The 72,089-nt window shown below is 32.0% G+C and overlaps 4 protein-coding genes across 6 annotated transcripts; 1 reads left to right on the plus strand and 3 right to left on the minus strand.

The window, feature by feature from the left end:
* Positions 1–11,354: 11,354 nt before the first annotated feature.
* On the plus strand, positions 11,355–16,881 carry LOC126675292 (ADP-ribosylation factor GTPase-activating protein AGD12-like). Its single transcript, XM_050369906.2, has 9 exons — positions 11,355–11,467; positions 11,900–11,974; positions 13,205–13,286; positions 13,620–13,695; positions 14,789–14,952; positions 15,152–15,287; positions 15,584–15,703; positions 16,145–16,240; positions 16,463–16,881. Exons 2-9 carry the CDS (start codon positions 11,938–11,940, stop codon positions 16,742–16,744), a joined length of 993 nt encoding a protein of 330 aa, XP_050225863.1. The 5' UTR covers positions 11,355–11,467; positions 11,900–11,937; the 3' UTR covers positions 16,745–16,881.
* An 18,618-nt stretch (positions 16,882–35,499) lies between these two features.
* On the minus strand, positions 35,500–36,449 carry LOC126671477 (uncharacterized). The gene has a single exon (XM_050365244.2). The coding sequence runs from the start codon at positions 36,126–36,128 to the stop codon at positions 35,655–35,657; it is 474 nt and encodes a 157-aa protein (XP_050221201.1). The 5' UTR covers positions 36,129–36,449; the 3' UTR covers positions 35,500–35,654.
* A 4,985-nt stretch (positions 36,450–41,434) lies between these two features.
* LOC126675204 (terpene synthase 10-like) lies at positions 41,435–47,573 on the minus strand. The gene is made up of 7 exons (XM_050369810.2): positions 47,364–47,573; positions 46,766–47,024; positions 45,907–46,282; positions 45,593–45,811; positions 45,004–45,142; positions 42,094–42,342; positions 41,435–41,870 (listed from the first exon to the last, which is right to left on the minus strand). Exons 1-7 carry the CDS (start codon positions 47,556–47,558, stop codon positions 41,571–41,573), a joined length of 1,737 nt encoding a protein of 578 aa, XP_050225767.1. The 5' UTR covers positions 47,559–47,573; the 3' UTR covers positions 41,435–41,570.
* A 3,425-nt stretch (positions 47,574–50,998) lies between these two features.
* On the minus strand, positions 50,999–56,335 carry LOC126675205 (terpene synthase 10-like). Of its 3 annotated transcripts, none has more exons than XM_050369812.2 (6): positions 56,105–56,335; positions 55,360–55,714; positions 54,620–54,838; positions 53,657–53,795; positions 51,552–51,800; positions 51,216–51,351 (listed from the first exon to the last, which is right to left on the minus strand). In XM_050369812.2, the coding sequence occupies exons 1-5, from the start codon at positions 56,310–56,312 to the stop codon at positions 51,600–51,602; spliced, it is 1,122 nt and encodes a 373-aa protein (XP_050225769.1). In that variant the 5' UTR covers positions 56,313–56,335; the 3' UTR covers positions 51,216–51,351; positions 51,552–51,599. The 3 variants fall into 3 exon arrangements, with proteins under 3 accessions (XP_050225768.1, XP_050225769.1, XP_050225771.1); XM_050369814.1 differs by lacking the exon at positions 51,216–51,351 and adding an exon at positions 51,950–52,034 and having other exon boundaries at positions 51,630–51,800; XM_050369811.1 differs by lacking the exon at positions 51,552–51,800 and having other exon boundaries at positions 50,999–51,351.
* Positions 56,336–72,089: the final 15,754 nt, after the last annotated feature.

Consider the following 72,089-nt stretch of genomic DNA (forward strand, 5'->3'; position numbering starts at 1 on the left):
ACGAAAATTAGCACATTTATTAGAACCATATATTGATTTCAATTATATAGTAAAGTATTACTCAGACATTTAATATTTCTAGCTATTATACTTTTTGAAAAAATAATGTAATCACCTATGTCGTATAGTAAAATAACATATGTATAGAATATGTTGAATAGTTTTTTTGCTCTGTCATATGACTATAAAAATTATCTATTTGAAAATAAAAGTGAAAAAAAATAATTCGGTCGGTTCGATCTAAAAATTTGCAAACCGAATTAACCGATCAATCGAATTGATATAAGTAAAAAACTCCCGAGTTCGCCTCTTCGTGATATCCTACATAGAAAATAGAAAAGTTGAGGCTGTGGAAGCCTGAAAGCCACTCCGATGATTAAGTAGTAAGAGTCTTTTGGTAGTTAATGAATTTGGTAAGTATTTATGGTTAGAAAAGCGATTACCTTTTCAAGCACTAGTAAAGTGGTATTTATAGGTCATCTGAGTGGAGAAATTTTTAGGTAGACTCAGTCCACCACGTCATCCGTGGACTAAGCCTATCACATTATGACACATCATTAAAATAATGGTACTATCGTAATTTACTATTCAAAAATGTAAATAAGTAATAAACAAAATTACGATAGTGCCATTATTTTAATGACGTGTCATAATATAATAGGTTAGTCCACGGATGACGTGATAGACTGAGTCTACCTAAGAATCTCTCCATCTGAGTGTTAGTTATAGCTTCCCAGATCGTGGTTATGTCTCACGATCTTCTACTCGTATATAGCCACGTTTTCCGATATTCACACGTAGTGGGTTCACATTGCCTATTTCATGTATCCTTGGCAATGTTACTCAACGGAGCTCGTATGAAGTTGATTGAGAGATCTCATCTTTGAAACGAGGTGAGATCTCCTTTGGATGAAGTAATTATATTGGCGAGCTATGGTAAGCTTGAAGGGCAGTTATTAGCTCGCCTGAGGTTCATATATTACAAGTCACTATTAAATTTCCCCCCATGGTTTGCCAAGTCAAAGACTTTAAGCGGCTTTTTTGTTGTTTCAAGTTTCAAAATTTATATTATGTTTGAATTTCAAACTTTGATGACGGTTATCTGAATATAAAAAGTCGTGTCTCTTCGTTTTTTGATATTAATGTCTTGTTGAGGAAGTCAAGACACGCTGCCAAGCATTAATCTGTTCTGATTATTGGTCCATTTATAAAGAGGGTAAGTGGATTTTTTGGCCAAATGACCAAATAAGGCCAAATCTTTGAAGAAAATTTCACAAAAGTTCAAACTTTTTAATTGTAACCAATTTGTCTTGAAACGCATGATTGACACATAAGCAAAATTGTGTAGTTGGACATAATTGAAACGAAATCATTCTTTGGACAAATTGGATAAAATTGAAAGGTTTGTAATTTTGTGAAACTTTCATGCAAGGTTTGACCCTTTTTAATCATTTACCCTTTTATATTTCCTTTTTTCACACTTGAATTCTTATCTTTGCTTAGACATTCTTTGATTTGCTGTCTTTTTTGAACTTGTTTATTTTCTCTAGGTTCCAGCTCCTGTTTTCATCTTGTCTTAATAAACCTCCAAATGTTTTTCAAAAACTAGTAAGTTTTCTATTCTCATTTCTGTTTTCTTTTCTGTTATTCTGTATATTTTTCTTCTTTCTACAAATTATGTCGTCTTCTTCTCTTACATCCTCTTCCGAGGGTTTGAAAGATAAGTCAGCTTCGTAAGTACCTACTAATGTTATAGATCTAGACTCCAATATAGAGGAGTTAGAAATATAGTAATTGAGGATAGCCAATAGGGGTCCTCTAGTCAATTAGTGACACAAGTGAGGCGATCTGATGGTGGTTTGGCTCCTGCTTATAATACTGAAGATAGGAATGCTGATAGCAACGATGGGGAAGAGGAAAAAAAGAGAGGAGAAGTTTTGAAGAAGAAGTGTTTGTCGTGAAGAAAAAAAAGTCTCTCAAATTTTTAGTTCGCCCTTCTAAAAAGAAACCTCACATTCCTTTAACTGAGTACCCTTGTGTTTGAGGCGGTAGCACCTTAAAATGGATTAGAGATAAGTACGAATTATGCTTCAGTAACATAGAGACTTCCTACTCAAGGATGTGCTATGGATAAGGAACTAGCCAGCACTGAGTAAGTTATCTTCCTTTAGTATTTGGAGGCAGGACTTTGGTTGCCTTTTGGCAAATTCACCTAATTCGTTTTTGAGAAATTAGAGATACCTTTGGCTCAACGTCATCCCAATGGTCATAAGCATCTGACCGGCTTTTTATCTGTATGATGAAGTTTACAAGGGAGGTGAATTACTTCATGATCTGATATGTCTACACCATGAAAAAGAAGTCTGGTGATGAATTTTGCTACCTCTGACCTCGTCGAACCCTTTCTAAGAGACTTCTGAATTCTTTAAAGAAGTGAACGGACGAAGTCATCATTTCCAAGTACGAGGGCGAATAGGGTACGGTGCCTAACAAGTAGGTGGTAAAGGAGAAGAAACTTGATGCCGTAGTATTGGGGTCAGAAGATAAAGAGGCTGTCGAACACTTCCATACTTTCTCCCCTTTAAACGAAAAGAACATGATATCTCGGTACTTCTAGGGGGATGATCAACTTGAGGCCAAAAAGGGGGCGAAGTCTAAGAAAGGGGGGAAGACGAAGACTGGCCTTCTGACCCCACTACCTTTTCATTAAGTGACATCACTTCTGCTGACCCTTATGGTACCTTGTTTGTGCCATGAAGTTCATTATTTTTGCCTTGTTGTGATATATTATTCATTTATTTATTTTTGTATCTAACCCTTTCCTTGCTCTTTTGTAGTGGTTAATTTCAATGAAATCGTCCGTAAGAAGAGAGGAACGGGCAAGAGAAAAGTAAGAGAGGGAGAATGCTAAGAGTACTTCTTCCCCGGAGAAGAACGCATCCGGCGATCCCCCAGCTCCTCCTCCTCGTGTGCATCTGAAAGGCATTAAATTTACAGAGCCTCTGGCGAATGCTTCCCACGTTCCTCCCCCTCCTCTTTTTTATTCTGGGAAGAGGAAGGATAAAATGTCCCCTGCTGTTGAGAAGGAGAAAAGGAAGGAAGATAATATCCTTCCTTTACTGGCTCCATTTGACGTCGGTTAGAAAAGGGTGAGCTTTTCCTCGACTGATGTGGGAAGGACTGCTTATGAGGGCCCTTCCTTGAAGAAGGCAAAGAAAGATGTGTAGGTTCTCATGGTGGACCTGTTGATCGAGAAGTATGGTGCTAGTGCCAACACCCGCCACCCTTCTGTGGCACTCGATATCGTCTGAGGGTCTGCTTTACCTGTAGATATCGATCATTTTAGCAAGAAAAAGGACCGAGATCTTGCTGATGACGTTTAGGTCTCTCTTTTTAGGGTAAGTATCTACTTTAACACCTACTTTATTATTCAGCTTTGCCTCCCTTAGTTATTATAATTTGTCTCTGTTTTCTTTGAAAGGATCTCCTGAATTTTTGCTAGTATCGCCAAAACCATATGGCTATGGAGGTCTCCCACAATAAACTCAAGGTGAAACACCACTCATGTGATGCCAAATACGAGGTCTTGTATTCCAATATGCGGAGGGTTACCAAAGAGAGGACGGGCTTGGCATCTTCTATCAATGGGCTAAAGCAGGAGATGGATTTCCTTAAAAAAACACCAATCTTGTTGTGGAGGTCATTAATAGAAGTGGTCATTTGAAACTCTGAAGAAGGATTTTGATGTTGCAATATCCTCTTTTAATGAGAAGACGATCGCCCTTCAAGATCAGTTATCTATGCAATTGTCTAGGCTTTTCCGGGAGAAGGAGAGGCGCAAATGGAACAAGGACCACTTATATGAAAAGTTCAGTGATTTTATCGAGCAAATAACTGATGAATACTTGAAATGCCACTCTGGATCTGATTCTGAATTGTTGACCAAGTTCCCTGATGGGAAAAATACTGAGAGCGAGCCTGACGAGCCTGAAGTAAAGATCTCTATTATGAAGTTGAAGATGGTGAAGCCTGCTTCAGCTAGTACTTTATGGTGCTACCTCAAGCACAAGTGAAGTGGTATTTATAGGCCCTCTGAGTGTTAGTTATAGCTTCCTAGACCGTGGTTATGTCTCACGATCTTCAGTTCGTGTATGGCCACGTTTTCCGATATTCACGCGTAGTGGGGATGACTGTTCACATCGCTTATTTCATGTATCCTTGGCAATGTTACTCAAAGGAGACCTCGTATGAAGTTGATTGGGAGATCTCAACTTTGAGGTTGACGAGCTATGGTAAGCTTGAAGGACGTTTATAAGCTTGTATATATGGGTTCAGATATTATGAGGTCGGTATCAATGTTTAAAAGTAAACTAAATGAATAAAAAATTCTAGTTGAAACCAGACCGACTGGATAAAAAGGGAAAATCAATTGTCGGTTTATTCGGTTTATCCCAATTAACCGAACTGATAATTGAAAACCAACATTTTTTTAAATCAAAATCGAACTGATCGAACATAAACTTATAACCAAACCAAACCGACTAAAAAATCACCAGTTTGGTCGGTTAACTTGGCCAATCGGTATCTTTACTCACCCTTACCGACAATCATAAATTAATGGATAATAATATTATTTACTTTTAATTTTCCCAATTGGTATAATAAAAATATATTGTAAACTTTCCATCATAAAAAAAGGCTTAATTACTTAAAAATCACCCATGTTGTGACTTTTTTGTGGTTATACCCTAACTTAGTAAAAAATTCAGTTGTACCCTCTTTTGGGTTTTTATATTTCACCTATACTCTAAACAAGGGTACAATTGACTATTAAATTAATTCGAGGAAACATCAAAAACAACTAAATAAAAGAGTTATGTTATATTTTTTTCTATTTAAGAAATACAAATAACCCCTTCATCTTTAAAAATGTTCATACAAGTCTTAAATTAAAATTAATTTAATTGAAAATTTAATTTTTTCTAATTATTTTTTTAAATAAAATTAATTAAAAACCGAATTATGGACCCGCGGCTCACCAGAGAAGGAGGCGATGCTCCTTCTCCGATAAGAAGGAGCGAGATCACACACTGACCCATTAAAATTACGGACCCACCAATTTACGAATCCACAGCGGTCACCGGAGAAGGGGCAGCACCTCTTCCTCAGTTTTGAGAAGGAGTCCAAGGAGCGAGTAGCTCCTTCTCAGCTTCTCCGGTGACCACTGTGGATTCGTAAATTGGTGGGTCTGTAATTTTAATGGGTCAGTGTGTGATCGTATTGAATTCTTTTATTTTATAAAATTATTGATAATTAAAATAAATTAAAGAAAAAAACTATTAATATTTGTTGAATTTTTTAAGGAAGAAGATATTTTGTACAATTAATAATAATACTGTCTAATTAGAATATAGGTTAAAATGAAGGATTAATTTCAATTTTTTTTTTAAATGAAAAGAGGTCAATTTAATATTTTGGGGTAGAGTTGAAATACAAAAAACCAAACAAAGGTACAACCGAATTGTTTCCTAAGTTAGGGTATACATGTAAAATTTTTAATGTGGGTGATTTTTAAATAATTAAGTTTGAAAAGAACTATACATATAGAATTTGTCAAGATAGACAACTTCATTTAAATCATTTATATAGACTAGTTTTGCATTACGTGCTATGCACGTGGCTCGTAACGTAACTTGTCAATGAACATATTAGTAAATTTTTTATAGTTATATCAATTTTTTATTTATAATTAATATTAAATTAGTTAATAATTTTTATAAAAAAAATATAATATATTCAGTTATTAATTCTTTTTTCATACTGAATTTATTCTTCTTTTGGTTTATAATAACCATAATTAACTTAATTTTATTAATAATATCTTTAAAAATAATAAGACTTGAATAATATTATATTAACCAAATATAGTATTTTAATTTTGTAGTTCAATTAAACTAAAAGATAAGTATTCTCTACTAATTTGGAGACAATTTAGTTATTTTTTACATACAAAAAACTAAATTGGAGATAATTTAGCTACCTATTCTAATTAGGACTTTAATTACAATAGTGATTAATTAAATAACTAATTAGTTAATGACCATAAAACCTTTATTTAGTAGTAAACTGTAAAGGATTATTCAGTAAATTTGCATGTCTCTCCCATCCGTGCTTTTATATATAGTATAGATTAGTTAGAAATATTCAAATGAATTTATTTAATGAAATATTATATCTATAATAATTTTAAATAAAAAATAAAAACTCAAATATTATTGAATGGGCCTGGCTTAGTAGCCATTAAAGTTTGACCGGCTATTAAGTTATTTCCTGAATAAAAAGAGAAATCTTGTCTTCTAGTAGCCGGTCACAAATAAAAAGGATAGACAATAAAAATACTATTTTATAAAAGACTTAATTACTTAAAAAACCTCCACTTTGTAATATTTTTTCGTTTATACCATAACCTAGGAAAAAGTTCATTTATACCCTTTTTTTTATTTTTCGTTTTCAACTCTACCCTAAAGCACTAAATTGAACTATTTTTATTTAAAAAAAAGCTTAAAATAATCCTTCATTTTTTAATTTATTCGTATTTTTTCAAATAGAAAAAGATAATATAACCCTTCTATTTAATTATTTTTAATATTTTCATCCTTTAATTAATTATTTTGTCAAAAAATAAATTTTTTGGGTACAATTGAAAATGAAAAATCAAAAAAAGGGTACAAATGAACTTTTTCCTAAGTCAGGGTATAAATGAAAAAATGTTTCAAGGTGGGGTTTTTTAAATAATTAGACCTTTACAAAAATACTCATAAGTCCCAAATATTATACTTATACGAAAAACACAAAAAAAATTACATTTTATTTTACCAATCAGACAATGACACATCAGCACGCGTTAGAAACGTACGAGAAACACGTCAGAATGCTACAAGCGCGCGTCAGTCCTTATCAATGTGCGCGTCAGGTGCGTCAGTTCTGGATCAGCAAGCATCAATGAGTCAGCGCGTCTGCAAATCAACGTCAATGCCTCGAATGTGTTAAAGATACATCTCAAAACATATATAATTTATGATACATCTTAAAAATATATATCAATACAACTTAGATACATTTTTTTTCAAATATATCATTTTATGTGTATCTTAATGTCTTTATAGCATATTTCAAATCAAAGAATATAATTTGAATGTATAAAATATGTACCTATGTTTAACGCATTGAACAATATATATTATCTATTGTATTTAAAATGTATCTATAACGTATATTAAATTTATATATCTATGTCGCAACTTTAAAAATTGTCACGACCTAAATTATTGAGCCGCGACCGGCGCTAGGGAACGGGAGTGGTAGCTCCGGAACCCGTAACAAGCCTAAAACCATTATAAATTTTTCGCGATTAAAACATATTATTATATGTAATGCATTATCAAAAATCTTCTTTAAATAATATAATTCAAATATCAAAATATCGCCTTCCTTTCCTGAAAACGTTCGCAGCACAATTCTTAGAAACCAGGGTCTTACCGAGCGATATCTCATATCCAGCACCGCCCTGTTTCTAATCATAATCATAACCAATTCCTCTCAAGGCAATTGGTACAAAATTCAAACGGATAAAACGTCATCTTTATAAACAACTTATCTATAAAATTATATCAGAGTTTACTTTTCAAATACCGTTTGAAATTAAATCATAAATCTTATACTGACACCTACTGACTACTGCAGCTCTATAAAAACTCGCACTTTGTGTAAGCCAAAAGGTTGCCGACACAAAGGAGATGGTCTGTCTGATCCGACTCCGGTCACCTGAAAGGAAACACTGTGAGGGGGTCAGTATTTTGGAAAATACTGAGTGAGCTTGCAAGTAACTAACAGTATTAATATAAAAATATAACATCGCATCTTAAGAAAACAATAATATAAAACATATAAACATGTATTTGATCCTGTACGAAACTAATATCCTAGCATGCGACACATCTCTCGAATAATCATATATCATTCAACCCAATCGTAAATATCAATTGCGAGTCCAACTCGCTGGTGGCCCAGCCACTAGATACGGGGACTTCCAGGCTACACCGTAGCCGAGTTCACTCTCGTATCGAAATCATATACCCAATCGTAAAATTCATATTCATCAACAGCTCCCAGCTGTGTCAAGTCATTTCTCAATGCAAACATACTAGACTGACTCGATACTGGTGATCACACAGCCTATTGACACCCAATAGGTAGCTAGTTTCTTCGGATCGCATATTAGTTCTCGTATATACATTTGATAGAAACATATAATATTTAATCAAATCATCTAACATGCGATGCGTAAAAACAGTATACATATCAATATGAAATGACTTTATATATATAATACACGAAAGTAAAGTGCAACTCACAGTGACCGCTATCCAAAACTGCACTATTATAATCCCGCAAGCGTAAGTTCCATGCGTTGTCCAATCACATATCCACTCCCGCTAACTGGCTTGATAGCTTGTCGGTACGTCAGTTACTTAATCGAGTTACCTATACGTTTAATTCATAAACGTTGATTTAATATCAAAACCCTAAGTTATAAACTTAGGTTAACATAATCGTATTTCAAATACGATTCTTAACTTTCATAATCTTTTAATCACACTTCTCTTTTAAACGTCCTAGTTTACGTTTTGATATTCAATCGAATCACGATTGATTACACGACTTGAAATTGTTTGAAATCGAGTTTCTGCGTCGCGTCAGGGCCCAGAAAGCCCAAATCAGGATTCCTCACTCGGCGAAGGACTGCACGTTCGTGCAGCAGTGTACTGCACGTTCGTGCAGAGTACGCTGCACGTTCGTGTGCTCCACGTTCGTGGAGTGTACTACACGAACGTGTGCTACACGTTCGTGCAGTCTGCTACACGAACGTGTACTGCACGTTCGTGTAGTATGCTACACGAACGTGTACTGCACGTTCGTGCAGCAAACGGCTGCCGATGTGCAGCCCCGGGGTTCATTCCCCGGGCCAATTCCGACGTGCTTAAACATCCAAAGTCGATTCTAGCACGATTTCCATTAATAACCATCTCAATTATCATCAAAAACGCTAGTAGAAACGCGATTACGATTCGTTTAATTCGTTAAAACGAAATAACCCTTATTTATCAATTCTCATAATAAAAACGTCAAGCTTACCTTGATTTGAAGCTTAGCGATGATAGAGAATCGAATTCTGAACGAATCGATATAAAGAACTCGCGATTTGGACGAGAAACGGCGAAACGGCGACGGATCGTAATCGATCGTCGAAAGCTTCTGTAACTTTCTCGCTTCCTCTGATCATCACTTCCTTTCCTTACTCTTAAGGAAAGTTATCATATATATCTTGGCTAATTGTCCATTTTGATCCTTCATTTTTTTAACTTAAACCATTTCTCTTTTAAACTTTCTAATTTAACCAAACGGTTAAATTATCCTTTTAACTCGAGTCGATACGTATTATTTATATTCATATAAATAATATTAACTCAATATTATTATTTTCCGTCAAAATCTTTTAATTACTATTCTCGAGACTTAATTGGCTAATTTACACTTTAGCCCTTAAACTTCTCAAAAGTGACAATTTAGCCCAAAACGCATCCGCGTCCAAATTTTAAAAGGTCTCCGATTGACCCGAAACTTTTACCTCATATACTATAAAATATTTCGCGGGCTTTGGCGAAATAATATCCCTTCGGGTCGTATATGGTTAAATTACCATTTTAGTCCCTGTACTTTATTTTGCGACTTTCTTAACATTTTTCTTTTCTAATTCCAATTCCAACTTTAGAATTGAAATATAATATTAAATTCCTCGCAATAATCTTTTTCAAAACCGTCCTGCTAAAGTTTTATACTTATCTTAATTTCTCGGAAATCCTTCCGATATCGCTACTCCGGCGATGCAACACTGGACACGTGGTCCAATTAAATACTTAAATATTTTGGGGTATTACAAAAATGTATAAATTATATATCAAAGATATGAATATTATGTGTTATATATTGAAAGGATGTATAAATTATGTATCAATAATATGTATATCAAGTACATCTAGGAATACATTTGAAACACATCTATAAATTAAATATATTTAAAAGTAAATGTATTTGAGTTGTTTCTTATATGTATTTGGAATCTATCATATATGTATAAAATACATAATATTTATTTGAAAGAAAATGTAATTGAACTATTTTTAATATTTTTTTTGATGTAACCGAAATGTATTGATATGTAGTTAAAATATATCTATAACGATTAACATATTGATGTTGATGAGAGGACATACGAAATGCTGATGCGTCGACACAAGAGACACATGTTGTCTTTTTAGCAGACATGTATAAATGTAGAAAAAAATTGGGTGAAAATAATTTAAAAGACTTAACAATTTTGAAAAGATTAGAAACATTTGCTATGTTTTTGTTATTTATCCAAATAAAATTATTAAAGATAATTTTGGATAATAATATATTTAGATATAAAATGATAAAATTATCTATTAATTTAACTATGATAAATATAATAATATACTATAAAATGTTGTTTACAATTTTTTTTATTTTAACTGTGTTAAATTATATTAGTAATTTAAGATAAAACTACAAATATAGTTTTTAAATTTAATATTTATATCCGGGTAATAACTACTCTTTTTGAGAAAAGATAATGTCTATTTAGAATTGAGATTCCCTCAAGTTCAAAATGAACTTTAGGAGGTCATGTTCACGATCTACACCGCTCATTAAAAAAATGAACAGTGTAGATCGTAAAAACACAATTTTAATCAAATTAATCTACACCATTCATTTTACAATAAACGGTTTAGATCGTGAACATGACCCCCTCAAGTTCACATGAACTTGAGGAAATCTCAATCCGTCTATTTAATATCAAATAATAAATAGGAGTAAAAAATGGAAATATTTAAACAACTTTTTTGAATTTTTACCATTTTTAGCTAACCATCAGAACTGAAACTACAGTTAAAGCAGTTATGCACATCACCACCAATGTAATAATATCTTATCTTTTTTTCTTTCCATATGATTTCATCTTTTCTAATAAATAATCGAATAAATAAACATAAAAATGCTATTTGTGTAATTATAAATTATAAATTATACATACATATTTATCTCAAATAATACATCATCATTCTCTTTCTTTGACTATTATATCAATTTATATTGCTCGGAAAAAAAAAAAAGTAAAACATAACCATAGTATATATTTTTGTTATAAATTTGCAAAATAATAAATTAAATATTTGGAGTATATTATTATTTTTAAACTGTCCTTATTAAAAGGGTGCATCTTTTTCAACGAAAAACAATAAAGATTGCAGCTTTTTGCATTCTTTTTCTGAAACAACAAAACAAAAAACGAAATCGGATTTGAATTCAGATTCTCAATTGGCTGGTAAATTCCCAATTCCCTCTCATATATGTTATCCTCAATTTGTGATTCATTCATAATTTTGTTTATGTTTTTAATTTTTATGAATTATTCAATTGAAAATCATCTATTTAGACTAGAAAGTTAATCTTATATTTTTTTTAATAATTTACTTGTTTGTATAATTGGATTCTCAAAAAATGTATGACTTTGGATTTCTCATGTGGGTTCTGATTAAAGATGGCCAAAATCATTCATTTTTCTGTTAGTAAATATTTAATCCTTTTTTTGTTTATCCACAAGTAATAAAGATTCCATCTTTTGATGCAGAGATGATTGGGTTTTTAGTCTTTTGATCATTTGAACATGAAATATCTCTTTCTTAAGAGTTTGCCTGGCCTCTTTTTTTAATTCCTATGTTGCTGAATTCTTGTTTATATTTGGTTTTTATTGCAGGAATTTTAGGTGGATGCATTGTGGTTTTCGACAAAGCAATGAGTCGTGCATCCGATCATCAACGACCTGGTTCAGGTGTGCTACTGATGCTTCAAGCTAGTGATGTTTGTTTTTACTGTCCGAGTTAATAATCTAAAATATAGTAGATCAAATTGTCAACTTAGAATTGAGGATTTAGTTGATGATTATTATGTGAAAGTACAATGTTCTTTTATCGGATAGCTATATATTATACTAGAAAACAAATAATCATATCATAAGGCTCTGGAGATCTTCATTAATTCTCCAAGGAAAGAAATGGCCATTGCGTAACGCTATTTGATGGTAGGGAACGTATTGCACGGAAGAAATCTTTTGGAGTCTCAGCTATATATATATATATTATTATTATTTGTGTTTGTTTGGAAGGGAAACACAGATGTTCCTGGGGCAATGAGGTGCTTTGCATTGGTGCCTTCTCATTTGCATTCCAGGCAATGTTGAGACAGATTATGAATCTGGAATTTTTTCCCTCCTCACTCTTTAACTAGGAGTCCAACTTTGTTTAGAAACTTGAACCACTTTTATGATTAGAATTGTTAATTTTGCAGAAGTTTTAATTTATTTAATAGTATAGGGAATTCTTAATCTGCCCGGAGTCTTTTAACTCTTAATTCACATTTTTTCGGATTGTGTTGAATTAAGCTGTTTTTTGGCAGATCATTCATACTTTTAGAAGCTATGCATAGGTTGAAGAATTTAGTATTTCTTAACCCAGATATGATCGACATTGCTCCATAGGAAGAGTATTGTTTTGTGTTATCTTTCTAACTGTGATTATAAGTTTAATTACTAGGTTTGGCGATCTTATTTTAATTGTAAACCATTTAGTTGATGCTATTATTACTGCAATACTATTTTAAATTTTACGAGGAAGTCAAAGGAGGAAGGAGAATTCTGAATGATTAAAGGGGTTGATCCTTATTGTTTTTGTTCTTCTGTTCCTTTATTACCACCTCCTAGCGTTTATTGATGAAATTGAGTATACTGCATGCTTCTTTCTTTCTTTCTCCCAGACGCTTTTAAAATACGTCGCAATTTTTGTTGTTGATAGATAGAACAAAATTAAATTCATTCTGGTGCATATGTTAATCACATTGTGTGTGTAATAAGTTGTAGAATGTTTCCAGTATGTATAAAATGAGCACAAAAATAAATAAATGAAAAGATCGGTATTCCATATTCAGCATCTATTCATTTGACTACTTTGCACCTTGCAAGATTATTTTACAAACCCATCCACATTTTGTGATTTCTACTTTGCAGGTAAAAGAAGATTAAAAGATTTAATGCTCCAAAGTGATAATCGTTTTTGTGCTGATTGTGGTGCTCCGGATCCTAAATGGGCGTAAGTTGCTAAGGCTTTAATTGACTTTAGAGACTTTTTGCAATAATTATTTATGTTACTGGAGTGATTGCTTCCGCATTCAAAGGAACAGCCACAAAACTAAGTTCAACCTATATATGTGGAACAGAGAGGTTTTTAAGGATGAGGAGTATGTAATAGAGCTGTGCATGTTTCTTCTTAAGCCTATAAAATGCCAAGTAACATTTCTATGCATGTGGATTCAAGAAAAATATTTTTCGTTGTTGAAAGAACGCAAAGATCAAGAATTTAATTTCATTTCTGACATATGCTTTGTCAAGTTAATCAGGACTTGGTTGGAAACTTTATTTGCAGGTCTGCAAATATTGGAGTTTTTATATGCGTAAAATGCTGTGGTGTGCATAGAAGCCTTGGTACTCACATCTCAAAGGTAAATGCTTGCATACCATTGGTTTTAACTTTAACATTTCAATTATGGTCTTACACCATTTACGGAGCATAATGAGCATATGACTGGTGTTTATTTGCAATATGCTGCCCACTTGAAGATATAATGATTGTTGGATTATTAGTACTTAAACATTAATGTTCGCTTGGCCTGCATATATTAGAAGCTTCTCTAATCTTATGCTGTTATAAGATGAAGAAAATACCCAAAAGATGAAGCATACTACTTATTTGATACTATTGTAAATTTTATCTCTTGTATGGGTTGAATTTCTCTCTCTCTCTTTTCCAAATTTTAAAAGAACATATATGAAATAGAAAAGTAAAATACATCCTGAAGGATTAGATCCCTCTATGTCGGATAATATAATTGGAAAACCACAACATCAAGAAACAACGCTTCTAGGTGAAGCTGAATAATACTAAAGACGCTATATTGGAATCCCCCTGAAGCAGAAATGCCAAATTTTGAATGAATGAAACTCGTGTCTTTTCTAAAGCATGCTCTTTTCTACTAGCAATATCTTCATCTTAAACCAATTAAAGTCTCCAAAGTGGCAAACCATATACAATTGTCCTCGAAAACAACAGAGAGACTTTAAATAGTCCAAACCATCTCAACAGGGAAAAACATGTTAGATTGAACCCACTGTGTTTGCAAGTTTTGCAACACTTGAATAGCAACCTCTCATAGCTGATATCTTGTCAACAATTGTTAAATTCTCATTGTTTGAACTTTTAATAGTAGCAATAAATTTTTCACTGTTAAAACTATTTGCCAAACCTTCTATCTTTAATTCTTAGGTTGAAAGTATCTGGTTGAAGTCTCTTTTCTTTTTTATAAAATAGAAGGTTGATTATTGGTAACTCATAGTGTGTAAAAAGTGGAATCAGATATCTTGGTTTCTGGGTCTAAAGTTCATGTACATTCAAATATGCTAAACTTACGTTATTGATGCCTGGATTTTGTGTTTATGAGCTTTTGTCCTTGTTTTAAGATATGGTAATGCTCAAAAGCCTCCTTGAACTATTAATTTCTGATTTCTCACTCAGGGGCAACATATTTGAATGTTCAGGTTTTATCTTTGACATTGGATGAGTGGTCTGAGGATGAAGTTGATTCCATGGTTGAAGTGGGAGGAAACTATTCTGCTAATTCAATATACGAGGCCTTTATACCAGAAGGAATTTCAAAGCCACATCCAGATGCTGCTCATGACGAGCGGATGAGATTCATCAGGTTGGAGTTATTCGTTTGTGGAACTTTGCATGAAAACCAGTTCCTAAAGTATTTACATTCCAGACTATGACCTACAACTATAACAATTTACCATATTTATGATTTTCTCCTATTTGTATGATCAGTACGAGAGCTAATTCAAAATTTATGCAGCTCTGGGTATTGGGCGATTTCTTTAATGTTTTCATTTTTCATGTAGGTCTAAGTATGAGCTCCAAGAATTTTTGAAGCCCAGTTTGCGGATTACGTCAGGGAAGTCTACTATGTCTGTCCAATCAAGCTTTTCTAGGAAGATTTTGGATAGTTTTCGAATTTCAAGTACACCGCAGAAATCGGTAATTTTCGGTGTTTTTCTTTCTTCCTGTTTTAGTTATCATATCTGTTCTTGTAGACGGGTACAAACTTTTCTACCCATCTTGCCCGACAATGCACTAATGACTTATGCATCACATGGATTCCTTTTAGCTCAACATACCTTCATGATATTATTCTATAGTCTTGTGCTGTTACTCATATGATGAATCACTTATGATAGGTTGATATTGACAACAAATTTTGGTCACAATTAATTTTCAGAATCTATGGATTGGTAACAAAAATAACTTCAGCTATATGGTGTTGAAATTTGCAGGAGGAAGGCATGGTGGAATTTATTGGATTGTTGAAGGTCAAAGTTAAAAAGGGTACAAATTTAGCTATTAGAGATATGATGTCAAGTGATCCTTATGTGGTCCTCACTCTTGGGAAGCAAGTTAGTTACATTTTTCTTTTCTTCTTTTATTGTTTCATTTTTATTTCTTTTCTTTTTTTCATTATCAAAGTTGTAGATTTATACAAGGTTCAAATAACTTTTTCAATTTCAAACTTGTTTTGGTTTTTGCTATTTGTTGTGGATTTCCTAGGGCCTGTTTTGTCTTGTGTGCATGTATAAGCATAAAATAACCAGTTAGTGACTGTTTAAAACGATTCAATGGTTGGATGACTAGTCATTGTGCGTGCGGATATCTATGGTGTCGACGAAAGTGTTTCCTTTAAGTTATAGATTACTTGTACATTGTGATATGTAAATGTCTGCTAATTTGATTGAATAGATGAATTAGACTTTCAGTAAAAGAGTCAAGAATGGTGCTGAAAGCTGAATAAAGATAGTGCTTGTTACTGATGATTAAGTGGGTGTTTTTTTTTTCATTAGACAGTTCAGACAAGTGTAGTAAAAAGCAATCTTAATCCAGTTTGGAACGAGGAACGTATGCTGTCCGTTCCTCATGATTTTGGGCCTGTAAAGTTGGTAAGCTTCTTTTTTCCTTTTTGTATTACGTTTTCTTCTGCATATCCATTTACTTTTTCAAAGCCGAAAGACTGGATCTTATTTTCCCCCTTCGTACTGATGAACACAGATACTCTTATCTAGTCAACTACATTCTATTCCTAAATCATAATATGATGCCATATATATGAGAAATAAAAAGGAAATCAGAAAATTCTCTAATATTTCATTTTTCGTATGCAGCAAGTATATGACTACGACACATTTTCAGCAGACGACATAATGGGAGAAGCAGAGATAGATATCCAGCCGTTGATAACGTCAGCAATGGCATTTGGGAACCCAGAAATGTTTGGAAATATGCAAATAGGAAAATGGCTGAAATCACATGACAATGCACTTCTAGATGATAGCATAATTAACATTGTTGATGGCAAGGTAAAACAAGAGATCTCACTCAAGCTCCAGAATGTAGAATCTGGTGACCTACAGTTAGATTTAGAGTGGATTGCTCTTAATCAATAGCTACATATTATTGCTGTTTATACCCACCTATTTTAATAACAAAGCCTCTGTAATTTTATTGAATTAGTTGACTATCCCGGCGGACCGGCGATGTTTACTTTCTTTGAGTTGTATTATTCATTCATTCTTTCGTTTTACGGTCTGTTCGGTTCAAGGTGAGAAATGAGAATATAAATGATTGGCTTGCCTTTTATGTACAATGTTTAATTTTTTTTCAAACAAATTCTGGGAATCTCTCTCATTTTTATTGCCCTCAAAATTTGAACAAATGATCATTCAATTTTTGAACTGCTGATTAAGGTTTGTTAACAGAGATAGAAGAGAATGATTTCATACTAGTCGTAATCCCGCGCGTTTGCGCGGAATCAAATTTATATATAATTTAAACTATGATTAATTTTTAAAATTGTAATATAAATAACTCATAAAAAATAAATTTTTTAATTTATGAACTAATTAAACAAAGAAAACTAAATTAAAATCTGATAATCTTAGTAATATATATATATATATATCTACAATACATGTTTTGATTTTTATTTTCTTAATCACTTCTTGTACCGATTTTTATTTCTCCAATGAGTTAAATACTATTGATCACACGTAATACCGTCGCCCCACTGTTGATTATTTTTCCATATATACTTGTAACCAACAATATTTAAATTGTCTGATTCTTAGTTGTGACTTCCGCTACATTAATTCTGGAGGTTATTGAATTTCTTCAAAATTACATAATGGATATCGGACTTTAAAACATAATATAGTTATTAAACTTTCAAATTTACAATTCCAAGAAGTTTTTAAGTGACTTTTTGTTAAATTATGTATATATGATAATTATCTTTTAATTATTTATGACAAATAATACTTTATATTTTTTATATACACGATCAACCAAAGATCGGTGGAATTTTTTGTTCAGTAACAAAAAATTCTTTTTCTTAACATAAAATGACAGTTTAGTAATCATTTTGTTATGATTTAAAGTTCAGAATCCATTTTGTAATTTTAAGAAAGTTCAATACCGTAATAATGAAATACCTGTAAAAATTTCAGATAAAAATACCAACTTTGATTAAAACCAATACAATTATTGTAAAAAGATCAATTAACTCCAGAAGAAATTAAAGTAAAATTTGAACTATTTTTCACATATCCTGGACAAAAATTAAGCGTGAATGTACAACAGGTTTTATTGACGTTGAAAATGTGATGAATTCAAGGTTATAATCATTATATCTAATTGTTTGGTTTAATCTGTTTTTTTTCCGTATAAATTTATTTCCTGTTTGTTGCTATAATCTTTCTATTCTTGGTGGCATATAAAAAGAATGGATCAGATTAATATAAAAGAACCCGAGAATGTCCTGATAACACAATATTAGAAATATAAACATAAAAAGAGATCGTAACAGTGCTCACAACTTATAGCTCAAATTGATAGTTAATTACTATTAATTCAGTTATTATCTTATCAATACCAAAAAATAAAAAATCAAAGAGTAATTTTAACTAAAAATAAATCAATACTACTTAACAAAAGAATATAATAATACTGAAATCATCATCATGTGTAGATGGAATATGCTTCAAAGTTCAATTTTTTAACAACATAATCTATAAAAGAAGAAGAAGAAGATAGAACGTTAATCAACCACATTTAAAAGAAAAAATCAAACCCAAATAATGAATTGGTTTGAAGTTCAATTATTTTACCCAAAAATTAAAGTATTAGGTGAAATTGTAGTTAATTATTGACTTATATGAAATATGTTAAATTAACATTATACATTCCAGTTTTTTACATTGCAATGCCAACCAGAAAATAAAATTATAATGTTCTTCTCCAGAAAAATGTCAATTTATCTAAGTAATATAACGCAAGTCGTTAAAATATTAACATTTTAAAATATTAAAGAGATAAATTCCTTATTTATATCAATAAGAAGTGATCATCATAAGGTGAAAATTAATTTTGTACATTTTTTCGTATTTCAGAATCAAAGCTCATAAGTGAAAATGAATAAAAAAAATTATACATACCTTTAAATCTAAACTACAGTTTCCACTTTTCTCGTAACATGCCTTGCCATCTGATAATATATAGAAAAAAAAACAATTTTTAAATTGCAATAATAAGAATAAAATAAATAAAATATCTCAGAACTTAAAAAAAGAAATTTAGAGCAAATCGTTTCAGTATATTATTAACTAAGAAAACAATATCCATGATAACAAATCAATATAAAAACAAACTTAATGAGCAAAAAGTAAAACCCTAACTACTATAAATCTCAATGAAATTACAACGGGAATAGAGATTGACTACTATGATAGTATTTGTATTAATATTAGGTAGTTCAGTGTGTATAGGATGCTAAAGTCATGATAAATTCTACTTTAAATAAGTATTTTATGAAAAGTGGGAACTAATGTGAATTATCTATTAGTATTTATTTTTTAAAAATTAAATAAAATTAAAGTAGTTTAAGAAAGTTGGAGATTATGAGAATTCTCTATTTGGTGAGAATCGATGAGAGGGCTCCGTTGGTCCTCTCAATTATATAAGTATATAGATTTTTCATTCAACAATATATAAAGGTATTTATACAACTTTAAATTAGACCTGTTCATGGACTTGAGTACCCGGCTTGCTCGTCCAGGCTTGTCCCCTTAGGGCCGGGCTTGGACACCAATTTTTGGTTCCAAGCCGGCCCGAACCCGAACCCGAAAAAGCCTGATTTTTTTATAGGCGTGCTTGGGCTTTTAATATTATAAAAAAAACAAGATAAGCTCGACTCGAACCCGTAAAATTATTGCATTAGGGTCGGGTTTGGGTAATATATTTTAAAGATCGAACCGGGCTTTGGCGGGCTTGGGCTTGCCTTTAAAAAAGTCAAGTCCGCCTAAGCCCGGCCCGAACTCGGCCCATGAACAGGTCTACTTTAAATACACAGTTAGAAAGGTTTTTAACCAGACAAATCTCCACAATCAAGGATATTAATTGATACTAATTAATTGACATAAATAACTTTCTAATATACTCATATTCTAACATTATCTCTCAAGCTGGAGCATAGATATTTGTCATACCCAGCTTGTTACAGATACTAGTTTCGCATTACGTGCTATGCACGTGACTCGTAACGTAACTCGCTAATGAACATATTAGTAAATTCATTATAATTATATCAATTTTTTATTTATAATTAATATTAAATTAGTTAAGAATTTTTGTAAAAGTAAATATAATATATTCGGTTGTTAAATTTTTTTCCATACTGAATTTATTCTTCTTTTGATTTTATAATAACCATAATTAAATAATTAGCTTAATTTTATTAATAATATCTTTAAAAATAATAAGATAAAAATTTAAATAATATTATATTGACCAAATACAATATTTTAATTTTGTAGTTCAATCAAACTAAAAGATAGGCATTCCTACTAATTTGGAGATAATTTAGTTATTTTTTACATATTAAAAACTAAATTGGAAATAATTTAGCTATCTATTCTAATTAGGACTTTAATTACAATAATGATTAATTAATTAAATAATTAGTTAATGACTATAAAACCTTTATTTAGTAGTAAACTAAAAAGGATGATTCAGTAAATTTACTTGTCCCCCCCTATCCGTGCTTTTATATATAGTATAGATAATCAACTTGATTTTCATTTAATGTTTATCGTCTAGTTTTTCTTCATTTCTAACATGTACTATGGAAATCGGTCCCTATTGTAGCTTCTCTAGAGCATAATGACAATTAATTTAATGTGCTTCATTTTCTTATGAAACACAAGATTATTTTCAATATGAATAGCAGGTTGATTATCACACCATAACTTTACTGTCATCGAAGTCTTAAGCCCCATCTCAAACAAAAGTTGATAAATCCACATTGCTTCACAAACTATTTGTGTCATAGTTCTGTAATCTGACTCTGTACTTGAGCGTGAAACAACACTCTATTTCTTACTTTTTTTATGAAATCGGATTTCCTCCAACAAACACACAATAATCTGAAGTAGATCTTTTATCGGCCTTAGAACCTGCTCAATTTGCATTAGAGTGACTATGCCCATAATTTTATTACAAAATACCACGCCTAAAAGCTCTCTTCAAGTGGCATGGAATCTGTTCCAAAGCTTTTCAATGATCAATTATTGGAGAAGACGTGAATTGACTTACCACACTAATCGAATGTGCAATGTTTGACGAGTCACCATGAGATAATTTAGCTTTTCCATCAATCTTCTATACTTCTCAGGATATTCAAACAATTCTCCTTCCTTTACGAGTTGTGAATTAGGAATTATTAGTGCGCTACGAGGTTTAGCATCCATTTTTCTTGCTTCAGTTAGCAGGTCAAGTACATACTTTTCTTTCTTATTTCTCATTACTTCAACTCCTAAGAAGTATTTCAATGTACTTAAATCCTTCGTCTAAAACTGAGTATGTAGAAATGATTTGAGAGATGAAATATCTGCATCATCACTTCCAGTAATAAAATTATCATTTACATATACAACTAAAATAATTAGGCCAGTACCAGATTGCCTATAAAAGACAGAGTGATCATATTTACTTTTCTGCATCCTCAACTTCTCGACTACTTGGCAAAACTTTACAAACCAAGCTCGTGGAGTTTGTTTGAGGCCATATAAATTTTTTTGAAGGCGACGTACGTTCCCACACTCCCCGTGAGCGACAAATCCAGGAGGTTGCTCAATATACACTTCCACCTGAAGATCCCATGAAGAAAGGCATTGTTGATGTCCAATTAATGTAAATGCCAATTATGAGCGGCTACCAATGAGATAAATAAGCAAATATATGACAATTGTGCAGTCAATAGCTTTCATTCTTGAAGATAAAACAACCAAGTGCCAAGTATCATTTGAATGTAAGACATTCGCTTTTTCGACTATAGCAGCACGCCATCCAGAATGTGACAAAGTTTTATTAACAGTTTTAGAAAGAGAAACATAATCTAATGAAGAAATGAAAGAACAAGAAGAAGATGAAGAATGGCTATGAGAAACAAAAAAACAAACGGGATGAGTATATTGACGTTTACCTTTGCAAATAGAAATAAGGACATCATTTTCTGAGACTAAATTTGATGACAAAGAGATTGGGGTATTACAAGGAGCATGACATGAATCAGGAGTGTGTTGGCGTCGAGAATATATCTGAACAATAGGCTGATTCAGAATAGGAACAAATCTCGTGACAGTGTAAATAAACAAATCATCATCGTCTTCCTTCTAATTAAAAGGAGGTATAGAAGGAAAGTATGATGTAATTTTCTAAAAAGTAACATTATCTGAAACAAGGTATTTATCTAGACTAGGACAATAAAATATATATCCTTTCTAAAGACGAAAATAGCCAAGAAAAACACACGCTACAGATTTTGGGTCCAATTTCGTTGGAGACAAACATCCCGAACAAAGCAAGTGCTACTAAATATCCTTTGTTCATTAGGAAATATTTGTTGGAAACAAAATACTTTATGGAGTTAAACCATTAAGAACAAATGAAGGCATACAATTGGTAAGGAAACAGGTTGTGGAAACCATATCAGCCCAAAACATTTTTTGAACTTTCATTTGAAACATAATAGTCTTTGTGGTTTCAAGAAGGTGTCTATTTTTTGTTTCAGTTACACCATTTTGAGATGATATATCAACATGAGATGTTTGATGAAGAATACCATTCAGTATCATATAACTCTGAAAAGATGTAGATAAACATTCTTTTTCATTATCAATTCTCAATGTGTGCACATAAACATTAAATTGAGTTTTGATTTCAACATAAAAGGCATAGAATGATAAAATAATTCCCAATGACTTTTCATTAAATATAACCATGTCACACGAGAATAATCATTAAAAAAGTAACAAAATACTTAAATCCAGTTTTAAAATTGACTGGACAAGGTCCCCAAATAAACTAATTCAAAAGGAGAACTCATGGAACACAATAAAATCAAATAGTCCCATATCACTGATAAAAGGAAGGCCATGCGGAAAAGCCCTTAAAAGGGTAACAATTTCATTCTTTTACGTTTTTACACACACATTTATTACCCTCATTTAATATCTTACTGACTTAAGCATCAGAGTGAATTCGAGGCCCAAAGCCCAAAGTCCACCCTTTGTACATGAGATCCAGCTTGTTCATAAACCACGAACGGATTTGCCAAAGATTATACCAAACCGTATCTCAAGACCCATCATTTGGCGCCGTCTATGAGAACTCTGTTTCCAATGAAAATTTAGTGATATGATTCCAAGATGACAGAAACCAAGAAAACCCATCAAACACCACAGCTAAAGACAAAGGTGCGCTGGATCAGGATGTCCGCGAAACACCCAATGACAATCCTTTCACCCCCGACAGCCCCTCCACCAACGAGAAGGTCATCGCGTATCCAATTCCAAGGATTTAGAATGCCCGAACCTAGCCAAGGAGAAAGCTCTGACCTAGCCCTGCAAGAATTTATAAATCAAATTATCAACGGTGCATTGAAGCAGTTCCGATCGGACATAGCTACATTGATCAAGGAAGCCACCACAACGCTGAGATCCTGGACACTAATAAGAAGAACATAAGAAAACCAAGAATAAGTGAGAGAGGGAGGAACCGTCGATGACGAAGACACGTTATCAATAGGACAAGATAAAGATGCAAGCGGACACGGAATGAATGACGAAACGGCCAACCACCCAAACAAAGAATAGGAACCAACTGGAACCCCACCAAGACTAAAAAAAAGAAGACAATCGGAGATAGAAACAGAAAGAGTTGACCTAACAGAGGTCTAAAGGTTAATAGCTGAAGCCATACAGTCAGCAAAAGAAAGCAAAGCAAAAGAACACATCAACACCAGAAGCCTGACACGACGAAAATCACCACTGGCATTAAGCATTTTATCAAAGAACCTGCCCGAAAGGTTTAAAATATCAAATTTTTACAACTTCGACGGAACTGGATGTCCCGAAAACCATGTAACCAAATTCTACAACAAAATTGTTCTCTTAGACGTCACTGATGCCATACTCTATAAGACGTTCCCTACCACCTTGAGCGATACGACACAATGGTGGTTCAACGGCCTGAAGGCAGGAACGATCAACCCTTGGAAACAAATGAATCAAGAATTTATAATGAGATTCTTCACAAACATCCGGCCGAAGAGAAGCTTGGAGGAGCTGTATAGATGTAGACAAGGAGAAGGAGTAACGCTGAGGGTGTTGGGTTTTCTTAGTTCATAACGCAGCGAAATTTCAAAAATTTATCTAAAACCCAAACCAAGATTCATGTAATTCGAATAAATAGATTAACTACAGAATTAATACTTACTTGTATGTCGAATTCAACAGCAATGTAGGAAGGAAGGAGGTGGTTCACTTTGGTGATACCTGGTCTCGGATCAGAAACGCCTCCAAAAGAATGCGTCCTCTACGAGTATCCACACGAACAGACCTTAGCCAAAACTAGTGCTTGTGTGCTAGCACTATTGCTTCACAAGCAATTTCAAATTTTTAGTGATTTAGTGAATAATGAGTTTCGTGATTCTCAAACCAATTGCTTAATGCGTATTTATAGTGATACAACAACACTAGGGTTTGAGACAAATTCGAATTTCAATCTCATTGCAATTCTACAAGTTTATGTTTATCAAAAACTCCTTTTTTGATAATCATCCATATATATTAATTACTATATTTATTATCTTCCAAAAATAATAAATTAAGGAAAACACTTATCCTTAAATTTCGAATTAATATATATATATATATATTTATTAATATATATATATATATATATATATATATATATATATATATATATATATATATATATAATTAATCACTTAATCACATTGGGCTTGTACAACCCATAACTGTTTTGGGCCTGTTCTTAGTGTGCGACCCTGTAGGTTCATATAACGTTGGCAGTAGGCTCGAAATCCCTATTTCAGCCCACAAGTCATAAGTGGCCTCTAGCAAGACATTATGACTACCCAAGTTATACGAATATCGACAATCCGATTTAACCATTTACAATAATATTTTAATCCCTTTGTCTCTCGATATCCAGATTGAATATAAGGCATAGTCCTGTCATCCTTATAATATTCAATCATTTGTTTCTTGACTCTAAGTAGACTGAAAATGATAACTCTTTATCAATTCATTTAGCATGGCCATGCATTTTCTTCAGTCTATCTTCTTCAAGGGGCCCATAGATATCTTACTCAAATAAATGAGGGACAAATTCCTTCTCAGTCACTCACATTTCTCACATAGTTACTTTCATATCCAATGACAATCTATTCCATTATCCTGTTAAAGATAATGTAAGACTGTATCAAAATATGAAATAACTATGTAGAAATCCATGATGATTTCAAGGTTAAAGGATTATACTAATAAAACTGTAATGAGAATTACTTATGACAGTGATCTATGTAGTATTCTCACAGTGGGTCATCCAGTGCTTTATTTCTCAAATAGCACCTATGATTTGACTTAATATCTCATATACATGATTAGTAAAACATAATCATCAGTCAACATCATATTAGTCTCAATGTTCTATTAAGACTAGGGATAGATGGTATATAATTCTTTTATTAACCCTAAGGGTTCTACTATCAAGTCACATACTTAATGATCTTAGAAAGAATTAACCATTCAAGTAGTTTAATCATTAATATAAAATGATAAAAACTGCCAATCAATAAATAATAAAATGATAAAGTCAAAACATGGTCAAACATGATTGACCTAGTGCATATCACTAACAGAGGGCATACATAGAGTGGTTCAACAATGAAGCAATGAGGATTGAGGATTTAAACAACGATATCGTGGTAACACGCTGAAGAAGGGAACCTATATGGGTGTATTAGGAGACAAGTTAAGTTCAAAGAAGCCAAAGACTTATAAGGAGGTCATGGCGGTGGCACAAAAGTGTACAAATATGGATGATGGAAAAAGACAGAAGAACCAGAACGTTCCAAAGAAAGAAGAAAAAAGAACATTAGAAAGAAGAAAAGGAACATTAGAAAGAGGAAGCATAAAAAGATGCAAAGAAAGAAGAAGAAAAGAACAAGAAGAAAGAAGTAACATAAATCATCAACGTAATCATAGGAGGAGTGACCTTGAGAACCATAAGAAAAAGATCCATGGAGAAAATTATGCAAGTGGCTGAAAAGGAAGGAGGGGAGTCGAGCACCGCTAACGTCATCACCCTCGGACTTGACGATGGAACACACATATAAGGCCCGTACATTGATGCGCTGGTAGTAAAAGGAATCATCAACAACTACCTGTTGATGAAGCTGCTGGTTGATGAAGGGAGTGAAATCAACCAAATGATCTGGGAATTATGCAGAGGAATTTGAGGAGAGTTAGGCTTGCTTAAAAATTTCCCAACACCCATTGTCAGCCTTGGCTGGACGCCCATCCAACCTAAAGGTCTGGTATATTTGATCCTGGAATTCGGCAGAGGATAAGAAGCAACAAAGGAAATCAAGACCCAATTCAACATAATCGACATGCCATTCGCGTGCAACAGTATACTAAAAAGATCGTTCCTTTATGAATCACGAGTCACAACAAGCATCTAATACATAACTATGAAGATACCGACAACTGGAGGAATAGTCGATGTTTAAAAGAGATCAAAAGTTGGCAGCAAGATGTTATATGGTGGCCATGAAGGAAGAAAAAGAAGAGACAAATGAGAAGGAGGAGTAGACATGCAGGAGAAAAAGGTCCAAGAAGGAGGAAGAGTATGTAATAGAGTTGAGTAGTAGTAGCAACGCTAGCCATTGTAATAACCATCAAAATGAAATATATGAAATAACACTCTCAGGAAGATAGCAAAGGAAGCAACAAAATCGGAAAGATAGGAAGATACGATATGCCAGGACTATGACCCTCGAATATGTCTAGGATTGGTCCCTCAACTACAACAAATAAGAAGAAAAAAAAACGACAAAAATGAAACAACAAAAGGGATACATCACCCAAATAAGGCAATAACTAAAATATACGAGAAACATATCTTAAGGCAACGACCAAAATATATTAGAAACATTTCTCATAAGGCAACAATCAAACAATATAGGAAACATTCCTCATAAGGGAACGGCAAAATAGAAGAGAAACATCTCTTGCAAAACAGAACATAGAAGAAACACCTCTCACAAGGCAAGTAAAAAAAGGGAGAATATGGCATCATCCATAAAGCAACAACAGCGGCATCACACAGAACAAAAGACATGCACACTCATGGGAAAGTAAGCACAATTTTTCATTTTTATTGGCTAAAGGTTACCCCTCATATTTTGATAATATACAACTTTAATTTAGTAAAATTCTGATTTGGTTGCTTAGCTTGTGTTTCTGTTAGTTGCAATATGGTCAAGCTAATATTATAAAGAACATTAAAGAACAAGGCTTTTCTGCTTAAAGAATCAAGATCTTTTTATCCTTAATTAGCTGGGCCATATTTCTAATGGGCCTCTTGATTTTTAAGGCATATCAAGAAATAGGGCTCTAAAATGTTTTTCACATGCATCTTCTAGAAAATTCTTTTCTTTGTGGCATTTTGAAAGCAGTGGTTTTTGAAAAGATATTTTCATTTGTGGTTGTTTGCCCATGTGATCAAAAAGACAAGTTTTGTGAACAACGTTTTTCAAGCCCTTGTTTTCGACAAAATATTCTTTAACGGTTTTTTCTCCCCTCTTTTTGCTGACCTCGCGTATTGAGAGGATTCTAGAAAGAATGTCTTGTCATTTTGTGTAACAAATTCTTTTGAAAGATATTTATCCAAAGTTTCCTAATAGACAAAAGTGTCCTCTTTGGCTTATTTAAGCGGTATTCTTTCCTTGTTTCTTCTCAACGGTGAAAGAAGAATATATTTAGTGAGACAAATAGAGTTTTAGTGAGATAAGGTTTTTCTTTTTTATCATTTTCATGATTTATTCTCTACTTCATTAAGCTTCATTTCTTGGTGTTCTTTAACCTCAAAATACTTAAGCCAATATGTAGTTTTGAGTAGATCTTATACACCACATAGAATAGTGTCTATTTGTAAAGGTTTTGCAAACTTCTAGGTGATAAGTTTGTTGGGTTAAGTTTCTAGAACTTGGGAAAATTAGAGGTGAGAAAATCATACTAAAAAGGGTAGTTTTTAGTGCTGTATTTTTAAGGCAGTTGTTTCTAGCCCGTACTAGAAACATGTAGTGGAATTTTCAAGGCGGTGATACCTTGAGGAGTGGATTAAGCTGTTGCTGAATCACTATAAGTTTCAGTCTATTTTAATTTTTGTATATTTTATTTACTACATGTTTAGTTTATATTCTGCCAAAATTAGTTTCATAATATTTTTTTTAATAAGATAATTTTTAATTTAGTTGCATTATTTTTATAAGCTCACTTGACCCCCGAATTTGATTAGCCTTATAGGACCAACACTTGGTATTAGAATAGGCTCTGCTTGCTTTTTGCTATTTTAGCATTTTCAGAGTTGATCTATGGCTACTCATTGTGGATCTTACTTCAGTACTTCTGGGCTACCAGAAGGAAACTCAATCACTAGACCTCCATTGTTCAACGAGTCTAACTATGACTACTGGAAGAATAGAATGAAAACTTCATTTAATCACAAGATAATGAATGCTGGAAAAGTATCATCAATAGAGTTATTCCTCCTACTAAATTCAACACTGATGGAACTGAAGTAAGAAAGGATGAAGCCGAATACAACAACGCTAACTGGAGGGTTGTTCAAACTAATGCTAAGGCTATCACACTATACTCGCAAAAGATAAGGGTTGTTAAATGCCTTAGATCGCACCTGTGAGAGACATTGTTTGTGCTTGCGAATCTTGGGTTGCGCCCGCGACAAAGCTTAATCGCACTTGCGACAAAGCCTAATCGCACCCGTAAAGAACTCACTAGAACTTTGAAATTACGGAATTTGAGTTTTTAGCAGAAGGATCCAAATTGTGCTTTGAGTGTTTTAGGATGTTCCGCTTATAAAAATGATTATAAGCTATTAATTAAGGAGATCTAAAGTCCTATAGTCCCACAAGTGGTAAGATTGTTAAATGCAAAATATTTTCCTTTTCAATCTTTCCATGAAGCAAAAGTTGGATTAGGAGCGAGCTATACTTAGCGAAACATTCAGGGGATAATAATGTTGCTAAAGAAAATGCTTGAAATGGAAGATATGAAACAAAAAAATCAACTAGAATTTTTAAAATTTGGAACCCTATGGACGACTTGTTTTATGTTTATCCTAAGAATAAAGAAGTTGAGTTAAATTTGAGGGTCCGCGATCTTTTCGAATGGGATGCTATCGGATGGAATAGTCAATACATAACAGAGGTTTGCATAAACGTGATGCTCGGGCTATTAAAGATGTTATCTGGAAAACTTCCATGGATATAGATATAATTGTGGTTTTTCTCCACCATGCCATTTATCATCTCGCATGCGATCTCATCCAAAACAAATGAAATTAGCAGCATTTTGTCTTGGGTTAAAATCTAAAAGCTGAACATTCCTCCAAATTTCAAAAATTTATATAAAATGGGGTGCCAAATAATTTAGATACTATGGTGACGATATGTGTTAAGGTGTGGCAACTAGGAACTTTTGGATCACATCTTCAAAGAGTGTGCTTGGATTAGAGGTATCTTGTGGCTGAATTCTAGATGCAAACATGCTATCTTGCACAAATTTTAAGAGACAAATAGGAAGAAGTACTGAGCCAGTTCATAACAAGTTCAATACTTTTGCTTGCAAAGAAATAAATGAAAAGTAAAAAACTGGTTTTATAGCTCACTATTATGGCTGCTTTTAAGACTGCCAAGGATTGTAATTTTAAGAAGGCTATATTAGCAAGTGACAGCCAACAAATTATCAATGCTAAGCAAACATGCAAAATTTATATAACATAGCTTAATGATATTCAATGGGGGTTGGACTAAGTTGGTAATCTACCGGTAATTGATTCCGAAGGTACTCAATTTTTTGTTTTATTTCGTTTAGTGACCAAATTTTAATTTTTTAAAATTTTGTTACTAAATTTTAAATTTAATTCAAATGAGGTTTTTCCGGCTAAAATGTATACGTGAGTGAGATTTTGACACGAAATAATCTGATTTTACTAGTTTTACTTTAAAAATTTGTCACTATGCACAATTTCATTTTAGAGGAGAGTTCTTAGGTCAAATTATGCATATATGGTAAGTTTTTAAGTAAAAATAGTAATATTCAGCTGCCACGTAAGCATTTTTGGCTGAAAACTTTTTGCTGAATAAAACTAAAGTATATAGAAATTATCCTCAAACTATCCTACTTTCATAAATTAATTACAAAGTTTTGGGTGTTGAATTGCTAATTACATTCGGTATCCAGTTTTATAAAATATTTATAAAAATACCTTTTTTACCCAGCGTTTACTCACCGTAGATACATTATAAGTACACTATAAATACACTATAAACACATTATAACTGCACCATAAAGGATATTTTTGAAATTAGAAAGGTAATTCGAAAAATAAAAAGGGTAGGCTATGTAATTATTTTTAGGCCTAATGTCTTAAAAAATCCCGACCTTTTAGCCCTTTTTCAATCATACCCTGACGTTGAAAATTTGTCAATTTTACCCTATTTTGCATTTTTGTGTTTCAATTGTACCCTGAAAAATTAAATTAACGTCTTTTGCGTTTGGACATTTGTTTAAAACATTGTACATGTCTCGCATATATTAATTGTATATTTTTAAAATTTATTTAAATTTAGTTAAATTAATTAAGAATTTAAATTAGTGTTAATTTGATTATGGTTTTTAGTTAGTTTTTAAAAATAAAGGACTTATTTGTACTTTTTTGAATAAAAAAGAATTTAATTTCATGTTTAAACTTAATTAATTGAATGATTTCGTCATTTAAGTAAAAAAATTAACAAAAATTAAAATTTTGGGGTACAATTGAAAACGGAAAATTCAAAAGTGGGTAAAATTGACAAATTTTCAACGTCGGGGTGGAATTGAAAAAAAGTTTAAAGGTGAGGGGTTTTTGAGTGATTAGGCCTTATTTTTAAAAGGTGAGTACAGTTGTAATTAAAGTTTTAAAAAATGTGCCCTGGGAAATTTTCCCAAGTATATATGCTAACTATAAAGGAAAAGAAATAAAATTTATTAATCAAAATGAAATAAAACAAGTTTGGGTACTTTTAAATCCAATTACTCTAGTATTTACATTTAATGAAGTTTATTGATTTCATATGTTGCATCTTGCAAATAAGATAGCTCACAACACAACCAGTGGCAAATCCATAATTTCTTCTAGCCCGAGGTTAATTTTTAGTTTATCTTTTAATCTTCAAGCAGTCCGAATTTGACCTCCCTCCATGTCAATGTTTGATTTTCAAAGGAATGTTCAGCTTCAGGATTTTTTACTTAAAGACCTAATCCCATTTGTTATGGATAACTTGTTATACGTGTGTCTTATTTTATTATCCATATGACCATCATATCGCATAATTCCAAAAATTATTTTATTACTATTCAATTGAGATATAATTAAACAAATAAAGATGAAAAAGTATTCTATATTATATGTTTGTTTAAACTAATAAAACTGAAATTTATCAATGTTGAGGAGGCATTTTTTTTTTTGACATATTATGAAATAAAGTCTCATAACGATTGAAAAAGATAATTTATCTATCTATAACTATACTATAAGAGCGAAAAGGGGGGTGTGTGTGTGGGGGGGGGGGGGACAGGCAAAATTACAACACTAGCCTTCAATAATTAAAAAATTTACGAAGTTAATTAGTGCTGTAATTTTAAATTAAAAGTTTAATCATAATAAAATAATAAAAATTAAAAGTAGTTAGTAGGAGTGGGAGTCTAACTTTAATAAATTCAAACGAACAAACCCAAAATTTAATAAATAAATAAATATAATTATAGATAATAGCTTCAATTTGGTAGAGTTTGAGCTAAACTACAATTAGGCTCAAACTACAATTATTAATCCGGAATACTAATCAAACTAATCTTCTAATCCACATAGACCTCTAATTAAAGGATTCTTATATAACTATTTTGAGAATCAATTTCATATGCTTAAGTGAATGCAAGTCTTTTGCACCACCTCACCGGATCATTATTGTCTATTAACTATAATTGCGAGTTTAGTTTAATACTGTGTAGATTGAATTTAATAGACTAAACTATAATTTGCAGTGATAATTGAATATTTTAGATATTTTCGTTTATGTTTGTTTTTTTTTTCATTATTTTTATGTGATTTGGAAGAGGTTTAATTGAATGATAGGTGAATATGCATTATTTTTGTGTTTTCCTGTCTTTTAAATATTCCTTTATGTTTGTTTTTTTCTTTCTTTTTGTGTGATTTGAGAGAGATTTTATTGCTTAATATGCTTTATTTTTTTCGTTTTTTTTTTGGTTAATTCTCTCCAACTAACCATTTTAGGAGGAATATGTTGACAGGTTCAAATTTGATGAATTATTATGTGAAAAGTTAATTCTATCTATTTCTATGGAATAAATATTTTATGGTTAAAAATTTGATCCTTACATGTTCTCTAATACAGTGAGGAATAGAGGAAATTTAATAATTTAATATCCCAAGTGCTATATTCTATATATAGATTCTGATTAATGTAAATTTCTCTCAATATCTTTCTTCTTCTACAGAAAGAAAGCTATTTCGTTAAACTTTTCCAAAAAGTTAACTATGTATCTGTGATTAGTCTTTTTCCAAATCACACCTTGATTGATTGTACTACTAATTAGCTAATGGAGCATAAACTATACACGTACTTTGTAAATCCTCTAACCTTCTCTATGTTTAAATTTCAGAAGAAAGATAATTTAATATATGTAAAACTATTGTAGCAATTATTAATTTAATAAAATTCTTAAATTAAGAAAGATAGTTTAATATATTGTAGCACGCAAGGTGGTTATTATATTTTAAAATTATTTGTACTATATGTATTTATGTAGGATCACACAAATATCATCTTACGTGCTACAATTTTAATTTAAATAAAATCGTTTAATAAATGCATTTAAAGCTACTATATATTTAATAATATAATTAATATTTAAAATGATTCGTGTAATTACCACTTACGTGATAAATAACGGGCATATGAATACCGCTCACGTGCGTAGCACGTGGCGAAACGCTAGTACTATATATAAAAGTACGGATGGGGAGGGAGGGACAGGCACATTTACCAAATAGCCCTTTGTGACTTATAATATAATGTAGGTTTTATAGTCATTAACTAATTATTAATTACAAACTAAAATATTTAACTAATAAATAGAATGTAATTAGAATTTGAATTTGATTTGCACTATGATTCAAAGAATCTGAGTTGAAAAAGGAACTGAAGAGTTGGACTTCAAATTAACTTATCTTTGCTGACTAATCGTAGTTTATTATATTAAGATGTTTTTGTTTATACAAATTTACTTTCATGTTCTTTTTATTTACCTTTTTTTGTTATCTAATATAATTTTCTACTTAATAATCTATTAAAAAATTAAATTAATTAATTTTCAATACCAACTAAATTAAACTACCTCCAATATAATTATAATACACACAATTTTATAATTACGTTAATGTCTTTTTTATCTTATAAAATATAATTATTAATTAAAAAATTATTATTAGAGTTAGAATATTAACTAAAATAAACTACTTATAATATTATGTTAAGATAATTGTCTAGAATACTAATTAAAATAGACTATTTTAAATAACTAATTATTGTTATTTTAATTATTATCTATCTAATTATCTAAAATTACTAATATTTTAAATATTATTTGATAATTTGACGAGTCACACTACGAGCCACGTGTGAAACACGTTAAGCGACACTAGTTACTTAAAATATGAGAAATTCTATTGATAAATTTATAATTATTATTAAATGCTATTTTAATAATTACTTACTTTCATTTAATAAAATCATGTTTCACGCGTTTAATAAAAATTTCACAATCCTATGTCATAAACTAACCTTAAAAAAAGAGAGGTGAAGTTATTTTTTTTTTCGGGGAATTTTTTCTCTCTAAAAATTCATTGATAAAGATAAAATTACAAAAGATCATATTATAAAAGTAATATATGATCTTTCAAGGAACGACAAATCTAATCATAGATTCCGCATTAAATTTTAACCCAATGAGAAGTTAGTTCAGCACATAAAATAATAATCGATTACATTGGAAAGTTCACAATCTAATCTTCACTCTATAATTTCTGGGGTTAAATATTTTTTAGGTCACCAAACTATAGTGTTTTTACAAAATGGTCACCAAATTATAAAAAGTTATAAAATGGTTACAGAGCTATAGTAATTTTACAAAATGGTTACTGAATTATAAAAATTACAAAAGGGTTGTTGAACTATAGTTTTATTAAAAAACAGTTACCGAACTGTTGTTTGTTTACAAAAAAAGTTATTTTATTCCTCATCCACATCATCAAGATGTCAACCCGTTTGTAAAAAAATAATACTCCAGTAACCGTTTTGTAACTTTTTTAGTTCGGTAACCGGTTTGTAAAAGAACTATACTTCGGTAATTATTTTGTAACTTTTTATAATTCGGTAACCATTTTGTAAAAACACTATGTTTCGGTGACCTAAAAAATAATTAACCCTAATTTTTGTAAATAGACCATTCATTACTAAAACAATTTAGAGATAGGTTGCTTATGCTTTTGTAAAAGTCATAATTAAACATGAACATGCATTAGTTGGACACATATGATATGATAATGGGAATTGGAACTGAATTTCTTGGATTGGTCATGGTAGGGACAAAGAACATTGACATTATTGCAAATTTAGATAAGGAAATTAAATCTTCCTCTCTCCTTTTGTGCATTATTTGAGTTGATATTTACCTAATCCACACATCCACTAATTCAATAAAGCAAAAGTTTAAAGCAAAGCAGCTGGATCAAACAAATGCCAGCTGTCCATTAATGGGATCGAATAATCAATAATCTTTTTGTGACTATATTTTTTCAAGGATGCTTCTTCACAAGGGAACCTTCCAATTCCGAAGATTAGACGAATATGTTATTAGAGAAATTATTAGGTAGATTCAGTCCACCACGTCATCCGTAAACTAAATCTATCACATTATGACACGTCATTAAAATAATGGCACTATCGTAATATTACTATCCAAAAGTGTAAATAAGTAATAAACAAAATTACAATAGTGCCACTATTTTAATAATGTGTCATAATATGATAGGTTAGTCTACGGATGACGTGATAGAATGAGTCTACCTAAAAATCTCTCTTGTTATCAAGTCTATCTATGGAGAGTATACAATTTACTAGTAACTTAAAGTCTCATATATACTCGAGCTATTATAAGAATATTATAATTAAATATAGATATCTTTAAAATATCACCTTTATTATTTATAATACTAATAACTAAGTATAAATTATGTGATATATTTGATTCGTTTCTTTTTACCTATTAGATTTTATTCTTACGTATACTTGTAATCAGTCTGTGTGTATGTAAATATACATTTGACAATTTTTAAACAAAAATTTAACATATAATATCTCGCTATTTCAAATTAAATTTAAATTTTTCATACTACTACGATAGGATTCAAATTAGAAAATTCAATATATACATTTTAAAATTTAAGAATACAAAACAACAAAGCGAAGCAAAGAATTCATGCACTCTCTATGAATGCTAGCGCCCAATCAAATGATTTATTACCACTAAACAAATTTACCAAAATTAAAAAATCAAATTTTACTAATTACTTACTGATAACAACGGCTCTACTGTTCTCAGTCGTTGTTGACTTTTTCTTCTTATATTTAACAAAATATACATAACCTGAGACCACCAGCAACGCCGCTCCTGTTACCCCACACACTATACTCGCCACTAACAGCACGTGTCTCAGCCTTTCTGCACGGCGGCGACTGCCGCTGTTACCGGAAACATCGTTCCACCACGCGGTGTCAGTTGAGTTGATCGCTTTTGGCAATGCTACATTATTATTGTTATTATTCGTATTATTATTATTACCACCGCCGCCGCCGCCAGTACTAGCTGTCGACGTTGCTGATGTTCCGAAGAAATCCTTCACTTCCGGCGGTAATTTCTGTCCTACCGGTGCTGAGCTCTGGTACTCCAGTCCGTGATCGGACGGCCGTAATTCTCTCCCTACTACTACCACTGCGATCATCATCATCGTTGCGATCAACGGCGTGTAATAAGTCGACATAGTGGTGTAAAACGCTGTCGTTTTGCTTCTTTTTGATTTATGCTCTTTGCGTCTTACGTACGCCTGGTTCTCGTGTTATTATATAATACTGAACAAAGTGAGCAACCAGACCAAACCAAACGGTGTCGCTTTCTTTTGAATTTGGAATTTCTGTCGGTTGTGTAGAGTGTTTGTGAAGGATTGTAAACGGCGACGTTTAGTGTTCAGTTTCTTTGGGTTTCTGTAAGAAAGAAGAAAACAGAAAACGCGTGATGTTGTGTCGGAAAATAGGTTCACAAGAAATCTACTTCACTCGCCGCTTGTTTGTTTGTCTTTTTTACAACTGTTTTCTCCATTTTTTTGTTTATTTTATAAAGACAAATTTTTCAGGAGGGTCTAATCCTCCGTTCTTCTTTAATTGTCCATTTAGCCAATTTTATTTGTCTACAAATAGTTGTCCATTTAGTAATTCTATGTAATATTAGCTACTTATCTTTCAAGTTTACTCATCCCTAATAAATGACCTTATGTTTTAATTTAAAAGGCATTTATTAACTAATAGGGTTATATTAGTATTTTTCTTTATAAATTAAGACAAAAGAAGCACTATCTTGGTATGTGCAATATTGGCTAAATTGACAACTAAAAAAGAACGGAGGTAGTATTTTTATTGTTTTAGTGTTTGATTTATTTTTTTTCTTTTACAATCGTTAGCATGTAAATTTGGAACGGTTATAAAATTTTACGTTAAATTAATCTACATCATTTATTTAATAATGAATATTGTGGATCATGAATTTAACTCGTTCAAATTGAAATGAATTTGAGAAACTCCTAATCTAATTTGTTTGCTTTAATTTAATCATTTGGCACTAAATTAGCATCACTAAATTTGAATTTGAGCTAAACGTGAACATATGAACGATAAGTCATTCATATTACATATTTTATATATTCAAAATTCAAATTAAAAATAACATCTCCAGATTTCATAATGATCTTGGCAACTGGAAATCTAAAAATATTGAGATTGAGCTGCTAATTCAAGATTATTATTCAAATCAATTTTGTAGTTCGAATTTGCCGGCTTGCTCCCGCACATTAAATGTTTTGGATTGCTTTATTCCCTCGACTATGTAGAGATGCTCTCGGTACCATTTACAACAAATGAGGTTTTCAACGCTTTAAAGCAAATGCACCCTAAGCCACAATGGCCCTAACGATATGTCGACTCTCTTTTCTACTACCAATTAAAATGTTGTAGGTAAGAATACTATTGCCTTTGTTCTTGGTTACTTAGAATTCAGAGTGATGCCTGTAGAGATGAATTGCCCTCTTCTTACTCTAATCCCAAATACTCAACCTCTAGAACCGATGAAAGATTTTATGGCTTAATAACCCTTCAACTTTACCACTTTATTTCTTGTGACGTATAAACGTTTTTTGTTTTCTATTGAAACTCGATTTAATCCCTCAAACAGTGCGTGAATGCAAGCGCGCTGACGTGGACAAATAAATTTGAATTTTTTTCTACTTGACCACTTTATTGAATTATTTTCATTCGACATCTAAACTACTATTTCTTACCCATCTAACCTTTCTTCCTCTTCTTTGGCTTCCTTATCGGGCTCTTTTTTTTGGTGTGTGAATTTTCTTAATATTCCACTTTCAATCATCGTCTCTATTTCTTTCTGTAGGTCGTAGCACTCTTTCCTGTCGTGCCCACATTCCTTGTGGAACTTACAATACATGTTCTCATCTCTTGATATGATTTTATACACCATCCTCCGGAGCCAGGTTACCGGCGCCCGGTTTTCTTTAACCTACATTAGCATATTAGCTCTGGTCGTATTGAGTGGAGTGAAATGGCTCCACTCGCCATACCTTCCGCTTCGATAATCGTTATTTTATGTTTCTTCCTTCATGTTACCAAGTTCTAAGCTCCTCGTAGGAAGAGTATCGGCTGATGTTGCGACTTCCAGATGTGTGGTCCTTTCTCTGATGGCTTGTTTTGCTGTGCGAGGTGCCTCCATTACTTTCCTCTCTTTTTGGTGTGTCTTGGTTCTTTTGTCTTCTTTTGTCATCCGTATTTATCCATTTTTGGGCTACCGCCATGATTTCTTTTTATGTTTTTGGCTTTTTGGAGCTGAGTTTCTCTCTTAGAATGTTGATTTTGATCCCTTTCTTTAGTACATGTATGATTGTGTCGTTGTTCAAGTCTTCTACCGTCATCACCTCATTGTTGAACCGTTTGATTTATGCTTTCAGCAATTGTCCCTCACCTACCTGTAGTGGTATAGTTCCTATGAACTTACTTTAGGCAGTAAGTTTGTGAAGAACCTCGTGGAAAACTCAAGGTTTAGTTGTTTCCATCACTTGATCGTTCTTGACTCAACGTGATTGAAATAATGTTGTGTTGTGCCGCTCAAGGTGAAGGAGAATGTTTTGCATAAGATGTCATCAAATATATCTAGCAACTCCATCTTGTTGTAGAATTTGGTCACGTGATTCTCAAGACATTCAGTCCTATCGAAGTTGTCTTGGTTAGTCATCTTGAATATATTTAGTAATTTCTCTAACAATATGGCTGTCACTAAAGACAATTTCCAATTTACGAGACTTTCCATGCTAGTGTGTTGTACCGTCTTATTTCAGTCGTAGTTTCCATAGCTGCATCGATCAATCTCTGCACTGCCTGGAGGAAAAATTCTGTTGGTCATCTTACTTGGTCACATCTCCTTCACGACTGGTAGCATTGCCTCAGTATATTTTTTTTTCTTCAGGAATTTGGGCTTGGGCTCCTTCATCAATGTTCTCGTTTTGTCCTCCTTCCCCCTATTTCTTGTGCTTGCTCGATCGCCTCAATGAATGCCCTTCCTCTCTCGCCCATGTTGTCCATTTCCGTTCGGGCCGCTACGGTTCCACAAATGCAGTTTCGTTTCTCTTGGCTTGCGACAGTAGTGTTAAGGTGTTCGTAGCTACTCTAATCACCGTAAAAAGGTATTTGCAATCTAATTTTGATGATGTGACTAGTCAAATTAGACTGCTTATTGAATATTTGTCATATCAACAATATAATTATATGTCGGGTAATGATTTTTAAATAAAATACATAATTTGGTATTATTTGCCAACGTGACAAATATTCTAAAAAACGATGTCCGCATAAATAAAATAAAGGATATTAAATTTCGTAGGTCATTCAGTTGATCCCAAATTTTCAAAAGGGTACTAAGTTTCAAAACGTTAAAAAAGGTCACTAAGGTTTCAAATTATTTCAACGGGATGTCCCTCGAGCCATAACACACTAAGATTTTGCGTTTTTTCCTACATGTCATGCCAAAATTACAAAATGAGGTATAATTCAGGCTAATAATCACCGACGGTCCTCGACTTTTACCCTAAACTTCCCAAAACCCCCTATACTTTCAAAAACTTCCCTAAACCCCCCAACTTTTGTGGCGGCGCCATTCATGGTCCTTATAGACAAAACTACCCTTTTGTTTTTGGCGGCTGTCCTTTAAAAAAAAAACAAATAGTGGCGCCACATGTCAATTGACACGTCATTTAATGTCAAAACAAAATTAAAACACCCAAAATACCCCTTAAAAAATTAAACCAAATCAAATTTACTTAATCAAACCCAACCCACGGTCAATCTATTTACAACTGCCCGTCAACCTGAACCACTCACCGCACCCGCCGTCCGCCGTCGACCCTATCAGATTATGTTCTTGGAGAACAGATACATATCTTATGTTCTCCAAGAACAAATGTTGAGAAGACGAGCTACTGCTCGTCTTCCCAAAAATGGAGAAGACGAGCAGCAGCTCGTCTTCTCAGGGAAGACGAGCAACAACCGGAGAAGACGAGCAGCAGCTCGTCTTCCCCCTGAGAAGACGAGCTGCTGCTCGTCTTCTCACCCTGAGAAGACGAGCAGCAGCTCGTCTTCTCAGATTTGAGAAGACGAGCAGCAGCTCGTCTTCCCCCCTGAGAAGACGACAAGCTTGGTCGTTTTCTCACCTGAGAAGATGACCGGAGGCGGGTTCGGTTGTGGCGGTTCGGTTTCGATGATTCAGTGGTTTGAATGTGTTGATTTGGTTTGATTTTTTATTTTTATTTTAATTAAATTTCAATAGTTGTAAGGGTGTTTTGGGTTTTTCAATTTTTTTAAAGATATTTTGCCACATGTCAAATGACACGTGGCGCCTATTTTTTTTAAAATTGTAGGCGCCAAAAAAAGACGGCGCTTAGGGGTATTTTCGTCCATAAGGACCGTGAATAAGCGCCGCCATAAAGGTTGGGGGGTTTAGGGAAGCTTTTGAAAGTATAGGGGGTTTACGGAAGTTTAGGGCAAAGGTCGAGGACCGTTGATGATTATTAGCCTATAATTCATTATCCTTTTTAACAAAAAGTATAACTTAATACCCTTTTTGTAATTTACGTTAAATCCAGTATTCTTTTTGTAACAAATTTTAATCTGCCGGCAACAGTGACCACCCGTGGAAATAAAATCATAACCGAGTGACCTATTTTAACGATTTGAAACATAGTATTCTTTCTGTGATTTCGGATAAACTGAGTGACCCAAAAAATAAAATATCTATAAATAAAATTGGAAAATTTGTATGAACAAAATTTTGAAATTTAGTGAGATTAAAGAAATAAATTGAAATTTGATTTTCTTTTTTGAAATAACTTAAAATTTGACCATTTGTTTCTACCATATTTATAAATTTTTTTATAATATGTCTCAATTTTTTTTAAAGACTATTATTTTTCTCAAAAATATTTTTTCATACTTTTTAGGTATTTTTAAAGAAGCCCCACATTCTTATTGTATCCAAAGATACCGGTATCAATAATTACATAGGGTAATGTCATAATAAATTCACTATCAATATATAGTTTTTCAATTTAATTATGATTTATAAAATGTCTTAAATATATACACCAAATTTCATTTTGCATCAAATTGATATACCGACTCATAATCCGTTATAATTTGCTAAAGTGCACCTATTCTTCAATGTAATTTTTTAAGGTGTAAGTCATTTTTTGGCCACCATCTTAGCAAATTACACTAGAATATAAACCGGTGTATCTATTTGTCACTAAATAAAAGTCGGTGTATCTATTTGAAACATTTTATACATTATGATCTAACAGAAAAAAACATATATTGTTGATGAATTAATAAATATTACCCCAAATTATATAATATTATTAATTATTAATGTGTTATTTAAATCTAAAAATTTGAAATTCAATTCAGACATCCTTCCCTCTACAATAATTAACAACAACAATAATATTTCCTTTACTATTCCATCCTTAATTCCATCACATTTTAGGTTCTTATATATTCACACAACAAAATTACAATCTTCTTTCATATATAATAACCGACTAAAAACAATTAAATGGGTTGCATATAGATGCTCAAGGAAAAGGCAAAGATATCTACATAGAAATTGGGTGAATAAATAATGACATAACACGATCTCTAGTCTTACCCTCCTCATTATTCCCATGCCCGTCTCCATATTGATACATGTATAAAGCCATCCTTGCTTGATTCACTACTACTCCGATGAAAGCATCCGAGAACGGCGAATCAACATCTACTCGTGCTTTATTCATCTTCTTCCATGTTTCATCGACTAAGGATTTGATGTGCTCGCGTGCTTTTTCTTCGGAAGCTCCAGTTTCATGCATATAACATTGTATCGATTTTGGAACATCGCCTCTTTTCACTTCATCCTAATAGGGGAAAAAGACAATTATTGTTATTTACTTGACTTTACATAAAAATTACTAGGTTTTGGTATTTTAAAAAGTTATTGTTTCCTTTGCGATATTTAGTTAAATTGTTAGGGGAATACAATGGGTTTTTAAAATGTAGAAAGAACATAATAATTTTAATCTAATATCATGAATGATATATAAATAATTATTTCAAACAGTATCGGCTATGCTCAAGTACCGATGATGTTCCGAGATCATCTGCAAGTCTTAGTATCATGGACGAACATCGAATAATATCAGGATACACATTCAAGTATTTCAAAGCATCATCTGTTATTGGAGATTTAAGAAGAAAAAAAGCATGGACTGATATCAAAGGAGATGCTATAGAAATCCATGCATTGTCAATGTATTCTTGCAAACTTGGCGTATAACCGTTGTAGTACCACTTGGCCTCCAATAGGTAGCATTTACATAAATCTGCCCACTGAAAAAAATAAATCAAGTGAATAAACTTGCAGCCCCTGTACCAGATCGTTGTCTTTAGTCTGAATTTTATACCAAAACTTCATTTTTTTTATGTCAAAATGGTATTGTAAATTATAGACGATAGTATTAGAACAAATTTCAGTAAATGTATACTTGGACCCTCTCAATATTAGTCTTGGATTTCATTTTAGACTTCAATATTTTCTAATTCCCACATATATACCCTAACATCAAAAATTATTAGACCCTCTTTTAATTAATTAATATTTTATCGTTATCTTATGCTGACAGTGACATGGACTACACATAACATATACGTAAAATTTATTCAAATTGGACCTGAATGATTTGTTTTTCATGTAAAATCTAACGTAGCAAAATCCACAAATTAAATCCTATGTCAAAGAGAGACAGAGAAAGAAGTAATTTTTTCAACATAATAAGTATTTAACTATTAATAATAATTTAATTTCCACATTAGCTTGCAACTATATATATATATATATATATATATATATATATATATATATATATATATATATATATATATATATATATATATAAATATTTTTGTTAAAAATTTAGTATTTATTAAATTAGTTTCTTTCAATATTATAAATTATTTAATCAGAAAAATAATCCTACGAAATTTATATTCCTTCATAAAATTAAGTTATATACATAATCACGACGGATACGTATCAAATGTAATCTAGTAAATTTTTTATGAGTAAGAATTTATTATTATTTAGTTAAAGCTCTTATAAAATTACTATAAATTTACAGATATTTTATTAATTTCAATAATTATTGTCAATTTTTTCAAATTAATATTGTGTCCACATATATCTTGTTAATTTCAGTCGTTATTAGTTTATTTTAATTTTATATTAACAATTAGGTTCCGAAACGAGAATAAAAGAGATCTTAAAGTCCAAATTGAATAAAGGCAAAAGGTACAAAAAAACCCTCGTAATTTTCACAAAAATATAAATCAGCCCTTTTATTTTTTTCGGTATAACCTCTTTATTTTCAAATAGAACAAATAACTCCTTTCGTCCAACACCATTAGAAACACTCATTAATGACTGACATGTCTCCCATAATCATAGGAGAAAAGTTTAAAAATAATTTTAATGTTTAAAATATTTATCAAAATTTGAGGGGGTAAGTGTCCCAAAAGTAAACTAAAAGGGTGTATTTGTTCGATTTTAAAACAACGAGGCTTTCATTGTTCAATTTTGAAAACACGAAAGTTTAATTGTGCCCAAAAAAGTAAAAGGACTAATTTGTACTTTTGAGAGAAAGTCGAGGGTTTTTTTGTACCTTCTGCCTTGAATAAAATATCATTGTTGCATGCCACGTGTTTGCTATGTATATTCATGACAAAAGGTACAAAAAAACCTCTAAAGTTATCCCAAAAGGACAAGACAGTCTCTAATTTTTTTTGGGCACGAGACAGCCCTTTAAGTTTATTTTTTGAACAAAAAACCCCCTCCGTCCATAACTTTGACTAACAGATGTTAAATGGGTGACGTGACACTTGGAAAAAAAAGTTCAAAAACACCCTTAATTTTTAAAATATTTACCAAATTCATATTTCAATCTTTTTATATCATTTCTCTCTTAAAAAAAGTTCAAAAATACTCTTGATTTTTAAAATATTTACCAATTTTATAATTATAATTTTTTTTATTAATTCACCCTCTTCTTCCTAATTAATCTAATAATTTTTTTTAAAATCAATTTAAAATTATACCACTGTAACTCGGCCGGTATACTGGATTAACTTTTTTCAATAATTTTCAAATTAAACCCTTTAAAATTTTAAATTAAAAATCTAAATACACTTCTACCTTTAAAACCGTCTAAAAATTAAATAAAAATTAAATAATTTTTTTTTTGAAAAACCACCGACCAACCATCGGTGGGTCCGTTTCTTTAGATCCACCGTTGGTGGGTTTCGACCTGCCGGCGGGTCTCCGGAATCGGAAAAAAATTAAATTATTTAAATTTTTATTTAATTTTTAAATAGTTTTTTTTGGCAATAGATTGGTGGTGTTGTTTTTGTGAAAAATAAATAAGTAACGTTTTCAGTGAACAGATTCGACCAACAGTCATTTGTTTCGGGAGTGTCGGGTTACAGTGGTATGATTTTAAATTTATTTTAAAAAAATTAGACTAATTAGGAAGAATAGGGTGAATTAATAAAAAAAATTATAATTATAAAATTGGTAAATATATTAAAAGTTAAGAGTAGTTTTGAACTTTTTTTGGGGGAGAAATGATACAAAAAATTTGAAATATGAATTTGGTAAGTATTTTGAAAATTAAGGGTGTTTTTAATTTTTTTTCTTAGAGCCACGTCACCCATTTAACGTCTGTTAGTCAAAATTTTGGACGCTGGGGGCTTTTTGTTCGACTTTAGAATTATGAGGGTTTATTTGTTCGATTTTGAAACAAGAAGGGTTGTTTTTTGCCAAAAAAAAGTTAAAGGGCTGTACTTTTAAGAAAACTTGGAAGGTTTTTTTTGTACCTTTTGCCTATATTCATGTTATAAAACAAAATTCGCTAAAAGAATGATTTCTAATAATGTTAAGATCTAAATTTCAAAAAATAATAATGTTAATATTAAAAGGCAAAGTATATTATTGCTTACAGCTTTTCTCAAGAAGGGCACAATATGAAATCCTTGTTCCCTAAGAACGTCCAAAGCGATTTGATTGATGGAATTATAAAGGGATAGGAAACATATTTTCATGTACTGTGGAAGCTGCTCCATTGCATTCACATCCCACCTGAAATCACAGGAGTTAATTGTATAAAAAATATTAATAAGATTAAATATTTTTACGATTGAACTATGTTTTTCTGTAAAATATTCACCGAATTATAAAACGGTTATCAAACTATTATTTTCTTACAGTTTGTTATACCACATTATAAAAGATTTTTAAAACGGCTATGGAAACCATAACTTCTTAACAAAACAATTAACGAATTATAAATATGGACAAGAAAGAGTAGTGGAACCACATAACAAGCTTATAACTATTTTGTGAAAAAACGATTGTTTAATAACCATTTTATAATTTTTTATAATTCGTTTGTAATTTTTTATAATTTGGTAATTTTTTATAATTTTATAATAGAGCAAATATTTTATAAAAAATTATAGTTTGATAAGCATATAAATATTTAATCCAAATTAATATCACTTCAATATGAATTAAAAATGTGTCACAAACCTTTCAACAACATCAGTAAACTGGTGGAGCTCATTCAAAGTGCCATACACATCATAGATATCATCAATGATTGTTAGCAATGAATTGATTTTAGTAGACATTCTTCTGAAATATCCGAATTCTGGCTCGAATTTAAACCCAACAGTCCACAAGAAATTCTCAACTATCCTATCTCTTGCAAATCTCAACTCTTCTCCAAGACCTATATTCCTCCACCACCTGCATATATGGTCTATGAATTTTTATAACATTACCCCGTTTATATTAGACGGTGACATAGTTAAAAACTAGTGTAAATAAATGTAAAAGCAAACCGTGCTGCGTCTTTTAGGTCCTCCAGATGGGTTGCTTGCACAATGTTGAAATTGAGCTTAGCAAATTGAAGGAGAAGAGGATTCATGTCGTGTTTTCGCTCATATACATCAATGAACCATCTGCTCTCGGACCGCAGCATCCTCCAATGGAGTGGGATCTCCAGTGACTGATTTATTAACATGGATAGATATTGATCTTTGTTCAGTTGAGTGTGGTTCTTGAGAGAAACGGTAGCGAATTCTCTTGCAATTTGTAGTATATTTTCGCCTTTTTCTAAAAGGTATGACGCCTCATACAAAGATAGCAATCCCTTCAAATCCTCACTATGACATATTTTGAAGTTTCCATGTTCGTCCCGAAAAATATCAAAAGTTTCTGCATTTAAGATAATGCTAACAACCTTAGAAGTTCAAGTTCATATGATGGGTCCTTTATAGACGGAAATTGTGAGTGTGTGGTTCATTTACCGTAAGTAGTTAAAAAATTTCACGTAAAAAATGACAGAAGGCCCCCATACTTATGATTTTTTTTCTTATTTGGTTCCTTCAACTTTTTTTATTTAATCGGCTCTTTTACTTATAAATTTACTTTTATATGGCCTCTCTTCATGTTTGTTGATATGACTCATTTTGCCAACATATCATGTGAGGTGGCCATTTAAATCCAATCTCACGTGCGTTTTACGGCAAGTATAGTATATGTTCTTCTCCCATCCATAAAAATCTAAAAGTTCAAAAGTAAAGTACATACAGGGACTAGATAAAGATAGAATTTTGAAAACGGACCTGATAAATAAAATTTTAAAAGTATAGAGACGTAAAGATTTACCTAAATGAAAAGAAAATGTAGTTTACGTACCTTGGGATAATTTGAAGCCATGTTGTCTAAACAGTCTAAATTGAAGAGCTGTAGCATACAAATCAAATGTACTAACATCAGTGTGCTCATAAATGCTTTGCAAGACTGACTTGATTTCATCATCAAAATGATAAGCTAATCCAAGTCTTTGCGAGGTATCAATGAGCTCCAATTTATCCAAGGGAGCCATGTCTTCATTGAGCATCATATTCTTTACTTCTCCCTTTAGCTCTTCCATTCTTTCTCTGTAAATCTCTCCCTGCAATGAACACTACAAATTCATATAATAAAATAGAAGATTACCGATGCATGTGTGCATGTGTATTAAATTTCGGAGAGTACTGAATTATACAGAAACTGCAAAACTGATACTGAACAATTTTTTGTTATAAAATGAATACTAAACTTAGCCAAACACGTTACAGAAGGAGGACTTTCAGCCATGTGTTTCCCGCTGATTAGACGAAGAATGGCTGGGAGTCTCCTTTTGAAACGTTTCGCTAAATTAATACATATTTGTAACGGAAAATTGTGAAGTACCAATTTTAAAACTTTCGTACTGTCCTCCCAAATTTAATACCCATGTGTATATAATTACCCCATATTCACTCTGGAGTGACTGCAGAAAATCATGATCCCAAATGGTGGGCTTGTAGTTTGCCGATCGTCTCACTGCAATTTGATGTGAATCTCTTGAACCACCCATACATTTATAACTACTTTTTTTTACCGACCCAACATGATTTCTTCCAAATGGTAGTTTAATAAATGCGGCGGATAAATGAAGAGCCATTTCAAGAGGTTTGCTCGTAATTAGCTTAGCAATTTGTGTTACAAATTCTTATTCATATATATAGGCAAAGGTCCCTATACTATTCGCGATTTGTTCAAAAAGTCCTCAATAATTAATTTCCATACCTCAATAATTAGAGTTTCTTCCCATATATAGGCAAAGGTCCCTGCATTATTGGCGTTTTATTCAACAAACGCTCAATAATTAATTTCAATACCTCAATAATTAAGGTTTCTTTCTATAAATAGGCAAAGATCCATGCATCACACGCCTGAATTTATAATTAATTATAGGATAAATGTTTACTTTAAACACTTAGATTCATAACTTCCACATAACAAATCAATTTTAGAAAATAAAAATACTTTTTCTTTATCTTTTCCCTCCTTGCCGAACCATGCAATAAATTCTAAGCTACTAACAGCTAAGCTTGTTTCAAGATATCAAAGGAGCAATGATTCCCAAGTAATGGCTTAGCCAAAAATCTATATCTATACTATAATATAGTAATCTTGAGCTCCAAATTAAACATCGTGCATATTTTGACAAGTGTGGATCGACTATAAATTATCATGTGGCAATTACTCATTTAAATTAAAAATAAATGGAGTAAAATATAATTTTTTTAATGATGCATAAAAAATAAATTTGATTAAAATTTTAAAAAACATATTTAATTATTTAAGTAACTTGTACTGATTTAAATAAACTTTATATGACACATTATAATTTTTTAGGTTTAATGCTTTAAAAACACCTGACCTTCTAGCCATTTTTCAATTCTACCTTAACTTTTAAAATTGATTAATTTTATCCTATTTTGTATTTTCTTGTTTTAATCGTACCCTTAACCATTAAATTGATATTTTTTTTATCTGAAAAATATCAAAAAGAAATATTCAGAAAAGATTAATTTAATGAAAAAGGATCAATTTGAATAATCTTTTTTAATTTTTTATAAATAAAAAAAGTCAATATAATGTTTAAGCAGACCCGGCCTTAGGCATAGGCTACTAAGGCCTATGCCTAGGGTCTCCACTTTTGAAGGGCCTCATACAAATATGGGGTCCAAAAAAAAATTTAACATTTTACAAAATATATATATTTTATTATTTAATGTGTTTTACTGAAATGTTTAGTGATATGTACTAATTTTTTTATTTTAAAGATTAATTAGATATTTTAATAATTAAAGCTCTAAATTGCAAAGGCCCCATATATATATTTTAAATCTTTTAAAGATAAATCTTTTAATATATGTATATATTGGGCATTTTAATAATTGGTATTTTAAATTTAATTTCAAATAATTAAATAGACTCCTTAATAATACGTATGTAGTTGACTAATACCATCTAAAATTATATTTAATTTATATATTTTTATCGTCTAGGGCTTAATGTATATGCATTATTTTAATTTTTTATTAAAAAAATTTCAAATGTACTTTTCTAAAATTTGTCGATGGTCTACTAAAAACATATTTTATAAAAATAAAAAGTTAAAAAATGAACGTAATTTTATGAAAAAATAAAATAAAAAATTTAATACAAATACTTTGATATGAATAAATATTTTTATAAATATTTCAAAAAAATCGCCTATGGCCTCGTCTTGTCTAAGGCCGGCCCTGTGTTTAAGGGTGCAATTAAAACGAGGAAATGCATAACACTACAAGAAATATTAGAATTAGCAGCAAACATTTTTGCCGCTAATAGTGCTAAAATTGTTACTGTAACATATAGCAACAAAAATAATCGTGGTATGTTGCTGCTAATAAAACGTTGCCTTAAGTAATTGGTAACAAAATTAGCTGTAAAATGCTGCTATAACTTAACTAATGGCAGCAACTTTCAAAATTAATGTTGCAAAAGGTTTTTTAGCAGCAAAAAAAATTAGCTGCAAAAGAATTTGTTGCCAAATACAGAATTCCTTGTAGTGTAATAGAATAAAATTGACCAGTTTTTAACGTCAGGATAGAATTAAAAGGAGACTAAAAGGTCGGATATTTTTAAGACATTAGACCCTTTTTTTATTGTTTTCCTGAAAAAATAATCTAAAGGGTTAGAATCTTACGGCATCACTATCATCTTCGAGTGGAAGCTCTCCCAAGTCTCAATAAAATTAAGTCAACAGTTGGTAGGTTCCGACTACACACTACAAGAAATACTAGAATTAGCAGCAAACATTTTTGCCGCTAATAGTGCTAAAATTGTTACTGTTAACATATAGCAACAAAAAAAATTGTGGTATGTTGCTGCTAATAAAACGTTGCCGTAAGTAATTGGTAACAAAATTAGCTGTAAAATGCTGCTATAACTTAACTAATGGCAGCAACTTTCAAAATTAATGTTGCAAAAGGTTTTTTAGCAGCAAAAAAAATTAGCTGCAAAAGAATTTGTTGCCAAATACAGAATTCCTTGTAGTGTAATAGAATAAAATTGACCAGTTTTTAACGTCAGAATAGAATTAAAAGGAGACTAAAAGGTCGGATATTTTTAAGACATTAGACCCTTTTTTTATTGTTTTCCTGAAAAAATAATCTAAAGGGTTAGAATCTTACGGCATCACTGTCATCTTCGAGTGGAAGCTCTCCCAAGTCTCAATAAAATTAAGTCAACAGTTGGTAGGTTCCGACTACACACTACAAGAAATACTAGAATTAGCAGCAAATATTTTTGCCGCTAATATTTCTAAAATTGTTACTGTTAACATATAGCAACAAAAAAAATTGTGGTATGTTGCTGCTAATAAAACGTTGCTTTAAGTAATTGGTAACAAAATTAGCTGTAAAATGCTGCTATAACTTAATTAATGGAAGCAACTTTCAAAATTAATGTTGCAGAAGGTTTTTTAGCAGAAAAAAAATAGCTGCAAAAGAATTTGTTGCCAAATACAGAATTCCTTGTAGTGACAAATAATTGTGTTAATAATATGATTATATGAACATACAATAAATTCAATGTAATAAAGCCTTTCATGCACTAAAAACAAAGAACAAACCTTGAACGGCATTTCAAGAACGAGCTTTGTTTTCTGAAAATATTTTAGATGCTGAGTAAATTATTTTTTGAAAGGGAAATTTCACTTAGGAGAATCCACTGGTCGGAATTGTGTTAAAAAATATTTGAAAGCTTAGAATTATAGTATTGTATAGATAGATTATAAATATGTTATGAATTTTTTTGATAATTGGAAAGGGGAAATGCTTATGAGATGAACATAGCAGATTTATTGTCTAGCGTTTATATCATTTGAGTTATAGATCATTGATTATAAATATATTATATACCTAAAATTTTGACATTCAAACATTCCTTTGCTCTACAATAATAACGACAACAATATTATTTCATTTACTATTCCATCCTTAATTCCATCTTATTTTAGGTTTATTCACACAACAAAATTACAATCTTGATTTATATATAGTAACCGACTAAGAAAAATTAAATGAATTGCATATAAATGCTCAAGGAAAAGGCAAAGAGATCTACATAGGAATTGGGTGAATAAGTAATGACATAATACGATCTCTAGTCTTACCCTCCTCATTATTCCCATGCCCGTCTCCATATTGATACATGTATAAGGCCATCCTTGCTTGATTCACTGCTACTCCGATGAAAGCATCCGAGAATGGCGAATCAATAGCTACTCGTGCTTTGTTCATCTTCATCCATGTTTGATCGATTAAGGATTCGATGTGGTCGCGCGCTTTTTCTTCGGAAGCTCCGGTTTCATGCATATAACATTGTATCGATTTTGGAACATCGCCTCTTTTTACTTCATCCTAATAGGGAAAAAAAGACAATTATTGTTACTCTCTTGACTTTACATTAAAATTATCATTGTTTCCTTCACGATATTTAGTTAAATAGTAAGGGGAATACAATGGTTTTTTTGAAAAAATATAGAAAGAAAATAATAATTTTAATATGATATCATGACTGATAATAATTATTTCAAAAAGTATCGGCTATGCTCGAGTACCGAAGATGTTCCGAGATCATTTGCAAGCCGTAGAATCATAGATGAACATCAAATAATATCAGGATATTCATTCAAGCATTTCAAAGCATCATCTGTTATTGGAGTCTTAAGAAGAAAATAAGCATGGACCAAGATCAAAGGAGCCGATATAGAAATCCATGCATTGTCAATGTATTCTTGCAAACTTGGTGTATAACCGCTGTAGTACCACTTGGCCTCCAATAGGTAACATTTACATAAATCTACCCACTGAAAAAATTAAAAGTAAATCAAGTGAATAAACTTGCGGTTGCGAGCTTAGCCTTGTAACAAATCTTTGTCTTTAGTCTCAATTTTATACCAAAACTTCAATTCTTTTCAAAATGGTATTGCCAATTTCAACAAATGTATAAACTTACGTGGTATTTAGTGAAAATGATGTTTGTCCAATTACCATCTATCACGTAAGAATGTATCAATCTGAATTAGTTCAACGATCATAATCTGAAATATAAATTAAATTTATGGTACCTTTTTCGAATCGAATTAAAGTTTTAAAAATGAAATTAATAAAAAAAAAAAAGTTTTGTAACATACAAGCTACAACCCAAACTTGTGTTAGATAATAGTTTTAATGAATAGTAAAAGCAGATAAGTTGAGGTTATGCATCGATTTAAAAGGTCAAAGGTATAATTTGAATCCTCACCTTAGTCTTGGATTTCATTTTAGACCTTAATTGTTTTTTAATTCTCATATATACACTAACATTGAAAAAAAAAATAGAGCATGTTTTATTTGATTTATATTTTACAGTTATCTCATATTGACGTAGACGACACATGGTATACACGTAAAATTTTATTCAATTTGGACCTGAATGAACCTTTTTTTTTATTTAAAATCTAACATTACAAAAAGGCACAAATTAAATCATGTCTCAAAGAGAGATGAAAAAATGATATTTGTTTAACATAATAAATAATTAACTATTAATAATTGTTTCATTTCCACCTTAGCTTGCATTAATATTTGTTTTTGTAAAACACTTAATTATATTGATTTAGTATCTATAAATTAGTCTCTTTCAATGTTATATATTATTTAATCAAAAAAATAATTTGATAAATACTCCACACAGAATTTAGTTATTTATATAATATTTATATGGGCTATTTAACTCATAAGTATGACATAATGCTATTTCTTTTTATTAATAAATTGTTTACATTTTACCTACTTATAACATAACGGAGTGGAATTTTCTCAAGTTCATTTTGAACTTGAAGGGGTAATGTTTACGATCTACACCTTATAATGAACGGTGTAGATTAATTTGATTAAAATTATATCTTTTTTATCTATACTTTTTATTTTATAATAAATGGTGTAAATTGTAAACATAATCCCCAATTCAAATGAAATTTAGAGAATCTAGTCCATAACATTAGACTCCAAATGAGAAAAACAAATATCAAGTCCAAATTGAATAAAGTATCATTGTTGCCTACCACGAGTTTGCCACATATATTCATGTTATCTATCAGCATGGGATCACACGATAAAATGAAATTCGGTAAAAGAAGGTTCAGTTTGATTTTTTTTTCAATAAAATTAAGACGTAAATGAGAATAAAAAAAATTACGGTCATATTTGGTTCATAAAATAAATCCGGAATAAAATAACTATTCCGTACTGAATAGTTATTCCTCAATTTAGTTCATGAAATAATAACTCCATAAAATTGTTATTCCATAATCTTGTAAAATAACTACTCCTCTTAAAAAAATAAAGAATAACTATTCCATTATTCATAAAAAAATTACGGTCATATTTGGTTAATAAAATAGCTCCAAAATAGAATAATTATTCCGAATTGAATAATTATTTCTCACTTTAGTTCATGGAATAGTAAATCCATAAAATTGCTATTCCATAATCTTGTAAAATAACTACTCCTCTTAAAAAAATAAAGAATAACTATTCCATTTTTCATAGAATAGCAATTTTTTTTATACTGTTTCATTTCATGAACCAAACATAGCCTAAAATTTAAAGTAAAATTGGAGGCTAACGTGAGAATCCAAAATGTACCTTTGGCCATTGAAAAACAAAGTGAATTACTTACAGCTTTCTTCAAGAAGGGCATAATATGAAATCCTTGTTCCCTGAGAACGTCCAAAGCAATTTGATTGATGGAATTATAAAGGGATAGGAAACATATTTTCATGTACTGTGGAAGCTGCTCAATTGCATTCACATCCCACCTGAAATCACAGGAATTAATTGAATACATAAATTAGTATCACTTTGATACGAATTGAATATCTGGGGTTATTAGTAAAAATGGTATCCAACCTTTATACTGTGTATCAAAATAGTATCCAAACTTTAATTTGTATCGTTTTGATACTTTAATTTCTATTATTTGTTTCAGATCAGTTTTTTTTTAAATCCGGACACTTTTATGATGTGGCGCCCAGAATAAAAGTTTTGATTTATTTGTTTTCACATCAAATGACTAATCAAATAAACTAACAAATATAACCTAATAATAGAGTTATGGTTAATAGAATGTGTCAATCTGATGTGAAAAAGAAAAATTCTTTTCCGGCTGCCACATCAAGTTGTCGGATTTTATAAAAAACCTTATCTAAAATAAACAATAGGATTAATGTCAAAAAAAATCACGAACTTTACATGTTTTCTCATTTTAATCACACAGTTTAAACTTTCTCATTTTCATGCACGAACTACCCTTTTTTCTCAAATTTATGCACGATGTTGAGGTGGCACTCATTCATTGGTGTAAAATGATCTCCACCTCAGCAAATTACACCAATGAAACCGTGACACCTCAGCACCGTGTATGAATTTGAGAAAAAGTGGTAGTTCGTGCATGAAAATGAGAAAATTTAAACTTCGTGATTAAAATGAGAAACGTATAAAGTTGGTGAATTTTTATGACATTAACCCTAAATAATATAAGTTATGGTACCAAAAAGATACAAATTAAAACTTGGTTACCATTAATATAAGGTACAAAGGTTGGGTATCATTTTGGACAATAACCCGAAGATCTGTCACGAACCTTTCAACAACATCAGTAAACTGCTGGAGTTCATCCAAAGTGCCATGCACATCATAGATATCATCTATGATTGTTATTAATGAATTAACTTTAGTAGACATTCTCCTAAAATATTCGAACTCCGGCTCGAATTTAACCCCAACAGTCCATAAGAAATTCTCAACTATCCTATCTCTTGCAAATCTCAGCTCTTCTCCGAGGCATGTACTCCTCCACCACCTACATATGGTCAAACTTAAAGTGAATAGTATCAATGGCAAAATTTATCCTAAAAAAAATCATGTGCTTTTTATTTTTTATTTATTTCGTGCCTAGAGATTTTTGACTTTTACTTGATCCTTTTATTTTATTTTAAACAGTTTTAATTATCTCCTTCCTTCTGTTTCTTTATTTGGCCCATGTACTTTCAAAAATAGTTTTATTTGATTCTGAAATGTTAGAGATCAGTGAGTAGCGAATAATTATTTTATACTTGAATAATGTTTTTGAAAATTTGAGGTAAACGACAATGTTGTTTAGTCTATAAAAAACTAAAAATCAATCAAACAATATGTCTTTTATTCTAATTTGTTTTTTTTTAAGTCAATTAATATATTGTTCTGTCTAAAAAATAGCGAACAACGTATGATTTGATCAAAAATTGATCTCCTCATGTGAATAAATTTTCTAATTCCGCCACTGTACGTGTATAAATCTTATCCTACTTAGTTAAAAAGTAGTGTATACTAGTAAAAGCAAACCGTGCAGCATCTTTTAGGTCCTCCAGATGGGTTGCTTGCACAATGTTGAAATTTAGCTTAGCAAATTGGAGGAGAAGTGGATTCATGTCGTGTTTTCGCTCATATACATCGATGAACCATCTGCTCTCAAACCGCAGCATCCTCCAATGGAGTGGGATCTCCAGTGACTGATTTATTAACATGGATAGATATTGATCTTTGCTTAGTTGAGTGTGGTTCTTGAGAGAAACGGTAGCGAATTCTCTTGCGACTTCTAGTATACTTTCGCCTTCTTCTAAAAGGAATGACGCCTCAAACAGAGATAGTAATCCCTTCAAATCCTCGGTGTGACATGTTTTGAAGTTTCCATGCTCGTCTTGAAAAATATCAAAAGTTTCTGCATTTAAGATAATGTTATCAACATATAAAAAAAAAGGTTTATTACTTGTATCAGAAAATCAAATATTTTCGACTTTTTAAAAATATTTCTAAAATATTCTAAAATTATAAATCTATTATAATTAGGCCATGCCATAACAATAATTTAATTTTTCAAAATTAGATTACTTATGCCTACATGACTGATTAAAATATCATGTCGTTTGAGTAAAATAGTTGTCATTTTGACATTATGCGACGCAAACACAATTTAATTCAAATTTAAAAAATTGGATAGATTTTGATCACCTTTAAAATATGTGGGTTTTTGGCACCGGTAAGCATAAAAAAACAAATAACCAACAAAAGAAAAGAAAATGTAGTTTACCTTGGGATAATTTGAAGCCATGTTGTCTGAACAATCTAAATTGAAGGGCTGTAGCATACAAATCCAAGGTACTAATATGAGTGTGCTCATAAACACTTTGCAAAATTGTCTTGATTTCATCATCGAAAAGATAAGCTAATCCAAGTCTTTGCGAGGTATCAATGAGCTCCAATTTATCCAAGGGAGCCATGTTTTCATTGAGCATCATATTCTTTACTTCTCCCTTTAGCTCTTCCAGGCCCATGCTCAATAATTAAATTCAATACCTCAATTATTAAAGTTTCTTCGTATAGATGATAGGCCTAGGTCCCTCACTTGAACTTGTGGTTCTCTTTATTTTACGCATGTAATTCATGCATCACGCGTCGAGTGCAATGCACTTTTTAAATTCCGTCCAAATAAAATGAGAAACTCTTGAGTGAATGATCTAGTTCGTCACGTAAGATTATGCTGCTTCTTTATTAGGGGTCATTTTAGCCTTACTCTTCCACTCACTGCACGTTTGAATTGGGCGTTCTCCGGCTGCTACGTAGCTTACTTTTTAACCAAGTCTTTGATGTCCTTTTGCCAATTTTTCCTTTGCAAAAAGAGTATATATATGCCAGGTAAAGAAAATGAGAAAACACGCTGTTGGAAAAAGAATGTTAGTATGCTGCCTTTTCTATTAAAGTAGTGTTCATTACTGATTCCTATCCACCTGCATTATTATTGGTGAATCAAAAAGTAATCTGTATTAAATACCAAAAATAGCTATAGATGTGCTACCGCCAATTATTTTTTTATCCTTGAAAAAATATATATACAGAATTTAATCCTCTAGCTTCTTTGTATTAAAATTTAAAGAAAATTATTAGAATTTAGATCAACTTAAGAGATTGTAAAAATGAGCAAATTCTCACTAAACTTTAATAATGAAAATTACAAGCTATTTATACTAAGAACTCTGTGAGTTCATTACATAACGGCTATATTCTTGATTAGCTGTTAACTTATTCTAACGGTGGTAACTTAACAGAATCCTAACAGAAACTTTAACTTTTAGTCTAACTGATTTAACAACTTCTAACTTCTGATAAATCAAGCTTAGCTGGAATTGATCTGCTAAACATCTTCAATTTGCTGAACAAGCTTAGCTGGAATTGATGATGTGGCACTCTGCTAAACATCTTCAATTTGCTGAGAAGCTTGATACATTTAACATCCCCCCCTCAAGATGGAGCATAGATGTCATGTATGCCCATCTTGTTGAGAAAATGCAGAAACATTGCAGGAGGAAGAGGTTTTGTGAAGAAGTCAGCAAGCTGTTGATCAGAGGAAATAGGAAACAAATGAATCAATCCACTTTGAATCTTTTGTCTCACTATGTGACAATCAATTTCAATATGCTTTGTTCTTTCATGGAACACTGGATTGTGTGCCAGATAACAAGCTGATTGATTGTCACAATAAACCTTTGCTGACTGAGTTGTAGTGACTTTTAAATCATGTAGAAGATATCTTATCCATTGTATTTCACAAGTGACATTTGCTAGGGCCCTATACTCTGCCTCTGAACTGGATTTAGAAACAGTAACTTGTTTCTTTGTCTTCCAGGATATCAGTGAGTCTCCTAAGAAAGTACAGAATCCAGAAATTGACTTTCTGGTATCTGGACAATTGCCCCAATCTGAATCTGAGAAGACTGTCAGATTAAGATCATTATTAGCAGTGAAGAATATTCCTTGGCCTGGAGATTTCTTCAAATATCTCAGTACCCTTCCAATTGCAGCATAGTGAGCTTCTGTTGGACAATCCATAAACTGAAATAGTTGTTGGATTGAGTATGCAATGTCAGGTCTGGTGTTGCATAAATATATAAGTTTACCAACCAATCTCCTGTATGCTGTAATATCTGAATAAGGAGGGCTATCTGACTTAGCTAACTTTGTTGATGTTGTCATTGGAGTTGAAGCAGGCTTAGACTCTAAATATCCAGTTTCTTTCAAAAGATCATACACATACTTCTTCTGACAAAGATTTATTCCAGCTTTAGATCTTGCAACTTCAAGACCTAAGAAGAACTTCAGATTACCAAGATCTTTAATCTTGAAAACTTTATCCAGATAAGTCTTTACTGAGTTAATATGATCCATATCATTTCCTGCTAAGATCACATCATCCACATAGACTAAGAGAGCAGTGAATGATTGATCATGCTATCTTGTGAACAAAGAAGTATCTGAGGTTGCCTGAACAAATCCTTGTGAAATCAAAGCATTTGTCAACTTGACATTCCACTGTCTGCTGGCTTGTTTTAAACCATATAAGGATTTAGTAAGCCTGCAGACTGTGTTAGATTGTGAGCAAGGCAGTCCTGGAGGAACCTGCATATACACTTCCTCATGAAGATCACCATGAAGGAAGGCATTATTTATGTCCAGCTGCTGTAGAAACCATCCTTTTGCTACTGCTATAGCTAACAAAACACGAATAGTAGTTATTTTTGCCACAGGAGAAAATGTATATGTATAATCTATACCATTCTGTTGTGTATATCCTTTTGCTACTAATCTTGCTTTGTGTCTTTCTAAGGTTCCATCACTATGATATTTTGTCTTAAACACCCATTTACAACCTATTGGGATCTTACCAGATGGTAATTGAGTTAAATACCATGTGTTATTTTGTTCTAATGCAGTCAATTCCTTTTGCATAGCTTCTTGCCAACAAGGAAGCTTCACAGCTTCTTTGAAGGTTTTAGGTTCTATATTTGAGTCAACTTGTACTGAAAAAACCTTATGAGACAAATGTAACTTGTCATATGTAAAAACTTTATCAAAACTATGAGGAGATGTTCTATTATGTTCTTTTAAAACAGCATTAGTACTTGGAAGTTTATATATATAATCTTTCAAAAAAACAGGTTTCTGAACAATTCTAGAAGACTTCCTGACTGGTTCTATAATGGTATTATTCTGTATAGATTCTTGACATGTAACATCTGTATAATCTAATGTATCAGCAGAAAATAGACTATCATTTGTATTATTTGGAACAGGCTGTCTATGTTCTTCACTTAGATCATCAATACTAGTAGGTAAAAGAAGTAATGAATTTAAATCAGAAACATGAGAATCTTGAAAAGGAAACAAATGTTCATAAAACCTAACATTTCTAGAAACAAATACTGACTTAGACTCTATATCAAAAAGTTTAAAACCTTTCACATTTTCTGGATAACCAATAAACATACACTGTGTAGATCTTGGAGTGAATTTGTGCCTAACATGAGGTATAGTTGTAGCATAACTTAAACAACCAAAAACTTTTAAAGAACTAAAATCTGGAAGTTTTTTAAACAAAACTCCATAAGGAGTTTTATCTTCTAAAACAGGAGATGAAATCCTATTTATCAAATAAACTGCATGTGTAACACAATCTGACCAAAAATTTAAAGGCATAAAAGACTGAAATTTTAAAGCTCTAGCAACATTAAGAATATGTTGATGTTTTCTTTCTACCACAGAATTCTGTTCAGGTGTATAAATGCATGATGTTTGATGAATAATTCCTCTTGATTGAAAGAAAACAGGCATGTTAAATTCAAGTCCATTATCAGTCCTAATGCATTTAATTTTAAGTGAGAATTGTGTGTCTACAAAAACACAAAAATTCTGAATTATCTGTCTTGCATCAGATTTTGCTTTCATTAAAAACAGCCAAGTGTATCTACTTTTGTCATCAACAATTGTTAGAAAATACCTATGTCCATATAAAGAATGAACCTTAGATGGTCCCCAGATATCTATGTGTATTAAATCAAAACAAGAATCAACATTAGAAGTACTTAATGGAATGGATTTTTCTTCTGTTTTGCTAAATGATAAAACTTGCAATGACTATCAACTGGAATTTTTATTGATGCATCAATATCCTGTAAACATTTTAGTCTAGAATTAGCCAAATGACCTAAATGCCATATATTGGTGGCAGTAACAAAAGAATCTAACACTTTATTCACAGAAACCAAATCAGAAACACCAGAAACACTTTCAGCAAAGTTAACAGAAGCATGCTTAGTTTCAAATTGATCTTTATCAAGATGATAAAGACCTTGTACTTGCTTAGCTAATCCAATCATCCTCCAGTTGATAGGATCCTGTATAACACAGACATTTTTATGGAGTATAAAGCAATAATCATATTGTGCAATTAATTTACTTGTAGAAATTAAATTGAAAGAGAAATCAGGAACAAATAACACATTCTCCAAAATAAGATCATCAGAAAATCTAACAACTCCTATATGTGTAACGGCAAGTTTTTGAAAATTAGGCAAAGCAACAAACATATTATGCACCAATTTATATGAACTAAAAGCATCTAAAGAGCATACAACATGATCAGTAGCACCTGAGTCAATTATCCATATTATTTTTGCAGGTTTCCTTTTAAAAGAACAAGCCACAAAAGATTTAAAATAAGATTTTGCAAAAAAATATGTAGCTGTCTCCTGTGTTGAGATAACAGCAGCCTTAGAACCAGCCTTAGAATCAACATTAGTAGAAATAGTTTTGACTCTTGGTGTAATAGATCCCATGTTGTTTTGATGTAATAAACTCATTAGTTGGTTATACTGTTCTTGAGTGATAGCAGTAGAAGAATTATCCAAAGCAGTACCATTATTATTATCATGCTTAACTCTATCATATTCTATATTACCAGCATTTGATCCATTCATAGCATAACCTTCATCCATTCTAGTCTCATTTACTTCACACACTTGACCTTGATCATAATAACAAGCATTTTCCTGATCATATGGATATACAACTTCTCCAACTTGATTCACAAAAATTTGAGGCTTATATTTTGACTTGAAACCTGGAGGATACCCATGCTTCTTGAAGCAAATATCAACAGAATGTCCACTGAATCCACAATGACTACAAATTGGTTTACCATTATTTGGTGCAGCATAAAACCTCTTTTGTCCCCCCCGTCCTCCTTGAGGCCTGGAATTATAACTACTCACAGGAGGTCTATAAATCCCATTACCCTGAAAAGAACTGTTTCCTTGAAAATTCTTCTGAAAAGAAGTATTGCCTTGTGTAGCAAAAATTACAGTTTTATTGTTCTTTGTAGCAATAATCCCAACACTCATCTGCCTTTCATGTTGTAAAACTAATGAAAAAGCTTTATTAATTTTTGGCAATGGATCCATCATTAGAGTATGAGTTTTGACAACAGAAAAACACTCATTTAATCCTTTCAAAAAACCTTATTACATAATCTCCTTCTTGATAATCTTTCACTGTTTTTAACACATCACAGTGACACTGAGGTATCCAAGAACATACAGGAAGCATTCTCAAGTTCAAATATTCATCCCACAATATTTTTAACTGAGTAAAATAATCAGTAACAGACAAATCATTCTGTTTAAAGACAGAAATCTCTTCTTGTAAATCTGAAACTCTTAAAGCATTACCTTGAGAAAATATGTCATATAGATCCTTCCATACATCTAATGCATTATCCATCCACAAGATACTTTGAGCAATGGAAGGAGACAAAGATCTTAGAATCCAAGAAAGAACCATAGTGTTGCAGCGCTCCCAAACAGGAAAAATTACATCTTCTTTAGATGGAACATATATGCTTCCATCCACAAATTTGAGTTTATTCTTTGATAGAAGACACATTCTCATGGAACGAAACCATGAGTGATAATTCTGGCCATTCATTGATGGAGAAACAAGTATTAAAGAGGGGTTTTCATTTGGATGAAGATAATACGGGCTTGAAGGATTTTCAAAATCTGTATTCGAAGAATTCATGATTATTTAAAGAAAATTGTTCAAGATTGAACAAGACACGTAAAAGAACTTAAATCCTTAAGATTGATTTGAGAATGAGTTAAAGAAAGCAAGACTGATTGAAACAAGATTGATTGGAACAAGATCTGAGAATGGGTTTAAAGAATCAAAGAAAATAAGAACAAGAATCAATAAGAAATCTGTTTTCCCTTTGGAGAAGATGAAGTAACCGTTTTTATTTTTCAGCTAAAAGAGCCTAGGCTCTGATACCATATTAGAATTTGGATCAGCTTAAGAGATTGTAAAAATGAGCAAATTCTCATTAAACTTTAATAATGAAGATTACAAACTATTTATACTAAGAACTCTGTGAGTTCATTACATAACAGCTATATTCTTGATTAGCTGTTAACTTATTCTAACGGTGGTAACTTAACAGAATCCTAACAGAAACTTTAACTTCTAGTCTAACTGATTTAACAACTTTTAACTTCTGATAAATCAAGCTTAGCTGGAATTGATCTGCTAAACATCTTCAATTTGCTGAACAAGCTTAGCTGGAATTGATGATGTGGCACTCTGCTAAACATCTTCAATTTGCTGAGAAGCTTGATATAATTAACAAAAATTAGAAAAAATACTCTATTTTTTAAAATAATATGATTTTCTACCTTAATAAGAAAAAGATAGAGAAAATACCTCACTCTTTTAATATTATTATTTTTTTTACTCTAAAATATATTTTAATTATTATAATACTTGCCTCTTATTATTTTTTTTACTTAAAAAGTATTTTTTTACTCTCTAACAGAATTGAGCTTTTATTGATTGAAAAGAATAGAATTCAATATAATGAAGAAGCTTTAACCAGTGTTTAAAAACCGAACCGATAATCAAACCGGTGAGGCCATCGGATTCCGGTTCGACGGGTTCCACCGTTTAAACCACCGGTTGAACCGATTGAATTAAAATTGTACACTGAGTGGTTAACAGCTTGACATTTTATAAATGTTACTGTACCTGGACGATTGACTGATCCCACTCAAATAAAAACTGATATTTCCTTCTCTTATAGAGTGCAAAACTTACCTAATCTACCCTTATTCTTTTAAAACCTTCAAAAGAACACCCTAATTCCTATAGTCTCACCTGCCTCCTTTTTCCATATTCTTCCATATTCTCTTAACTTTTGTATCCAATGTATTAACCAATGTTATCAAAACCGGACCGGACTGGCCAGTCCGACCGGGTTAACCGGGAACCGGTCTCTTGACCGGTCCAATTTGATACAAAAGTCAAATTTTTAAAAAATCGATCAAAAACCGGATTGAACCGGTAAAATCCGATTTTTGACCAAAAACGGACCAACCCGGTTTTCGAAGTAGGCTGAAAAGTCTCTTTTTTGTCCAAAAAATATTTTTGTGATCCCTTTTTACACATGTCTACATCTCATAATGTTTATTTTTCTCTTCCTTACACACTTTTACTTTTTACATACTTTCTTTTTCTCTCTTTCATACACTTTTTTCTCTTTCTTCCACACTTTTCTCTCTCTCATAATAGCTTATATTTTCTCTTTCATATACTACTATAACACTCTTTTTTTCTCTAACACAAAATAATTATTCTAAACATGTTTAAATTTTTTATTATTATATTTCACATAATAAAGTTACTAAAATTAATTTTTGTTTCTCATATAGAATAATTATTTTATATACACTTAAAGATTAATTATTTATAATTATATATTAATTTTGATATTAAAAAAATTTTAAAATTGGTATTATTTAAATATTTTATTATATTTTTTATAATGTTATATATCTTATATTTAAAAAATTTATATTTATTAAAATTAAAAATTCCGAACCAACTCGGTTAAATCGGTTGAACCATGAACCTCCGACGAGGCCGATTTCCGTTCCGGTCCGTTTTTAAAAACATTGGTATTAACATTCTCTTCTCCAACACTCTCTTCTTCACTCTTTCGCTACCTCCATTCTCTTTTTGACCTATTATTTTTAGGTATTTATTTTTATTAATATTCTTTTAATTCTAATCATGAAAACTTATAAACGTCAAATTAATCTTTAGAAATTAAAATTTTATATATTCTCTTCTTCTATATAAATGGATTTTGCAAAGATACAGCCGGTTTATATTTTATAAAATGGTAATTGATTAATTTCTTTTAAAATCGCCATTAAAATCTGTGATACATAATTTTTGTGATATTGTTTTTTGAATCGGTCGGTTCAATACTCTAGTCCGGTTCGTGGTTCCCCTGTCTTTTCCGGTCTGATCCGGTTGGACTAAATTTCCGGTTCTTATATGGTAATTGGACCGGTAGAACCGGTCTGTCCGGTCCGGTTTTTAAAACATTGGCTTTATCAAATGCTTCTTATATAGCTAATCTAGAAAAGTAACTGATATTAATAGAATCACACATGTGCATCTTGTGATATGTTGAGCTGGCAAAGGATGACAACCTCATGTTCCTTGTGATCTCATTCTCCTTCAAGCATGTGTTGCTTTCTGATGTATTTGTAACAGAATCTTCTGCAGCAAGTAATTTGGTGCAAGCAGGCTCATAAAGAATAGGCTGAGCTAACACTGATGCACACCAAATTCAACAATTCTTATATCAAATTGAAGTTATTTTCGTCCTTTTTGATTTCCCTACAGTTATTTTACAAAAATTGTTTCCAATTTGAGCAAAATAGTGATGCTAACAGACAGCACTCTCATCACTCTTTGTTCATCATGTTTTGGCCATTTTCTCGCTAATCTTAATGACATATATGCCAAGTCAGCTTCCTTATCCATTCTTGCCACAGCAGATTCAGCTACTGCAACATGAAGGAGCATGCAGATTGTATGTGCAAGCTGTCATCTGCAAGCTGTCATCAAGCTGTCACTCCTGAAGGTTAAGGTTATTAAAGGTGGTTAGCATGATGCTCTGCGTGTTGGTGAAGTCACTGTTAGTACTGTTAGTTAGAGGCGGTTATTATAGCAGTGTTAGCATATTCTGTTAAGTATTAGAATATTCTGTTAGGTAGTTATTTTACTTAACTTGATGATTGATGTGTATATAAAGCATCATCAGTCACAATTGTAATTCATTGATTTTGTGATTAATAAAGAAGCTGAGATTTTCCTCTCAACATGGTATCAGAGCAGTAGAGAAAATCTCACTGTTTCTTCTTCTTCTTCTTCTTCTTTCTCTTCTTTATCTTCTTGTTGCTCTCAGTTCTTCATTGATCAACTGAAGTTGCAGAGATCAATCAATGGCAAATCATGCTAATCGAGATATGAGATCAGAGGAGTCTTTATCCAGTCCTTTCTTCCTTCATCCAGGTGAAAACCCTTCCTTAATCTTAGTTTCTAATTTACTGAGTGATGGAAACAATCATTCATGGTTTAGATCCATGCGTATGGCTTTATTGTCAAAGAACAAGTATAAATTTGTAGATGGCACTATACTTGTCATGTCAAGAACAGATCCTATGTATGAAGTGTGGGAGAGATGCAATACAATGGTAGTTTCTTGGTTGACTAGGTCTTTGTCACCTACCATTGCTCAGAGCATTTCGTGCTTAGATAATGCATTTGACATCTGGAGAGATCTCAGGGAGAGGTTTTCTCAAGGAGATGCTACCAGAATAGGAGATCTCTATGAATAGATTTATGCTTTGAAACAGAACAACATGCCTGTAACTGAGTATTTCACATTGCTGAAAACTCTTTGGGATGAATTAACAAATTTGAGGCCTATACCTAGTTGTGTATGCTTAGCAAAATGTGCATGTGGAGTGGGAGATATAGTCAAAAGGTATTTTGAAAATGATCATGTAATCAAGTTCATGAAAGGACTTAATGAAAACTTTGCACAAGTTAGATCACAGATCACTATGATGGAGCCATTACCTCCTATAAACAAAGCTTTTTCAATGGTTGCTCAATGTGAGAGACAGCTTGGTTTGAAGCAAGGGAATATGACTGAGTCCAATGCTTTTTATGACCAGAGGGAATAACACAGATGATCAGAGTGATAATTACTCAATGATGAATGAAGCAAGTGCTTTCTTTGTTAAGGGAAAGGGAGTTTTAGGAGCTGGACCTAATTTTCAGAAGAAAAACAATTTTATGAGCAACAAGAAACAGATGTGTTCTTTCTGTGGTTTTCACAACCATACAGTGGATATATGCTATAAGAAGCATGGATATCCACCTGGATATCAATTCAGGAACAAACAAGTTAATTGTGTGAATCAAGCTGATAATTCGAATTTTCAGTCTTATGGAGGAAATAACAAGATTCAATCTTATTCTGATAACACTCAGTCAGAATACAACAAAGCAGAACACAACAATGTGCCTTTCTCATTCACAGCAGAACAGTATGCTAAGATTCCGTCTATGATACAGCTCAATGGAGATAGTAACAATGGTGCTTCACCATCACATGTGAACACAATTTCAGCATCTTTCAAACCAGATTATGAAACAGGTAACACAATACATACTTGTTTTCATACTGCAACTAGTTTGCATAATAATTGGATTGTGGACACTGGTGCCACAGATCACATAATTTGTTCCTTTGATATGTTTACAACTTATAAAACTGTCATTGGATTGATGGTAAATTTACCAAATGGTCAACAAGTTGCTGTTAGTCACATTGGAACTGTTCAATTGACAGATTCCTTGTTACTAGAAAATGTCCTATATGTGCCTGCATTTAGCTTCAACCTGATCTCAGCAAGTCAGCTTACTAATAATCATCAAATTTTCCTTTTGTTCCACTCTTCTCTTTGCTACATCCAGGACATATCCAAGTGGAGGATGATTGGACTAGCTAAGAAGAAGAATGGCATATATCAGTTAGAGATCAAGAACATCCCTCATAGTCATTCTGTTCAAGTCCATAATGTTTCTGTCAAAAACATATGGCATCTGAGATTAGGTCATTTGTCTAATGATAGACTTAGAATGTTGCACAAAATTGAACCTTTGATCAGTAGTTCTATTTCTGATCCTTGTGAAACTTGTCATTTCTCAAAGCAAAAGAGGTTATCTTTTCCTTTAAGTGAATCTGTTACTTCTTGTATTTTTGACCTAATCCATATTGATCTATGGGGTCCATGTCAGTCTACTTCTCTTAAAGGTTTTAGATATTTTTTGACAATAGTTGATGATCACAGTAGATTCACTTGGATATTTCTATTGAAATCCAAATCAGATGCAAGAGCTCAAATTCAAAGTTTTTGTAAATTTGTTGCCACACAGTTTCAAAAGCAAGTAAAAATTATCAGATCAGACAATGGTTTAGAGTTTGAAATGCCTGTTTTTTATCAAGAACATGGCATAATTCATCAAAAATCTTGTGTTTACACACCTCAGCAAAATAGTATTGTTGAAAGAAAGCATCAACACATACTAAATGTTGCTAAAGCTTTATACATTCAATCTTCTCTTCCCCTTTATTTGTGGCCAGAATGCATCATGCATGTTGTCTACTTAATTAACAGGACTCCTTCTCCTGTTATTCAAAACAAAACTCCTTTTTATAAGTTGCATAATAAAAACTGCTCATACTCTCATATTAAAGTTTTTGGCTGTCTTACTTTTGCTGCTAATGTTTTATCTCATAAAACCAAGTTTGACACTAGAGCCATTAAAGCAGTCTTTGTAGGATTTCAAACAGGAGTTAAAGGGTACAAACTTTTTAACATCCAAACTAAGACTTTCTTCTTATCTAGGGATGTTCATTTCTATGAAAATGTCTTTCCTTTCTCTGCATCTACAACTGATATAGCTCATTCATCTTTTCATCCATCTGCATTCATTAATCCTTCTATTTTTGATGATTTTTCTTTATACCATACACAACAACATGTTGAGCCTACAACATCATCACCTGCTACCCCTACACACAATCATTGGTCTCCAGTACCAACTCATACTACACCACTTACTTCTCCTGATTCTGTGTTTCAAGAACAGGATTTTCCTATTTTGAGAAGGTCAACTAGACAAACCACTCTCCCAGTTCACTTCAGAGATTATAACATGTCTTTACCAAAAACAACCACTTCTAAATTTGCTTCCCCTGTGCATACCACCACACCATATCCAGTTTCTTCTGTTCTATCTTTTGCAAATCTTTCAAAACATCACCAGGCTTTTGCTACAGCTATAACCAATATCACAGAACCTTCCACATACAATGAAGCTATCCAACATGACTGTTGGAAAAATGCAATGCAGGATGAATTTGATGCTTTGGATAAAAATCATACTTGGAAAGTTACAGATTTACCACCAGGCAAACACACCATAGGCTGTAAATGGGTGTATAAAGTTAAATATAAGGCTGATGGCTCAATTGAAAGGTGTAAGGCAAGATTGGTAGCAAAGGGCTTTACACAGCAAGCAGGAATTGATTTTCTGGACACCTTCAGTCCAGTAGCAAAGATGACAACAATTAGAACCTTACTTGCTGTTGCAGCTATCAAGAAGTGGCATTTGTTTCAGTTAGACATTAATAATGCCTTTCTTCATGGAGACTTGCATGAAGAAGTCTACATGAAACTCCCTCCTGGTTTTGAATCTTCTGATCCAAAGAAAGTATGCAGATTGCAAAAGTCCTTGTATGGTTTAAAACAAGCTAGTAGGCAATGGAATGCCAAGTTAACACAGGCTCTTTTGCAGAAGGGATTCATTACAGCAGATTCTGATCCATCTTTATTCATTAAGCACTCAGGAGACAGTTTTCTTGCTCTGCTCATCTATGTAGATGATGTCATTATAGCCAGTAATGACTTAGATGCTGTACAAGATATCAAGCTTTATTTGGATAAAACTTTCTCTATCAAAGACTTAGGCAACCTCAAATATTTCTTGGGTTTTGAGGTAGCCAGATCTTCATCTGGTATAAACCTATGTCAGAGAAAATATGCTATGGATCTTTTGCAAGATACAGGCTTCATTGATGCTAAGCCAGCTCCTACTCCCATGCTCAAGTCCTCCAAATTATCCAAGACTGACAGTGAACTCTTGCCTGACAACACTCTCTATAGAAAGTTGGTTGGAAAATTGTTTTATCTATGCAATACAAGACCAGATCTGTCCTTTGCTGTTCAACAGCTTTCTCAATACCTTGATAAGCCTACTCAAGCTCATCTTCTTGCAGTTCACAGAGTATTGAAGTATCTTAAGGGTACTCCTGGTTAAGGTCTATTCTTTTCTGCTTCCAGTTCTATTCAGCTTAAGGGATTTACAGATTCAGACTGGGCAGCTTGTGTTGACAGCAAAAAATCCATTTCAGGCATGTGTGTTTTTCTTGGCTCTTCCTTAATTTCTTGGAGGTCCAAGAAGCAAACTACTATTGCTAGATCCAGCTCAGAGGCAGAGTATAGAGCCTTAGCCTCACTGACTTGTGAAATTCAATGGCTGCTCTATCTGCTCAAGGATTTACATCTGTCTCATTCACAATCAGTTCTGGTTTACAGTGATAGTCAATCTGTCATTCAGTTGGCTCACAATCCTGTATATCATGAAAGAACTAAACATATTGAGATAGATTGTCATCTTATTAGAGACAAGATCACTGCTGGCATTATGCATCTTCTCCCTGTGCCCTCTGCTCTTCAATTAGCAGATTGTTTTACCAAACCACTTTCTCCTCTCATGTTTGGATCTGCTTGGCATGCATAATATTTACAGTGCCAGCTTACAGGGGGCTAATGACATATATGCCAAGTCAGCTTCCTTATCCATTCTTGCCACAGCAGATTCAGCTACTGCAACATGAAGGAGCATGCAGATTGTATGTGCAAGCTGTCATCTGTAAGCTGTCATCAAGCTGTCACTCCTGAAGGTTAAGGTTGTTAAAGGTGGTTAGCATGATGCTCTGCGTGTTGGTGAAGTCATTGTTAGGACTGTTAGTTAAAGGCAGTTATTATAGCAGTGTTAGCATATTCTGTTAAGTATTAGAATATTCTGTTAGGTAGTTATTTTACTTAACTTGATGATTACTGTGTATATAAAGCATCATCAGTCACAATTGTAATTCATTGATTTTGTGATTAATAAAGAAGCTGAGATTTTCCTCTCAACAAATCTAACACATGAAATGGACTCAGCAGCATCAATAACTTGAGGAATGAGTGACCATCGACGGCGAGAAGATTGGAAGCGTCTAAACGGCGGCGGCGACATCTTTAGAGCTTCCTAGATGATTTCGTACCAATTGTGAAGCTTTAGCTCGATTTTACCATATGGATAAGATCCTGATTCAACACTGATATGGTTTGCATTTTCTGGAGTCAAACTGGCGCGGGTAGCGGCGGCACGTGGACCAAAAGCGCCTACGGTGACACAGGCAGCAGGTTAGTCTAAATTTTTTATATGTATATTTTTATTTAAATACATATAATTTATGCCAAGTATTTTTCATAAAATAACTATATGAAAATTATGTGCGGTTTGTGAGATATAAAAAATAAAAGCTGTAATAATGTGTGTGGTTTTTGAAATTGTATAAATTATATTATTTGAGCAATAATTAACTTACATAAGTTTACTTAAATATTTATATGAGTAATGATGAGTAAGAATATATCATTTTCATACGGTTTAAGTGAAATAACTTGAATTAAGATTTTCGATGAATAAATAGTTAAGAAAATAAAAATGATTATTAGTTATATAAATTGTTATAATTGGACTAGTTAATGGAAAATAATCTGGATAAATTAAAAAAATTACACTCATTACAATAATTTGCTTGCAGACTTCAGATCTTGCACATCCTCCTATATCGTTGATTCTTCACAGTCTAGTGGAGTCAGCCAACGACAAGGCTATTATCACGACCCAATTTCATAGATCGTGATCGGCTCTAGGATATATGGGAGTGATAGCTCCGAACCCGTAACTAGTCTCGCGGATAAATAAACAATCAAATAATATAACATTTAACCTGAAAAAGCAACAATATGGAGTAACCGAGACTCCAACCTTAATCTAGTAGTTAAATTAACAATCTTATATAATACTCGACACAACTCCGAGATTCCAACATCATGACATATATATATAAATATACAAAACTAAAGTTTAAATCATGCCAACAAAAAAATAACAACAGTCAGACCAATCCGAGAAATAACAATTCTAAAAGATAAAGACAACAATTATCACTAGTGCGGTCTAAGAGTTTAAATAAGTTTGACCATCTTTATTAAATAAACAGTAGACCTTCAACGAATAATGAAAACTGGAGATCAATCAGATGCGCTCAAAATCATAAACCTGGAAAATGGGAAAACAACGGGGGTCAAATATATTGAGAATACTTCATACTACTATTTACATTTATTAAGTGGAAAACTTTTAAAAGCCTTTCAACACATTTTATATACATTATAGATACTTATTAAAACCCTAAACCACAAATATATCTAAAGTTAAAATGTCATGTCGGTGAGACGTTTCTCTATCACCGATCCATGACCGTCATTCAACATATATAATCGGGCGAGTCACATGAGACGAATCTATCACTGGCTCCCTCACTAAAAGGCGAGACGTATCTCAAACAAAAACCAGATCCATAATGATTCAAAAATAGTTCAAAGCATATGTATATAATATATAGGAAAACTATACAATTTATTTAATAAAGCGGTAAATAGTAAATATAAACTCACTACTTGCGAATTCCTAAATGCCTGGCAAACAACTAGACCCGGTTTGACGTGTCTAAGAACAAAGCATAAATTATAATCAATATCATCCCCTAACTCTAAGGAGTACTAGACACCACAAATGACTAGCATAAACATTCAACAAGACGAAGCATATATCAAACATAGAGTAATCGAACATACTCATTCTAATACCAAAATCAAATAACAGTCAAGTCTAATTGAGTTTACACTTTGAAAACATATTCCGGAAAACCATTTCAAATAACTTATTTAAAATAAATAAACCAAGTGAAAATCAAAGTGGTGAGTTAGCCGAGTTATCACAATTTTCAAGCCTATACTCACAAATTGGATGATTGTAATATCCCTAATTTTTCAAACCCAGCATTTTTGGAAATGCGATGAATCAGAAATTAGTAGCGGTGGGATATAAACCTAGAAATTAATATTTAATTGTTAATTTAA

Source organism: Mercurialis annua, linkage group LG3, assembly GCF_937616625.2.
Source record: "Mercurialis annua linkage group LG3, ddMerAnnu1.2, whole genome shotgun sequence".
Classification (NCBI taxonomy): domain Eukaryota; kingdom Viridiplantae; phylum Streptophyta; class Magnoliopsida; order Malpighiales; family Euphorbiaceae; genus Mercurialis; species Mercurialis annua.

Bases quoted from the DNA above. Each gene is read 5' to 3' on its own strand.
- LOC126675292 (XM_050369906.2), top strand. From the start codon at position 11,938: ATGAGTCGTGCATCCGATCATCAACGACCTGGTTCAG. The intron at 13,287-13,619 runs GTAAGTTGCTAA...CTTTATTTGCAG, and splicing joins GCTCCGGATCCTAAATGGGC to GTCTGCAAATATTGGAGTTT. The intron at 13,696-14,788 runs GTAAATGCTTGC...TTGAATGTTCAG, and splicing joins TTGGTACTCACATCTCAAAG to GTTTTATCTTTGACATTGGA.
- LOC126671477 (XM_050365244.2), bottom strand. From the start codon at position 36,128: ATGTCGACTTATTACACGCCGTTGATCGCAACGATGATGATGATCGCA.
- LOC126675204 (XM_050369810.2), bottom strand. From the start codon at position 47,558: ATGGCTCTTCATTTATCCGCCGCATTTATTAAACTACCATTTGGAAGA. The intron at 45,812-45,906 runs GTTTGCTTTTAC...CCATATATGCAG, and splicing joins GACCTAAAAGACGCAGCACG to GTGGTGGAGGAATATAGGTC. The intron at 41,871-42,093 runs GTACTTGAGCAT...TTCCCCTATTAG, and splicing joins ATGATCTCGGAACATCATCG to GATGAAGTGAAAAGAGGCGA.
- LOC126675205 (XM_050369811.1), bottom strand. From the start codon at position 56,312: ATGATGCTCAATGAAAACATGGCTCCCTTGGATAAATTGGAGCTCATT. The intron at 55,715-56,104 runs GTAAACTACATT...ATATTTTTCAAG, and splicing joins TGGCTTCAAATTATCCCAAG to ACGAGCATGGAAACTTCAAA. The intron at 51,352-53,656 runs GTAAGTAATTCA...TTTCCCTATTAG, and splicing joins TGCCCTTCTTGAAGAAAGCT to GATGAAGTAAAAAGAGGCGA.